General features: G+C 43.0%; 3 protein-coding genes across 4 annotated transcripts; all 3 read left to right on the forward strand.

Annotated features, from left to right (window-relative positions):
• The first annotated feature begins 9,553 nt into the window (after positions 1 to 9,553).
• Positions 9,554 to 18,149, forward strand: lancl1 (LanC antibiotic synthetase component C-like 1 (bacterial)). Of its 2 annotated transcripts, none has more exons than XM_085151128.1 (10): positions 9,554 to 9,682; positions 10,013 to 10,160; positions 10,252 to 10,369; positions 11,361 to 11,571; positions 12,390 to 12,537; positions 12,686 to 12,832; positions 13,255 to 13,437; positions 14,370 to 14,546; positions 15,327 to 15,399; positions 17,413 to 18,149. In XM_085151128.1, the coding sequence occupies exons 2-10, from the start codon at positions 10,074 to 10,076 to the stop codon at positions 17,487 to 17,489; spliced, it is 1,221 nt and encodes a 406-aa protein (XP_085007254.1). In that variant the 5' UTR covers positions 9,554 to 9,682; positions 10,013 to 10,073; the 3' UTR covers positions 17,490 to 18,149. The 2 variants fall into 2 exon arrangements, with proteins under 2 accessions (XP_085007254.1, XP_085007255.1); XM_085151129.1 differs by having other exon boundaries at positions 9,576 to 9,690.
• A 4,009-nt stretch (positions 18,150 to 22,158) lies between these two features.
• On the forward strand, positions 22,159 to 25,141 carry mylz3 (myosin, light polypeptide 3, skeletal muscle). Its single transcript, XM_085151130.1, has 6 exons — positions 22,159 to 22,308; positions 22,674 to 22,701; positions 23,957 to 24,100; positions 24,182 to 24,352; positions 24,457 to 24,534; positions 24,618 to 25,141. Exons 1-6 carry the CDS (start codon positions 22,306 to 22,308, stop codon positions 24,644 to 24,646), a joined length of 453 nt encoding a protein of 150 aa, XP_085007256.1. The 5' UTR covers positions 22,159 to 22,305; the 3' UTR covers positions 24,647 to 25,141.
• A 4,913-nt stretch (positions 25,142 to 30,054) lies between these two features.
• On the forward strand, positions 30,055 to 46,784 carry LOC146491529 (long-chain specific acyl-CoA dehydrogenase, mitochondrial-like). The gene is made up of 11 exons (XM_085151127.1): positions 30,055 to 30,867; positions 41,056 to 41,235; positions 41,316 to 41,453; positions 41,808 to 41,972; positions 42,062 to 42,128; positions 42,210 to 42,374; positions 42,721 to 42,822; positions 43,126 to 43,239; positions 43,391 to 43,518; positions 43,604 to 43,690; positions 43,774 to 46,784. The coding sequence occupies exons 1-11, from the start codon at positions 30,779 to 30,781 to the stop codon at positions 43,865 to 43,867; spliced, it is 1,329 nt and encodes a 442-aa protein (XP_085007253.1). The 5' UTR covers positions 30,055 to 30,778; the 3' UTR covers positions 43,868 to 46,784.
• The last annotated feature ends 10,901 nt before the right edge of the window (positions 46,785 to 57,685 follow it).

Here is a 57,685-nt window from a genome sequence, read left to right on the forward strand (position 1 = left end):
CTTCTTTACCCTCCCCCCACCCATTACCTGTCCTGTATGTAACCAAAGAAAAAGAAGTATAGAGAGCACGGGTGGGTGTGGGTGGTATGGCAATGGTGGGATGGATGTTGTTCAGGATGCCCTCGTCTTTTTGTGCATCAGTGTGGTGCCTTTTAATGAGGATCCTGTTTATTAAGTCCACTCAGGGAGGCTGTGCAAGTGCTTAGCATTTGCTCTCTAATTAGGAAAGCTAAACAGTCCCAGTTGCTGAGGATCAACCATCATGGGGGAGGGAGGGCACTCAGCATGGCTGTGCATGGGGTTTAGCCTGCACAGCCAATACTGAAGGAGGAGGAGGGCAAAAGAAACAATCAAATACAGAGTTAATGTCACTGCAGACAATAGGCTCAAATTTTCTTTGAAGGAAGGAAATTGATATCCATGGTTATAGCAATGATGAAGTAAGCAATCACACACTAAGCACCAGTATATGAGGGTAAATACATCAAAGAAGGCCAAATCACTGCGAGGACTCCACCTAGTGGTGTAAATTGTTGGTGAAACACTGTCTGTTTGTTTGTTTGTTTGTTTGTTTGTTTGTTTGTTTGTTTGGTGGTATCACTGTGGATGCTGACCACAAGCTCTCCGTGTTCCCAACTATCAACCAAAGACAGCCGCACCTTTTATGAGCGTGTAAAAGAGCAAGCTGAGGTGGGAAACATGCTTTCCACGTGCAACACCAGCAGAGCCATGATGAGGATGTTGACAGGGAAAGCAGCAGCATTCTGCCATAGCTCCTTTTCATCCACGCATTAAATGCCTCTCTGATTAGCCTGTTCCCTCGTCACGCAGACTGCCGTTAAAGTGCAAGCAGAGACAAGCGCTGTTTAGATTAAGACCCTGATCAAATTTTCATAACTCACTTTCAGAGGGGGCAGGGAGGGGTGGATGTAAAACTGTGTGCGTGGACTGTAATCAGCGTTCTTTGTCTGCATTCATTTCATTTTGATTAAAAGTGTGTCACTGATGATAATGTTTGTATTAGTTGAAAAGAGCTGAAGCTGATAGTTTCGCTTGGTTGTTGCATTAAAGTTGCTGCTTTTTAATTTGCAAAGCTTTTTCAGTTAGCAAGCAAACTTCATAAAGTTTCATTCTCCTATTAAGTTTAAGTGGAAGTAAACATTGAAGATGCTTCAGTTGGAGGCACTATACTCAACAAACTGTGTGATAGTACCATTTCTGAATTTCTGTTTCTACATCATAGGCTATTGGTGATGCAATGGTCAGACTTCAACTCTTCAACTCTTGCCTTCTGGGTTCATGCCAATCTGCTGGGGCTTTTCTCTGTGGATATGTGTCTCTGTGCGGGTTTTCCATGTCTGTGGTGCATGGTAGCTGGGCTAGATTTTAGCCCAGCAACCCTGGCTGGCTATGTAAATAATAAGTAAGTTAGGCCCCAGTCAAACAGGACTAGAGACCATTTGGTAACTCGCTGGTCTTTAGGGATTGCCTGACCAGTAGGCAAGTGGTCGCTTGCTGTTACAAGAAGAAATTGGTCACAAAGATGTCGACAGTGCTACACTGAAATTCTTGCAATTCTTTTTTTTTTTTTTTTTTGTGTCCCGTTTGGATCTTTAGCCATCAGAATTGTTGTCTTAAGGCCAAGAAAGATGTCAAGCGGATTTATTTTACCAAGTGGATCATCATGGCCTTGCCATATTGGTCCATTTGATTGACCTTTATTATAATTATGTATTTATTTTATTTTCGGTTGCTACAAACGGGACAGACATGACTGGGGGATAGGACAGGGAGAAAGAATGAAAGAAAGAGAGGGAGAGAAAGAAAACCAGAGGGGAGAATAGACGGTGAGAAAGGGGGGAAGAAAGAAAGAAAAACAAACAAAACACCTGGATCACCTGTATGGAGAAAAAAAAACAGAAGAGAAAGCAAACAAAAAAAGAGCAACATAATAAATACAGCACCATCACAATAAACTAGCTAGCAGTAGATAACAGCAGATACTAAATATTAAACGATATTGTGCAGCATGTGTGTACACCTGTGTGCACACCTGTGTGGATCAGCATGCTTGTATTCCAAAGGTTTCTCCATGTAAAGATCTGCTAGGGAGTGTGGGAAGCCATAGCCCCGTCCCCCAGGGCATGAAGCAGGTATGGAGGAGATCCAGGCCCCAGATATCCAGAGGCCCCAGAGTACAAGGACCCGAGGAGGACCACCAAAAGGGGGGGAACCATGCCACCCTCCTGGGAAGAGCTGAGTAGAGCCCCAAACGAGAGGTCACCCAGCAGCTACGGAGCAGAGGCCAAAGGGCGTTGCAGTGGCGTGCCCGCGGCCTCTGCCGGCAGCCAACTGTGCCAGAGAGGACCGAGCTTCAGGCCCAGAGGCCAGAGGCCTGAGGGCATCCCATCCCCCGGAAGGGGCCCGGCCGGGCCACAGGCGCCAGGCGCCACCCAGCAACAGCTTACAGCAACCTCCAGGAACCACTCATCAAACGGTTGAGGACCACACACTACCTAGCAACCAGAGTTTGCCAGGTAGGTCTTTAGGTTTGTGTAACTGTTAACGGGTACATCCAATAAGTAAGATCTGCAGTCACTCCTTTTCCTTTACATCAATTCCACTTTGCAGTGCTTTCAAATTCAGTTCTGCAATCATCACCCTGTCCACCGGGAAAAATCCCTAACCAACTGGCGAGTGGCTGCTGGAGGCTGTTGTTGAGTGAAATCAGTCGCAAAGAGTCTGCAAATCTGAAAATCCTGTGTACATTACATTGGCTGCCTTTTGCTTGAATGTAGCAATGGTAATATGTGTCGTCCTTGTATAAATAAAATACAGATACTTTTTTTTAAAGAACATGCTGCACAAAAACTCTCCTCGTGTTTCCTTTAGCATAGTTTTTAACAAATTCTCCTAGCGACTGCAATCAACCAGTCATCAACTGGTCGATTTGACCTTTGGTTGCCAATCAGTCTCCAATTGCTCTCTAGACTTGTGTGGGGCCTAACCGAGAATGCCAGTTGCCCAGATGTAGTGACTTGTGACACCAAAAGACAAAAAGAAACCGAAGCTTCAAATTGAGCAATCCAGAAACCAGTGAGTGACATCACAGTGGCTACATCTGTCATTTAGATCAAGTTTATGATGATAAATTTTGGTCATAGACATATCTTGACCATATATTTCTGCACACACATTCACAATTTATCTAATTATGTCTTGTGCCTCGGTGCTCTGCGACCTGCACAATCGTTCTATGTTACATATTTCTTCAAATGGGATCAAATCCACAGAGTTTCATATCTGCCTGTTCGCCGCTCTGTGTTTGCTTGTCATGTACTGGATGAGCCCAGGAGGTTTAGCACTGTGGTATAACTCGTGTACACTGCTCATGTCTCTTTCCTGAGATAGCAATATTACAGTGAGCACACAGCACCCTCCTCGCTCTCCTTTGTGCTCCCTTATCTATTTCTTCTCTATTGCTTTCATTCATCCTCTCTATCTTTCTCTCGCTCGTTTCAGTCGTTCCTCTTTTCCCTCTGCTCCATCTCAAATGATTCGACTTGTATCTGTCTGCACCTCTCTTTCTCTCAGTTCTTTCCTCCCCCCTTTACCTCCCTCCCTCTCCTAGACAGTTGACTGGTATGGCGACACCAGACTGCGTGTATTTTTAGCGCCGCCACAGATGGGGCCATGGCAGCATGTCAGAGACCAGAATGTTCTTTATCTCAGCTGTCAGGCCGTTCTCCGGGATTGAAATGGATCCCAACCACTTAGAGAGGGAAAAGGGGAGAAAGGAGGACTACTAGCTTTCCCTCCTCTGTTTGTACCACTCCTCAAATTGAGGGTTTTAGTCATGTCTTTTGCTATGGTTAAATAACTTCTGCTGCATGGGGAAGGTGCGAATGGAAGGCGGTGAAAGGAAATACTCTCAGCTGCTGTGTCAGCCCCTTTGTGGGAGCTGTATCCAAACCTATGATCGAGAGGAGGTGAAATTGCGGGTCAAAAAAAGATTTATCACAAAGGCGGGCTCACTGAAAGGACCGAGTGCAGCATATATCACCGCCAGGCTTTGTGATAAAAATATGTTTTCCAACAGACTGAGTGGAAAGAAGATCCAGTTTTGCTAGTGTCGTATAATCACACAGCTGTGTTTGTTACTGTGACCAAACCTGCTCTTAAAAGGTAAAATAAATGTCTAAAGCAAGCTTTGTGCATCTCTGCATTAACACAATACACCCCCTGGCATAGCAGTGATTCCGTATAGTAGAATTTAATTCACCCACAGCCTCTAGCCGCAGTGCTGGACAACAGAGAACAGGAAGCGCCCCTTTGTGTCTCTGAAGATCTTTGTTTTTTTCCTCTCTTTTGGAGAGCGAGTAGAGGAATACGCTGCAGGCTACAGCCGGGGGTCAAGTGGTTGACTTTGTGCATCACAGTTTGGAGTCTGCAGAGACTCTCCTCTGGCAGCGTTCACTCACTGTAGCAGCAGGCCGGCCGTCCACGTGAATATAAAGGAGTGGCGGGAAACCGAGAGAGGCAGTGAGAGAGGGAGGTGATGGGTGACCAGGTAAATCAATCAGAAATTATCCAAAGTTGAGTTTGTCGGGCTGTCACGTTGTGTCGAGGTCACTTGGATTGTATTCAGCAGCTGTGAACAAAGAGCTAAGGTATTACTTCTAGCATGTCTCAGTAAAATAGACATACTAGACAAAAAACACACTATTTAAAAGTGTTTTGCCTCCAAGTCCTAGACAAATAGCAATAAGTGTATACTGCTTGTCTTGTCAACTATATGTAAAGCATAAACATTAAATGCACTACACTACCAAAAGTATTCAGTCACTCATCCAAGTCATTTATTTTAGGTGTTCCAATCACTTCCATGGCCACAGGTGTATAAAAGCGCCTCGGCATGCAGACTGCTTCTACAAACATTTATGAAAGAATGGGTCGCTCTCAAGATCTCAGTGAATTCCAGCGTGGTCCATGAAAGGATGCCACCTGTGCAACAAGTCCAGTTCCAACATGAATGCAAACCTGTGCACAAAACACAGTCCATAAAGACATGGATGAGCGAGGTTTGGGTGGGAGAACTTGACAGGCCTGCACAGAATCCCGAGCTCAACCCAAGAGAAAACCGAATTAGAGTGCAGACTGCCAGGCTTTCTCATTAACATTCATGTTTGGGATGAGCCCTCATGAGCGATGTGTCTCCTTGCAATAGGGAACTTGACTCAAGTTGTTGTATTCTGGTTATATTCCTGTACTAAAGCAAGGTTCCTGAGTGTCAGTGTCATTTTGCAATAAAACTGTTGCCCTGCAGCAGCGAGACTCCACTTAACAGGACTTTGCTCAGAAGAGTTAACTGACTAAACTGAAAGCTATTTTCGGAGGCTCTCTTATTCACATGGGGTCACCACACCAGGTAGCTCCATATGTTTGATTAGGCAGATTCTTACGCCCCACAAAGGATTTGTCTCTCCTATGATCAAACCAGGGACATTTCACTTGTTAGGTCTTGTTGATCATGTAAACTACTACATTGACCTAAAAAAAAGCCTAAATTTTACCTTTTAATTTGCTGCTAAAGTTTTTACCAACATTTACAGTATTCTCTATTTATGAAAATTGTTATTTGTTGTAAAGAGGTTTCTTCTATTTTTATATAAAACAGCAGTTTGTTATTTGCTCCTCATTTAGCTCCTCTCTACTTTATGCTAATTTAGCTAATGTTAGCATGCTAATTCACTAAACTTATTTGGTAAATAAGTACTTAATGCACCAACTAGCCAATATAGGAATCTAAGAAGAATGCCCAAACTTCCTGTATAAAAAGTATAGTCTGTTTACCTGCATGAAGCTAAATCCTGCTGAAACAAGCCTCAGCCTACAAGCAGAAAAAAACCCAGCTTCTGCTACTAAAATCCTGTCCCTTAGCTAAAGATGCTGCATTACTCATATACAGCTATCTGTTTACAGGGATCAAAATCACAGTGAGCATCCTACAAAGCTGATGTTGGCAGTTGCTTGCTGAACACTGAAGTCTTTGGAAAAGGAGATAACAGCTTTGACTACACATACAAATACACAATAATCAACGTATTGCTGGTTTTGTTCTTTTTTTAAATGACATTTTCCGCCAATGAGAACTAATATAAAGTTCCATCATCTTTATCCTTGAAAAATCTTGCTCACAGCAATAATGTTAGCATTATGATAGAGTAAAATTAGGTTTAAGTGCCTGATTTGGTCTCAGCTCGAATGTTATTCTGGCCTAGAAACACAAACAAATGATCAATCTCACATCTATTTAATGTTTTCCTCCATGAAACCATTTCTCCTGGCAGCACAGTGGGAGGGAGACTCGGTTCAATAATGTGTCTTTCATCGCGAAGCTCTAATCAAGCCCCAAGGTCTCCTTCTGAATCTTGTCGCATTTCGGAACCTCATTTCCATTCCTTGTCCCCGAAGGCAAGGTAAAACAGTCCCGAGGTATATGGGCAAAGGCTCTGTACTTTGTACTGCATGAGTAGCCTTCACCTGCAGCCCGGTCAATTGATATGGAAATGACTGGGAGAGCCAAGTTTCTCTAACCGAAACGAAATAATGGAGCATACACAGACATAAAAAGCAGAGCGGTAAACAGAAAAACAAAAGAATGACAGTGATGACTGAAGCAAATCGGGAGCTAATCTAATCGTCAGCTTCATTTGCACTTTTCAAAGACAAGGTCACACGAGTCATCAAGATGGGGGGTGGGGAAGGACAACAAACAATCCTGCTCATAAGCGACTCGGGGAAAAAAATGTTACATCAAGTTAAGATGAGTGCTAAAAACTCTGCAATTCAAGGCTTGCAAAACTTTGATGTTATCTTGAAAGCATTTGCATCATAATCAAAAAACATCAAATAGGCTGACAATTTAGTCACAAAGGACTGTTGGTACGAACATTCGCCTGTACTCTTGCGGGAACCTATTGAAGTAAGACTAGCATAGCTGGTTTATAGTTTAATTAGGATTCAGTTTTGATGTATTTTAAAGTCTTAAACCCGAGAACGATCAAAGCCCTTCAGAGGATGCATCCCATTGCAATCTCTAATATTTTCGTGCCATAACAATGTCCTCTTCTCACAAAAAGAAGACTGCAGATCTGGGGGCAACTTCTATCTCTGCAATAAGTCAGAATATGCTAGGAAGCTCAGCAGAATGCCAATCAATATCACTTCCCTGTGACTACAGTAATTATCATCACCATCCACAGGAATAATACCCTGTGGTTTGAGCTCTGCAGAAGGTCAAGAGCAGATTGGTGGCACATGATGTTTCCATGGTAGCAGTTTGTGTGACCTGCGCTCCACCTCGTGCCCATGCATTTAGGGATTTCTATTTATATTGGAAGTCATTAGACTCACCGGTGTGGCACTTTTATCAGAAAATTACAAAAAAGGTGACAAGATTAGCTGAGGCGGGTTCACTGACGTAGCAATTACCATAAAGATTTGATGATGGGCTGAAATGCCTGGGATTAGACACCTGTGTGACAGTCACTCTAAACTCCTAAATAAGGTTGTTGGTGCAGTTTTCTGACTGCGGAAACACTGATGTTTATCAGGCCATAAATCACCACTTAATTCATGGTGAAGTTAAACTGTATCTAATGGCACTGGGACACAGCTTAACAGAGGTAATTAAAACTAAAAGTGAGGAGTGGAAGTAGGCTGCACAACTCACTGTATCATTTTCCTTTAATAAACGCACCATGGCATGTTAGATCCTCCTAGGATTATGGTACATTTAAACTGCACAAGAACTCCAGGGATCTCAGTGTGTCCAGTTAGGAAGCGCACAGTGTTGTGAACCAATTTCAGCAGCTTTGGTGCAAATGAATCTGACAGCTGGCGCACTGGACAGGCAACAACACAACCCCCAGAAGGGTAATGGTGTTACAGGAAGAGACCATTTCTCCCTCCTTATTCCTCCTGATTCATCTTTTTCTAGTTCTGCTTATTGACTGTGTGCACGTTAGCATATGCTACTTCCGGTGCGGAAACTCCTGTGGGGAGCTTTGTTTCCGGTGTCCTATTCACGCCCTGTTTACGGTCCAAAACAAGTTAAGCAAATGAATGAATCAAGCGGCGATTTACATTTCTATAGATGTCTTGGGCATTTACCCAATATATCTGTAAATGATGTTCATCGACTTGTCGATATTTTTTCCCCGCGCCTCAGAGCAAAAGAGAAAAGGGATTCAAATGTTATATTTCTCAGCTGTCCCTCGTTTATCGCAGGTGTTATGTTCTAAAAATAACCAGCGATAGGTGAAATCAACTGGCCAATTTTATTTTTTGACGGTGCAAAACGTTTCGTGGACATCGTGGACATACAGTACTGCACTTCAGAGTTACACTGCTAGCCATCGATGCAGCGATTCTGTACTGTACAGGAGAGACATCACGGAGGAGATCGTCAGCAGCGATCAGGACGCAGGACACAATGTGACGTAAAAAAAAAATAAGCATGCAAACTTGCACTAAAAAAGCTGCGAAACAGCGAGGTGAAAGCTGAACCGCGTTATTAGCGAGGGACCGCTGTAATAGGTAAGTCACAACATACCCTTCGTAAATACTAATGTATAGAAACCCTTACCAGCAATCATTCATTTTTTGTGTGGCTTTTTTTCACGGTTTGTTAACATGCTGTGTAGGTGTGTACTTGACTAGCTGATCTCGACATAACTGGGGAAACATCTGGTTTGACTATTCTTCATCTGTAGTTTGAATGCTGAACATTTGTCTGTTTAAATCATAAGACCAGTCACTATACAGAGATGTGCTTCTGAATGTGGACGATGTGTCTTCTGCTGCAGTGATGCAGTTCTGCTTATGTTGAGTGATGTAAACAACTGATCGATTTAAACTCTTTAAACGTCAAAATTGATCATTAGATTTTTTTTATGACACAACAGTGGTGAGTGTTCCCACCTTCTGCTCTTTGTAACTTAACGCGATCTTTCCATTTTCGAGTTTTAGACATGATTTTGGAGTATATCTTCGCAGTAGCAATTGGCCGCAAAGTAAAGCTACCGGAAATGTACAACCCTACATCTGGTCTCAAACCAGGAAGTTAGCATTTTCTCGTGCACAGGGTCAATTGCTAGTGTCCTTGTTAGTGTTGGTAGTCCTGTTTTAGACTGTTTAAATAGTAGGACATTTTCAATGAATCAACAAAAATCTTTTTTATATTTACAGGACAGTCTAGGCAATGAGCAACCAGAGGCTTTCTCCTTCTTTTTTGTGTAATTTTACACATTTATTTCTTACAGTTTAAGCCCAAAGAGTCATGCTGACAGAGTAGATCAGCTTTATCAGTCGAAAAACTGAGAAACTGAGTTGAAACTGCACTTCTTTTTCGTATATTAAGATATCTCCAGGATTAGATGTGTACTTAACCTCATGTACACTAACAGAAAGGGGAGTTTCTGGCACACTTCAGATCAAACTGTGCTGTGTAGGTGGCTCACGCCACGATACAAAATGAGTTTGACGTCCCTGAGTTTCTGCGCTGCAGTACCACTCCTGCTGCAGGAGGTGTCAGTAGTGAGCAAAGCAGTGCGGATGCACCGTCAGCTAAAAGTGAAGACAAAGAAGAGTAAACACCAACAGTGCAGCGTTTGCAAAGGTACCAAGGTGCAAATTTCTATTTTATATTTTCACCCTGTCATAATTTTAAGTTATAAAGTCGTTCATTACTTTATAACAACATAACCATGCAGCTAGCGGCTAATGTTAGCAGCTAGCTTCAGCTGCGTAATCAGAAGCAGCGTAGTTGAGCTTAGCTGTCATGAGTTGGTGTGTGGGGGTGTGGAGCTCTGCCCAGCAGGCTCGATGCTCCGTGTTGTTTTATATTCTATGTTACGGGATCGATAATTTGCTATTTTTAGTCTTGCTTCTATTACACGGTCTTCGTCTGTGCTTCTTGCGGCTTTTATATTGCCTCTTTTCCCTGCAGATTATTTTCTGACCCAGATAAAATAAAAAAACAGCGCAGCAGCAGTAACAAGGCTCTGAAAATGGACACAAGAGCCTTGAAGAATCCCTACCCCGACTATGATGGGAGCCTCGCATCCACACAGGCGTTTTTTGACTTTCAGGGAAAGGTAATGCATTAAAAAAGAAGTGTGTTAGCATGTCTTTCATGTCCACCATGATATTTACAGTTTTTGTTTTGTATTTTTTTTTAACCCTTAGCTCACACCAGAGTTTGCCCAGCGGCTGAGCAGCAAGATCAGCGAGCTGTTAGGTGTCATGGAGAATGGGCTTAGGTCTGCTGATCCCAGAGACTGCACTGCTTACACTGGCTGGGCAGGTGATGATAGCATTACACAGCTGGGATAAATAAGTCAAGTAGCAGGGAAATGCAGTAACTGTGCACATGCTGTGAGACTGTTCTGTCGTTTACCTGGTATGCAGCTTTACTTCAGTTAGACCTTCTTTTTTTTATGTGGACTACTAATGAACATGAATTAGTGTGTAATTATGTTTTCCAACAGACTGATACCTTCTTCTAAACTTAATTAATTAATTAATAATACATAAGGGCGAGTGCCGTGGTGCCATTTAGCATAACCTTTAACCTCCACTAACTTAACTCCACTAACTGCATGTATTTGGACTGTGGGCAGTCTTGTCTTTTGACCACGCATACACAGGGAGAACATCCAAACTCCACACAGAAAGTCCCCGGCCAGATGGTGGATTCAAACCCTGGACCTTCTTGCTAAGCCAACATTAAGCCAGCTAATGTTAGGCTTGAGTGTCCTAAAAATCATACTTTGTCTCCAATAAACAGTAGTTTTATAAGAGTTGTTTAAGTGTCCAGGTACAACAATGTTAGAGCTGCTTCAAAGAACATTTTGGTAAGGCTTGCTAACTGAGGCTAACAGAGGCTAACAGCAGCAAAAACAGCAGTGCTTGGAAAAGTTCATGATATCCTCAACAACTCACCTCAGTATCACTGTCATCAGACAGAAGGGGGCTTAAAGGACTCATCGACTCATATTAGATTTTTACAGCCTCTTTCAGAGTAAATAAAGGTGGACACTTCTTCTTCGTCTTGAATAGCATTGACAGCTGAGGTAAACAGTACAAATACATTCAGTACAAATAAATGGCAGCCAGAGTTGTTTGTCCTAAAGCAGCGATGGTAGCTAGGATTATGCAATTGAAATGGGAGGGCTAAGAAAACAGAACTCAGTTGACTGAAATCTACTGGCATCTAATTGCAAGATACAGTATACCTTTAAATTAAGAAAAATATCTGGGGCGCTTTCCAAACTTTCAACATTGTGTCTTAAAAGGCATCGCCCTGCTCTATCTGCACCTCCACGATGTGTTCAGGGAGCCCTCGTTCCTTCACAAAGCTCTTGAGCATGTCACCCAGAGCCTCAAGTGCTTGACCCGGCGCCATGACGTCACCTTCCTGTGTGGGGATGCGGGGCCGCTGGCCGTGGCTGCTGTCGTCTTCTATCGCCTTCAGAGAGTGCAAGAGAGCGACGAGTGCATCAACAGGTCAGCCTCATATAAGTCGATATAAGTAATGAATTTAGGTGTACATTAAAGTGTACTACGTAACCACCACTGTGTCTGCAGCAGTTTTCTCCTTTCTTGGAAGGTTTCTCTTTAGGAAAATGTGTTTTGATGCCAGATTTCTTCTCCTGTTTGACAGGCGATAGTTTTCCTGGCCCAAAAAAATGTCAAATGCGCTAAAGAAAATACTGAAAAAGGCTTTTTATTTTATGGATTTGCTGTGTAACGTCACTCCACTGTTACTGAAACGCTCTCTAGCACTCACATTTGCAGCATTGTTTTCCTCACCTCCTGTGAAAGACTTCTCCTTGAGAGTCTTCTGTTACAGGTTAGAGGCACGTCTGCCTCTGTGGGGATCTCCTCCATGATGTTGTGAAACACATAGAACACCAGTCTGAGCCTGTGAGCAGCAAAAAGAAACATTTTATCCCTGTTAATAATTTAGACCCCCACCCCGCCCCCCGTAGCCATTAAAATATGCAGTTTGTATAGCCTACATCATTTTGTTGCGTGCCAGCATGTTTTCTTCAATACAACTGCACTTAGTATTATTGAGGCTATTACAGCTTTATTAAGTATCTGCAGTATGAATCAAATGCACTCGAATGGAGCCGATTGGACCAGTTTAATTTCCAGCTTAATGGTCCGGATCTAGTTCATTTAACTGCCGGAGCTGGAATCGCATTTATGATATAATTAATTGTACACGCTTATAGGTCGTCATAAATAGAAGGTCTATTTTAAGATGTGGTTCAGTGGTGCAAAAAATCTGTCACAAACTTCCTGTGCCTCTCCACCAGGCTGATGCAGTACCATCAGACGGTGGTGAAGGGTTCGGGCGGGCTGCCAGACGAGCTGCTGTATGGGCGGGTGGGCTACCTCTACTCACTGGTCTTCATCAACCAGCAGCTTGGAAAAGACAGGATTCCAGATGGATACATCCAACAGGTGATTCAGAAACAGTGCGCTCAGTCCAAAGTTTTTTTATTTTATTGTATTTTCTTTGTGAGAGCAACAGTTGCCATAGAAACTGCTAGGTTTAAACCATTTTCTCTCATTTATCTCCACTAATTTAGATTTTTGCTTCCTTCCTCAGATCACCCAGGCTGTGCTGGAATCGGGTGAGCACCTCAGTAGGAAGTTCCGGGTCCAGAACCAGAGCCCCCTGATGTACGAGTGGTACCAGGAGCAGTATGTGGGGGCCGCCCACGGCCTGGCTGGCATCTACTACTTCCTCATGCAGGTAGAACAGGATCCTGGTTTTAGATGCAAGTGGAGTAGTCTTGTGCTTGTGCAGGCCATATGGGAAATAATTTTCTGTGGTTTTGCAGTAATTCGGTGTACTTTGTGGTTGTGTATAATGCACTTTCATTCGAAGGGATCTATGGCTGCACCAAGAACTCTGAAAGCTGAAGTTATTAAATTTTCAGTTCTAGGAATCAAAGAAAACATACAAATCCCTCTCCTCGTTTAAGAAGCCAGCCTGCAAATATTTGTTATGCCATCTAAAAAGTTAATTAGGCTAGCTCCAAAGTTAACTTTCTAATAAGTGCTCTTGTGCAGCAGCTAATCTGTCTGTTTCTAGGGTACCTCGCGCTCTACCAAAGTTGCCACCTGTCACCTTTTTTTTCCTCCGCTGAACTTGATCTAACCCCTCCTTCACAGCCTGGCTTTGTCTTCTCGGAGGAGCTCGTGCACAGGCTGGTGAAACCCAGCGTCGACCACGTCTGCCGTCTTAAGTTCCCCTCGGGAAACTACCCTCCCTGCATGGGGGACGATCGAGACCTGCTGGTGCACTGGTGCCACGGATCTCCGGGGGTCGTGTACATGCTCCTGCAGGCCTACAAGGTAAAGACTGAGAGCTTGAAAATTTGATTACTCATTTGCAGAAACAAACACCGAGTCTGTTCAGTCTGTTTGTGTACCAGGTCCTACATGAAACTGCATTTAGTTAGTCTGTTCACTGGAACAGTGTTAAGCAGAAAAGTCAGCAGTTGGCTAAAAGTAAAGCATAAAAGTGCAGTTGTATGGATGTGTTAGCTGTAAGTATGAATTTGAAGATTAAACTGCGTTAATATTTCTGTTAACTGTCCATAAAATTAAATAGTTAAACAGTTAAAATGCATAACTGTGCAAAAGTCTTGAGCCACCTTTCAGTTCATTATATTTTGGTCCTTGTCAGCACCTATTTCCAGATTTCCTAGCAACATATAAAGAAATGAGGGGTGGCTCAAGACTTTTGCACAGTACTTTAGCTAGGTGAACTGGTGGATAAGCAGTTCAAACCAGTCACTAAACATTGTGGGCAGCTGTTAACTGGAATAGTCACTAAAAGCTGCGTGTAAAGGGTTGAAATAAGTTGTTACTTATGGATGGTCATAAACAGATAGCTAAGCCTAACTGACAAATTAAAGGGTTTCCGTGGGTACTTGGACAATAAAGGTTAAAAACCACTGAAACACAGGGGTCATCCAAAGACTCATAGTGCCATCTTGTGGTGAAGTAGAGTCATGTTTTAATCTCATAAAATTCTCCCTTTTCCATCTAAATTGAATAATATTGCCAATGAATGACATTTAAAGGACAAACAGTCCTCACAGAACAGTTTATTTGTAGTATTTCTTAACTTATCGTGCTACATGAGACAGAGGGTATTGTTTATACTGTGCCGCTGAGGTTCTCTTTTTAACTTGGAGGTTTTTTTTAATTCAGATCTCACAGAAATCAAGATCTCCTTAATGCTTATCACAGTTAAGATGATGACATGTCCCTCATTCCAGGCTTTCAGAGTTCCTCAGTACCTGGGCGACGCTCTGCAGTGCGGGGAGGTGGTGTGGTGGTACGGCCTGCTGAAAAAGGGCTACGGCCTGTGCCACGGCGTGGCTGGTAACGCCTACACCTTCTTGGCGTTGTACCGGCATACGCAGGATCCAAAGCACCTGTACAGAGCCTGCATGGTGAGAGGACATAAAAGCTCTTTAATAATGTAATCACTCCTGGGCTGCAGCGGCCATTCGACTGATCAAATAACTGCAAATATTAATTGCGTTGCACCAGCAGTGCATCCATCATAATTAGTGTCCAAAGGCTTGATTAATGCCTCCACTGTCTGACGCTGTAGAGTTATGACTAGGGGTTCCTCATAAGAGCAGGACGTTTTTTATCCCTGAAATTTTAATGTGTTTGTAGAAAGCCACAAGAAATCGTTTTATAATTCCATTTTTGAGTCTCTGTCACGTCCTCCCTCGACGCTCAACGACTTTGATGTGAGACGCAAAAGTCATATTGAACTTCAGTTCAAAGCTTAACCAATCAGAACGCAGTTGGTCACTCGCCAGCCCTAAAATTGAAAATTATTCCAGAAACGATGGGCATGTGAGAGGCAGGGCCTTTTATGTTTATTGACAGCAGGTCGGTCGCTGTCTGTGCGAGTTGGCGTCAAAGCGTGGCTCGCTAGCCGCTAGCGAGCTGGTCTTGGATGCACTCCAGATGGCGAGAGTTCCACGTGTGCTTTCATTAATATGAATCTATTCATAGATGGAAATAGACTCTTCAGATGTGTTGCCTGCCTCCAAGCACAACATTGTGGTCGTAATCCGATACATCGACAGATGCTCGGATTTCACGGAGAAGGGCCCGATTTTTAGGACTTGTTGACATTTGCTCGCTGTTCTCCGGAGACGGATCAGCGGTCCAGTGTCATTACTGTTGTAACATTACTTTCTCTTTCTCTGCAGTTTGCAGACTGGTGTATGAACTACGGCAAACATGGATGTCGGACACCAGACACTCCCTTCTCTCTCTTTGAAGGTAATGCATAATGGCAGATCCAACCTCCCAAAAATATCATGTCATGCACAAAGGGCATTTTTTAAGTTTTTGTTAGATGTGTCACAGATTACAAGGTAAACTAAGCACTACATTTTTAGTGATGCCATTTTTCTGGGTTTGGTACATCGTTAGATATTTAAGACTTGCTGTTGCCAGGTTGCAGGCATGGCTTACATTGTAGTAAGAATTACAAGTGCAAATAAATGAGTCATGCTGTGAGATTACAGGAGTAGTGCAGTGGAAATTGAATAAGATTATTTTGAAAGGAGCTAAATTGGCTTCTGTGGTAAGAAATATGAAGTTGGCAGAACTTGTAATCACAGCCAGCTGCTTCACACATCTTCATCTGTCCCTCACACATAAATGCACAATGTACTGCCAGAAGTATTCACTCGTCTGCCTTCACACACACATGAACTTGAGCGACATCCCATTCTTAACCCATCGGGTTTAATATGATGTCAGATCATGCTTTCGCAGCTATAACAGTTTCAACTCTTCCTGGAAGTCTTTCCACAGGTTTAGGGGTGTTTATGGGAATTACTGACCATTCTTCCAGAGGCACATTTGTGAGGTCAGACACTGATGTTGGACAAGAAGGCCTGGCTCACAGTCTCCGCTCTAATTCATCCCAAAGCTGTTCTGTCGGGTTAAGGTCAGCACTCTGTGAAGGCCAGTCAACTTCTTCCACACCAAACGTGCACATCCATGTCTTTATGGACCTTGCTTTGTTCACTGGTGTGCAGTCACGTTGGAACAGGAAGGGTCCATCCCCAAATTGTTCCCACAAAGTTAGGAGCATGACATGGTCAAAATGTCTTTGTAGTCTGAAGCATTAAGATTTCTTTTTATGGGAACCAAGGGGCCAAGCTCAACTTCTGAAAGACAAGCCCACACCTTGGTCCCCCCTCCACCAAACTTTACACTTGGCACAGTGAAGTTCATGGAGTACCATTCCCCTGGTACAACAAGTGTGATTCGTCACTCCAGAGAACATGTCTCAGCGTTGAAACCAATTCCATAAAGCTCTCTCCATACTGTTCTTGAACTAATCAGAAGCCACATGAAGTTTGGAGGTCTGTAGCGATTGACTGTGCAAAAAGTTGGTGACCTCTGCGCACCATCCACTTCAACGCACTCTACCATCTACCACTCTATGGCTGAGTTGCCAGCATTCCCAATTGCTTCCATTTTGCTATAATCCCACTAACAGCTGACTGTGGAATATTTAGTAGTGAGGAACTTTCACGACTGGACTTGTTGCACACATGCCATCTTATCACAGTACCACTCTGGAAGTCACTGAGCTGCTAGAAGCAGTCTGCAGGCCTAGGTGTTTGATTTTATACACCTGTTGCCATGGAAACTTTTGGAACACCTGATTTTGAATGGGTGAGTGAATACTTTCTGCAGTGCAGTGTTAAAGCAGCCAGGGTTGCAGGTTTAACAAAAAGGGTACAAATATCAGCTTTCTAATAATTACATCAACCAAACTGATTCTCTGTTACTAAGTGAATGTAGAAAACTGATAAGCTGCCTTACCAAAGTCAGTTTTTAGTGATAGTGGATGTATCCACTGCAATATTAAATTATGAGATAATGCTATAGCTATATTTGTGTACAACACAGAGACGAATGTGTTTTTACTAGAGAAACATGTAAATAAAATACCAGAATCTTCAGTCTTTGGATTTCTGTCCCAACAGCAGAAATGTGGTGAAGAGGTTCAGTTCAGTCTCTAGCAACAGCAGTCAGCTCCAGCTGTCTGGGTAGTCTGTTTTAGAGACGATTCAAAGTCCTGCTTTGGTAATCATTCAAATATAACTGTATTAAAAAAAACCCAGAATGACTCATAAGTAAAGTATATAATTCATCTGATAGGAATAAGTGATACATGCATGAAACCACAGCTAGCTGACTGGGGAGGCCAGATTATTGGTCGTGTATCTACGGAAACTAAACTAACTAAACAGTGTCCCTTCTTCTTATCAGGCATGGCAGGCACCATCTACTTCCTGGCTGACCTTCTGCATCCAATGAGCGCCCGTTTCCCGGCCTTTGAGGTGTAGAAAGTGTCCGCGGGTAATGATCCCAGACCCACACTGGAAATCATTGAATAAGAAGACCCACACCGCTCTGCTCTTTGTCACACATGGGCACCGCAGTCATGACGGCTGGCTTTTAATTCAACATTTGGACATTGTGCCATGTTTTTCCTGCTTTTCCCACCTGGAAACGTCATGTGTTATTAACAATACATTTCCTGTAATGTTTTGGAAACGTGTCAAGGTTGTGAGCTTCCCTAGCATGCCCCAGCAACTCCTGCTCTGTGAACTAAAAGGAAGGGAACTAATTTTAAAATGAAAACGTGGGAAAGCTGACTGTAATTTTTTTTAGCACTTAGCTGTATATATCTGTCTGCTGTCTGTAAGTTTAAATGCTTTTGTTTTCTATTGTCTTACTTGTTTTGGGTGTAGAAATGTCTGGTGCAATGCTCCGTTGCATTGCACCAGACAAAACACAGCTGCCTAGTTTGTCGATGTTGTGCAGCGGTGAAGAAAAAGCACAGAGGGGCAGCAGAGAGCCACAAAGTTCACTCAGTGGTGACTTCATTAGCAGTGTATTTATATCTCATCAGATGTTTTTTTTTTTTCCCATTATCATTTGGTGTATGCAAGCAAAGTTTGGGTTTAAACTGGCTTTAAGTGATAAATATTGTATTGCAATGAGTTGAATTTTCTCTTTTTCTTCCTCTGTGGGACCATTAGCTCATCTAATCCAGTCTTTTCCATATAAGGCTCATGTGCCAAGCTGAAAACCAAGCAGCAACACAATGCCATCTCTCTTTTTTAAGCTCCCTGCCAGAGCTTCTTTATGATCCAAGGCCAGCTTGGTAGGAGGAGGTGGTGAAGGGGGAGGTGGCTACTGTACCAGGGAGTCTTGAGACCCCAGTCTCCGCAGAGCAAACGCAGCGTAGGAGAAACTCAACACCACCAGTGGGAATGAGAGTAAAAATAGAGCTCATCTGTCCAGGAGGGGAGTGGTCTCCAAAGGCATGTGCTTCACTGTGGTTCACGCGCTCCTACAAGTGTCCTCCAACGTGTCCGTTCTGATGCTCAGCAGCTGATTGCTTTGTGTTACATAGACGATGACAACTTAGGCAGCCTAGCAGCACTATAAGTGTCTTAAGGACAAAAATGTTTTTGGAAATCTGTTGTATTCTTACAACTGGGTGTACTTAAGGAAGATCATAAGCATGTAGTAATATGACAAAAGTCTTGTTCCATCCCTCATTTCTTGGTGTTTAAGGCAAAAACAGAGTTTGCAAAATTCTATCGATCTTGAAAGTCAATATTTGGTATGACCACCTTTCTTCCTCAGCACAGTCTGAACTCTCTTAGTCAGCTTTCTTGTTATTTCTTTTAAGTCGTCTTCAGGAATAGTTCTCCAGGCTTCTTGAAGGACATTCAAAGCTCTTCTTTGGATGTTTAAGGACAGGACTTTTAAATATTGTCCATCTGTAGTTGATTTTTCAGGCCTGACACTTCTGCTTTGATCCTCGAGTCCAGTTTCCTCAAATCTTTTAAGGATATCCTGCACACCATATGCACTGGAGACCTATTGCTCAACACCAACTGACAGCAAGAAAGTCTCGCTCCTTGGAAGCAAAGTATTATAAATGACTTTTGCACAGTACTGTAGCTGATATTTATACATAATTGGCATGATATTTTTCATTAATAAGTTTATATTAATAAAACACGCAGGCATATATAGTCTCCCTCGCCTCAACCAATCTGCCCTGAGCCTTCTACAACACTCAGTGTTAACAAACAGGGATCACTGCTTCTAGGCTGTTACCCACATGGAGTCACATGTATGTGACAGCAGAGATGAGCATATATTTAACCTAAAGCATGAAGAAAAAAAAAAAAAACCCAAACAGATTTCTTCTATGAAATTCACAGCTTTCTAAATTTTCAGAACATTTTATATTTGAAATAATAGTTTGTATCAATGGTACTGTCAAGCTGACAAGTAGACTGTCATAAAAACAATACTATACCAGAAAGACTGTACTGACGATATGGGCCTTGAGGCAGAAACCAAGCCAGCAATAAACACACCAGTGATCACTGACATGATTTGAACCAATGAACATGACTATAAAATGACCTGTGAACACCAGAGCTCCCTTGTTGTTTGGACCTATGTGTTATTCAAAATAGAAAAAGAACTGCCAGAGGAACTGAACAATCTAAATTAAGGATGGAAAAAGGATACAAGAAGACTGGCGACCGACAGAAAGTCAGTCGAAGCACAGCTGCAGCAATAATCGTGCTAACCAGCAACTGACCTCCTAAAATGACACCATGGGCAGTGCATTACTTGCACAGTCTAGCTCTGAGAAAGCTAGCGCTTCAGATTTGGCACATGGTTTATAAATGGAAATGGCTCACAACACATAGCATAATGTCATCCTCTATGGACAGCACCCTAAGCGAAGAAACACTGCTGGCTCTTTAAAGGAAAACTCCAAGATTGAATTTTGCTAAAGAATTCCAAAAGAAGGCTTCTGAAAGTTGGGTGCACGCGGTCCACAGACGATTACCATGTGAAAGGTTTTGGGAAGACTGGTAGATTGTGTATATACCAAAATGCTGGTTGACGGGATGGCTCCCAGTCTGTAGAGGCCTAACAGAACAATGAGGAACTGCCAGAATCCCACTACAACCTGTCCTAGTATGTTGTCAGACTTGAATCCAATAATCGCCTTTTTAAAGAGAAAAGCAGAGCAGCTGAAATCAAAGAATATCAGGACTCTGTCAATACTGCCGTCCCTCCAAACAGACAGCAATGAACAAATTATTTTAAAAAATGAAAGATTCGTATGAATCTGACAGCCTCTAACCAATCAAAGACTCCTGTTATCTCTATTTTCCCTGTCTTGTCTCTATTTCTGCCTCCTTTTCTCAATAGGTTTTTTTTGTTGTTGCCTTCTTTGTGCCTGTTTCATGTAGCTGCTATGATGCTATATTACCTACTATCCAACTGTTTACTTTTAGGGTCTGGTCACTATCTCCTACCTTCATTTGTGGTTCTGCCCTGTGATACCAAACTAATTATCTAATTCAAACCAAGAGTCAAATTCTACCCAAAAAAACTTACATTTTTAAAAATTTCTGCAACACTGAACTGATTGGATTGGATGGATGGATGGATGGATGGATGGATGGAGGGACAGATGGAGGGATGGAGGGACGGATGGACGGACGGACGGATGTCAGCACAACTTAGAGTTGGGAGGATGGATGGATTGATTCAATTAGATTTATTATTTATCCTTTCAGAAATTTGTGCTTCGGGGCGACTGTCAGACAAATAACCACAACAACAATATCACAGTTACAGACATTAAAGACATCTATGTCATCCCACATCATAACAAATATCACCTGGATGTGTTCAGCAGAGTTGTACAAGGTATAAACGACCTTGGGGCGCGAGGTCCTCACAAAGCTGGTGTACTGCTGTCTTGACTATGATGACTGTGTGTTACGTCTCTGTGAATGTCTCGCCCCGTCCCATCACTCATGACTCCCAAAGTCATACTATGCTGTTGCTGACCTCTTACTGCCCATGTTTACAAGCCTACTGAGTTTGTTCTTATAAACTACAGAGAGTGGAAACACCAGACAATAAAAGAAAAAGTTAAAATGCTTTATACAGATAAACGATTAAAAAGAACCTCTATGCATTTATGAATCTAAACTGTTGGGTAATAATTGTATATGAGGATTAGTTACTATTACTTACATAAAGTAGGATAACCTTGTTGCTTTTGAAATTGTGATTTGTAATAGGTGGGCTATAAATAACTTGAAAAATGAAACTGCACTTGGAGAATCGCAGGTAATGATTTGTGATTTTTTTTCCAGTTTTTTAAATTAAGTTTGTTACATCAAAAAATGTATCGAGAAATTCATTTATTAAGATTAATCTTATTGGTTCTTTCTGCTTCGCTGTCAGCACCATGGAGAGCTCTGCTGAAGATGGAAATGAAATTGACTTTTAAAAGCGTCATTTATTGTGCTATGAATGTAGTTCTTAATAACATAACCTACATTATGTAAGCTTAACTTTGCTCCAGTGTATTTGCCTATTTATTAATGGACAAACTGATCAATTTTTAGTTAGTTGAAGCCAGCAGATCTGCACATTATGAATTTATTTGTTACTTGTCCTATTCTGAGGGTAGCGCTGTGAGAGCAGATCTTTTTAAGGTCTTTAGAATTGTTATAAAACCTGTTGTTTTCAGGTTATCTGCCACTCAGTGTCAATGTTTTTAACATATGCCTGAATGGAGTGAACTTTTCAAACGATTTTTTGCCCGTTTCTGTTATTTAACCATAAGAGGAGGAGCGGTGGGGCTGTTTAAAAATACCACCCTGTAAATGAGCTCCTCACACCTGGAGCCCTCCTCAAGTGAGCCTCAAGGAAGCTGAGTTTTCTGCATTTTCACTCACCAGCTGTACATCTCTTTCCAGAGGAGAGAAGTCTAAGTGTCAATGCTGCCGAAAGCATTTCGGTTGAAATTGTAATGCATTCACATACTCTTTGAAATCTTGCAACCGTTCTTTCAGCCTTCTAAAAATAGCTCTGTCCCCTTCTAAAGGCCTACTCCCACTGCTCCGAGGGCGTACAGCTCTCCTTTCCGTTTGCCCTAAGAAAGTTAAAGATGTTCCAATGTGTCATCTGATCTGCCCATTAGCATATGTGACATCACATGCCCGGAATAAATAAGAGGGGTGCTTTGACCATGGCTAAGGACCACACTGTCTTGGGACTTCAGCTTCTCATCTCCTCCAGCTCCTGCTCTCCAAAATGGTGTGTACGAACTTCTGTTTTGGACCTTTTGGGTGGGGCATTGCTGATGGAGTTACCTTTTTTCCTTTTAATTGGTTTGGATATGAGCTCGATAATGACCCCAAAACTGAGACTTTTGCTAGTGAGGCAAAATGAAGACTGGCACCCAGGACTAGAGTCTTGGAATGCATTCACATGTCTATGTTTAATGTCTAAAAAGGCTTGTATTCTAATGCAAAGAGGCCGTTTTAGAGTTTCAGCATCCGTCATGTGTTCAGAATCCTTTGGACAGTTACATAAGCCGGATATACTCATTTTGTTTTTCTTTATTTCTCTGTTTTCTGTGTGTTTGTGTATTTGTTAATGTGCCTTTTTAAATGTGACAGACTGAGTTCACACCGGACCAGATTGAGGGTAAGTGAAGAAAAAGAAAAAGAGAAATTTTGCCTCATATATGAAGGCACCAACTTCTCAATCAATGTGCTGGTAGGTATTTACGTCTAGCTTTTGCAATTGTCACACGAACCAAACTCTCAGACTAGCTCCAGGCTTACTTAGATGAACTTTTAATCTGATTAAAGTGCTAGAAAAGTGGAAGCAGAGGATGAAGAGCGCCATGCCATTCTACCAACTTCTCCAGCTGTCGGGAAAGATTTCAGACATGTCTATTCTCAGCCTTGTCTTGCAAGTCGCCATTGTCCTTATTCAGGAGGGGTGTTAATCCTTAGGTCAGGGTTTAAGATGCAGTGCTGGTGGCATCAGCTTACACAAGAATCTGAATCACCCCATACCTTTTTTGTTTAACTGCCGAAAGACATGTCCTCTATAAACATGCCCTATGGGATATATTGGGGTCCCCATTTGGACATGGATACTTTTGTGTAGTAAAAACTCTTCCAGGTGTGTATCCTAGACTTGCAGGCAAACCTTTAACGCGTTTTCAATCAAGCTTATTTGTTTAGTGCTGCTTCTGCACATTCTGGTACAGCTATACTATATGTCTAACATTAAGTTCCTTTCCAAGTTACGGTGTTAATTACGGCCCAGTCAGCATTCTTGGGACTGCACGGGGGGCCATGTCGCTATGTCTCTAAATGGCCTGCGTTTCTCTGTCAGGGTGTATCAGTTTGCACGCAATGTTGCTCTAAATGCAAGTGGAGGCAGGAATGTAGAAGGACGGGGTGGGTCGAGTGTGGTGGAAGGGTACAACTGCTGTTCAGAAGCCACACGAACACATTAATCTGTCAAAAAGGTCACTTTGAGTTCCTGGTGGGATTCACAGACATAGCCAACCATTGTCTGGGCCCCCGGTTGGTGCCTTCCTCTTCACAGCTGTCCTTCTCAATTAGCTGAGAACAATGACAGAATTATGTGGCTTTTACTGTCTTTAATCTTCCTCTACATTGTGGCACTGTGCAACTGACATAGACGACTAGTAGTAACACTGTAATAGATAGAGTAGGAAACCCAAAGGGGATGGATCTAACACAGCAAAGAAAACATGGATGTCATGCCATATTATAAAAATAATATAAATTATACCATTTGGATGGAACAAAAAAAACAAACTCTGGCAGACTTTTTTGTTTTAATTCTTCCTTATTGTTGAAGCCTTAACTATAAGTCCTGATGAACTTGTACTCAACTTTGTTTCTCTCCTCCTGGCCAGACTTCAAGGAGGCTTTTGGTCTCTTTGACAGAGTTGGTGACAGCCAGGTGGCCTACAACCAGGTGGCTGACATCATGCGTGCTCTGGGCCAGAATCCCACCAACGGGGCCGTTAATAAGATTCTGGGCAACCCAACTGCTGATGGTGAGACATAAACTGTTTTTTCTAACACAAAAGAGCAGTCTGTGTCATGGTATGTGTAATAATTTGGTGTGCTATCAACAGACTTGGCCAACAAGAGGCTCAACTTCGACGCTTTCTTGCCTATGCTGAAGGAGGTCGACGCTCAACCCAAGGGAACCTATGATGACTACGTTGAGGGTCTGCGCGTCTTCGACAAGGAGGGCAATGGCACAGTCATGGGTGCTGAGCTGCGTATTGTGCTGTCCACTCTGGGTGAGCCTCCTAAATTTAGAAGCACACACATATAGTTTGCTTAGCATGCAATAGTGAGTGAAATGGAAAACATATCCCTGACATGGATCGTTGTGCATCCACAGGAGAGAAGATGAGCGAGCCAGAGATTGATGCCCTTATGGCCGGCCAGGAGGACGAGAACGGCAGTGTGCACTATGAGGGTAAGACCGGACTTCAAACCATTCCACTTCCTTTTTTTTTTTTTAATTTCCAGGAAGCTAAATATTTGAACTTCTTCCTGCAGCTTTCGTCAAGCACATCATGTCTGTGTAAGAGGCCAGCAGCGAGAGTGCTGAAGAAACTGTAGCTCGCCTACAGACAGCCCCACAGTGTTCGTGACATCTACACTGTTTCAAAGACCAACCACGGAAAGACAAGGACTATGTACAAGGGATGTTGAAGCACGCCCATTTTTTCGTTTTGTTTATTTTGTTTTCTTTTCCATTTCGTCTCTCACCCTCCTCTCTTGGGACATCGCCATCACCTCTCCATTGTAGACCTCCATCACTCGGCCTCTACTTCCCCCTTCTGGGGCGCGTCTCCACTCACCACATGGGGTGAGGAACGGGGGAAAAGGGGTGACCACTCATCAAGTGAGGGTAGATCCCTCCATTCCCACCGCCACCTCATTCAGTCACGCCATCACTGGCCCAGCAATGCCAAAGGTGCTGGAGAATGGTTGTGGTCAGAGCGCCAGAGCTCCCTCCTTCCCTGAAAAGTTGTATTTATTTTCACTCTCTTCATTTGAGAATAAACTTTTCCAACGTACATCCCATCTGGGTTGATTCTTGATCTTTCATTGCCCACGTGCTTTGTAGACTGCAAGCCGCAGGTCTCAGATTGAAGAAATTTATGTAAAAAAGTTGATGCTTAACAAAAGGCTATGAATAAGATAGAGCCAAAAAGAGAAAGCATAAATTATTAAATACATTTAAAAAGGAAAAGGGTCAGAAAGTGAATTAAGAACTGAAGAATTAGCTTTAAGTATAGCCAAGTAACTATAAACAATAAAATTGTTAAATATACATAATGAAACAATAATGGACACCGATATGTAGCTAAAATAATCAGTTTGTAAATAATTCTGCAAAAATGTATATTAGCCAAAATTATGGAATAACAATACAACAGTCTAATTGTTCAACTGTTCAATTTTTTAACAATTAGGGTACAGTGAGCAAAGAATGATTAAACAGCTAAAAATCTATCCTAGATATACTGGGGTGATCGCTGTAATACGGTAGCTAGCTAAAATTATGAAAAAGCTATGGGATACTTCCATGTAGCTAGCAGTTCTATTGTTAGCTAACATTATAGTTGAAACACATAACAGTTTAGACACAGTTAAAAAATTTAGCTAAATAAATTGGATTTCAATAGTAGTTATACTATAGCAGCTAGCTACTAAATTGGAAACAAAAACTAGAATTTACATTACTGGCTAACAGTACAAGCAAAATTGTTAGCAATATATAATAAAACATAATTTTAGTCCTTTAAAATGATAAAGTCAAAAAGACAGAATGAAGAATAATAAAATACTGTCTACCAGCTACTTTAAAAAAAAAAACACAAATTCTAATTTTATTGGCACTTATTTAAGGTTAGTTTGCTTAATCTAAATGTAGATTACTTACCAAACACACATACAATATATGAGATTTTAAATTGAAATTTTACAAAAATAAATTTCTGTCATATTGGTTCTCTCTAAAAATGAGATATTTCTAGATATCTACATATTGAAAGATATTCATACAATTTATTTAATATTCAAATGAATGTTACACAGAAAGTAACGGTTATGGACTGTAACAGTTAAAACTGAGACATCAGCTGGATTTGATCCAAAGTGGTTCCTTCATTTGTTTTTACGTTCAAAGGACCCAGCCAGCACGAAAAATCATAGAGAGTCCATGTAGGTCCAACACTAAAAGTGGACATAAAACATTAAAAATCAGACAAAGGGAGAGAAAAAAACAAAGTGGGGGAAAAAAATGAACCATAACATTGTGTGTGTGTGTGTGTGTGTGTGTGTGTGTGTGTGTGTGTAAAACTGAATAAATTACTCACAAAAGAACAGAAACACAAAATGCTCCCCCAAAACAGAAAATTTTGATATTTTAAAGTTAAAGTGCTCTGTTTTTGCCGATGCATTTTAAAGATTGCTACATATAATTTGCAGTGTTTAAATAAGAAGCCATTCAGCCATTGTTGACTTTTGCCCCACTAAATTTCTTTTCTTTATTATAGTAAAAATTACTGTTGATTTATTTTGCAATATTCATGCTATAATAGAATGATCATTAATATTTGTTTGTATGTCCCTATGATATCAGCCTAATTTGAGTCAAAGAGTAAATGTTCTTTTCTATCTCTCTATATTGCACCATGTGACAGGAAAAATGGAACAATTTACATAGCAAACTTGTCCAATGTAGTTGTTGTACATTCACTGAAAAACCTTTCAAGTGACTGTAAAATGAAACTTCATGAGAGCTGAATGAGATTTTCTCCACTTTTTAAGAGGAAGAGTCGTTTTGAAACAGTAACAATTTTGTCTGTGAAGGCTCAGTCATCCAGCAACAATTTTCCTTTTTAATGTCAAAGAGCATACTGAGAACATACTGGTACTGCAGAAGATCAATAAAGCTCAATAAACCACCAGATTTCACTCGTTTGTTTTTGGTTTCTTAAAGCAGCCCACTTGTCTGGACCATTTTTTGTTGGGCAAAAAAGTGTGAATCATCTAGTTAAACTGAAATAACATAAAAAGTGTGTGATTATTGAATGAAACATCTCCATTCTGGACTGTGCATTAGATGTTTCCTAATGTTAACAATCCGTCAGGATGTACAGTGCCTCTGGTGCTTGTGTTTCAGTGCAGCAAGACAAGTTTTAACCTGTGTGAGTCCTGCCCCCGTGTGGTGTGATGTAGTAGTAAAGGTGCATACATGAAGCTGCTGATAGTGTTTTGGTTTTTTGCATTTGGGTTTAATTAGAAAAAAAGAAAAAAGAAAAAAAAACTTCCATACTGTGTTATGACTGGCGGGAGCCTTTTTTATCCTTTATGTTTTCTCAGACAAAAGACATACATCAACACTTTTTTGGCCTGTAATTTTTTACTTAACTTTATGCTTAAAATTGCCTTTAAAATTATAAATACTGCAGGGAGTGTTTTGTAACTCCAACCAATAGGTGGAAATGCTATGCAAACACACTTGCTTACACTTCAATAGAAGAAGAAACCTACCCATAAATGATGAGGTGGAGGTCTCACTCTGCTACTGTTTTAATGGACGAAACTGTTGATTTGTATTTGTTAATAATTCACTGATTAATTGATTCGAAGATGTTGACAAACAGAATAATCTGATCTTGTGTTTTCGGACTAAGACATATGTTTGCATGTCTCTGCGGTTACTGCGAGGTAAAAATGCGCTATTAAAGTTGTTTCTAGTCAGCTGGAGGCGCATCTGTCGATATCAGCGTGAAGAAATGCATTAGAGCTGTGAGCGGAACATTTACGCAGTTTTGGGAAATAGTTTTATTTTGTATGATTATATCTATATTTATCTATATATTTAAGGTGCCGCGGATAAATACAACAAAAATAAAATGATACGTCCAAGACAAAAACTGTGGTATTTTGTAAATATAATAATACACGCGAATAACGCGAATTCACTGTGTAATTGTGTAACTTTATTAGCAGCGTCCTCCTGTCCATCTCTGCCCAGGTTTTGCGCTGCACTCTGACATCGTCATGCCCTACATCGTCAACTACGGCAGCAAGGAACAGATCAAACACTTCATCCCAAAGATGACCGCTGGGAAATATCGCTGCCATCGCCATGACTGAGCCAGGAGCAGGCAGGTCAGGACTAAAGCACAAATATAACATCAAGAAATCAGCACACATAATGTCAGGTAGCTGCAGCGACTCAGCTCCTCTATTTCATGCCCTCCTCCAAAGGGCTTTCACAAAGGGCAGAAGCTGGAGAAGATTGGCCTGAAAGCCCAGGTCCTCATCTGCATCTCTGAATGGTTTTCTTGGCATCTTTTTTTTTATTTATCAGGGATAGAATGAGGCCATGGTAATGACTAGTTTACTGGATTTACTAGTTTACTAAGTTTTGACTAGTTTACTGCTTCATAGTGTTCGTTTTGTGCTCGTTTCATTACATCCTCTCACTTCTGGTTCTTTCAAAGGACACAGCTGAGTTATTCTTCGAGGATGTGCGCCTCCCAGCTGATGCCCTCTTAGGAGAACTCAACAAAGGTTTCTATTACCTGATGAATGAACTCCCTCAGGTGAACACAACATTTATGCCATGTTCATATCAGTAACACTTAATGCCTCCTCTGCAGAAGGACCAGCTCTCTGTACCTTTGACGTGTGTAGAGATCCAGCCTGATTTCACCCAGATGCAACAATTAGCAGAAAGAGCTCTTCCTTACTTTATTTTTCCTTGGTGTCTTATCACTCATATATGCAACTTCCCAGTCCCCCCAGGTCCTCAGCTTCTGGATTGCTGTCTGCTCTCCTGGCTGGCTCGCCAATTATATTCTGGCAAAAACAGGACTACTTTTAGTCCCTGATAATAAGAGTTAGTTATTGATGTAAACGGAGGAATAAACACATGTGGGGCATCAGCTTTCACAGGAATATACACACCAACGTGACTTTATTAAACTCTCACAGATGCGCTGCAACATGACACGACATGTCCTTTCAAAATAAAATCCCAACAGATGACAATGACGGCATACCTATTAACTAGTCCAACAATACGACCAAGACCAAGATAAATAAAAATGACGAGTGCTGGCTCTGCATAGTTTGTTTACCTGACAGCATTGTTTGGTATGTTTGTCACAAAGATCAACCAGCTGAACTGGGTAGAGAATCAATGAGAAAATAAGTAACCACACAAGAAATGTTGAAGTAATCTGTTTATGTTTTGTGTGTGTTTAAGCAGCTATAAAGATAAAATTAAGAAAAAAAATTATTATTCTGCTCAAATAATATTTGTTAAAATTATGGAATAATGTTTCAAAACAGATGATTAGGGTCCAGTGAAAAAAGACTGATTGAACAATTAAATGTAGCTAGCTATATAGCTAGCCAAATTATGTTAAAGCTCCTTATTGGGAAACTATGTGCATTTTATTATCAGTTACTGTGGGACTGTTTGAACTAGGTCAACCAAATTTTGATATATTAAACTTAAACAGATCTATTTTTGCCTGTGTGCTTTAAAGATCACTCCATATCTTTCACAGTGTTTAAATGAGAAGCTGGTGTTAGAGATGCTATTTTATCTCTTTATTATATTTCACCATGTGACAGGAAGAATGCAATAAACAAATAAAGCCAAATAAACCACCAGATTTCCATCATTTGGTTTGTCTTTGGTTTCTTATAGCAGCTGATGCGCTTGCCTGGAACATTTTTGTTGGACACAAAGTGTGAATCACCTTGTTACTCTGAAATAACACAAAAAATTGTGCAATTATTTAATTAAAACCCATCTGCTGTTGGCGTGCTTTTTTGGCCTATAAATGTCAGAAAATTGCCTTAAACTCTAAATTACTGCAATGAGTGTGTTCACAATAGGATAACCCCCACCAATAGGTGGAAATGCTGAGCAACAAATCAACAGAAGACAAAATTTAGTGGTATCATTCTGCTGGTGTTTTTATGGTAGGGTGACCATATTTTGATTTCCAAAAAAGAGGACACTTGGCCCAGTCATGAATAATTTTAATAATACCGTTTGCTTAAAGAAAACATGAACATATTTAAATGATGTCTTCTCGGTGCAGTTAATGAATGGTGAAATAAAAAATGTCATACAGGCTTTTACAAGTCAACAAGTGCAAAAAAAGAGGACAGTTGGTCACCCTATTTTATGGACTAAACAAATCATTTGTATTTGTGATATTAATGTAGTTTAAAGGCAAATTCCCGCTTTATTTGGACTCAATCATAAGCGAGACCCACCTCACATAACAACAGTACGTCTCAGGCGTTCACATTTAAAGTCACCCGTGAAACAAACCGAGTGATGCTGGATCTTATTGATTTATTGCAAAAGGAATCTGGAAGTAAAAGTTTTCAGGCCTTGTTTCAGTTTTTAAAAGAGGGGAAATTGTTTGGAAGGATTTGGGGGGGGGGGGGGGGGGGGGGGGTTGGAGCGACGTTCCAGCCCACACTCCATACCAGTTGGTGGCGGTAATGCACCTTTCAGTTGTTTGCCAACCGCCAATAAAAATGTAGAAGAAGAAGACGAAGAAGAAGAAGAAGAAGAAGAAGAAGAAGAGAGTGACGCCTCTTAGTGTCGCTCAAACGATCTTTTCTCTGTTCGTCTTTTTCCTGTGAAGTTGTACTTTGATTCGAATATGTTGGCGAACAGAATAATCGGAACTTGTGTTTTCGGACTGAGAAATGTGTCTGGAAGAGGACGGCCGCTCTCTGCAGTTTCTGCGAGGTAAAAATGCGCAGTTAAAGCTGTTTCTGGTGAGCAGGAGCCGCATCTGTCGATATCAGCGCAAAGAAATGCATTCAAAGCTGTGAGCGGAACATTTACGCTGTTTTAGGAAATAGTTTTACTTTGCATGTCATATAAAAAATATTTTAGTTATATTTTTTATAGTTGCGGAGCATTCTTATAGTACAGAAAAAGGTCGGACTGTATTATGTGTGTGTGCGGTTACCTTTGACACACTTTATGGTGACCTGTTGTTTACATGAAGACCTTTAATGTGAAAATCGAAACCAGAATCTCAAAATGTAGTGAACGTTTTAAAATTACAGCAGTCTAAAAATGAAGATACACGAGTTTGGCCATTTTTATCTAAATAAAACATGTTATGGTTGAGAGTTGTTGTTGTTTTAAGTCAAAATTAAATCGTATTGAAGTCTCCACACATTGAAGTGTGCCTAAAGGTAGTTTGAAAGCTTCCCATATTAAATAAACTGTTTGTGTGCTGAAGAGATGTCAACTGAAGCTGATCGGACAGGCTGTACTTCCATGTAATTCCATGTAAAGTTGGTGTAACCTTTATTTAAGGCGTCATTAAGAAATCATTCTTATTTACAGCGGCAACGAGGGAAGAAAAGCAAAGCAGAGGTAGTTAAAGTGTAAAATCTCACCAGTAGATGTCAGTGGGTTGTAGATTGTAGTCAACGCAGTTTGTTTTTTTACCTCTTTCAATTCAAGGCAATAACCTTGGGTGTGGTGGCCACTATAAGACAACCATATTGTAGTAAGCTAAGCGCTCATTTTTGTACACTCTATATTTTAAAATATTTCAATAATGTTAACACTTAGCGATTTATTTACATCAATTAATTATTTTGGAGGATTTCACATTTTTACCTACAAGTCACCTCAAAAACTGACCGTTATTCATCTGTACTGTGAAGTGTGTACATGTCAGATTTGACTGGAGGAGTCTGTAAAACTTTGTGAAACGAGCAGTGTTGGGTAAGTTACTTTAAAATAGTAACTTAGTTACATTACTAGTTACTTCTATCAAAAGTAACTCAGTTACTTCAAGTTAGTCGTTACTTTCAAAGTAACTAGTTACTAGGGAAAGTAACTTTGGTTTTACTCAGAATTCTCTTGTTAATGTGTTGCTTCCATAACTTTTACAGTCTTCTAGCTTGCTTACTTGCCACAAGTGCACTGTGCCACCTACCAATAGAAAGGAAAAGATAATGTGCATATTTCCACGAGAGAAATCCCACGCCTGGACCATCATTGACCGCTGCCATGATTCTAGCCTACATCACAGCGTCATGTGCGCCTTTTACATCCAACACAAAAACTGCAGTTGTGATGCTTTGATTGTACTCAGAACTCGGAAATTCTGCCTTCTGAATAGGAAGATGTAGGTAACACCAGACTGCAGATGAGCTGCATACAGGGCTGGACTGGGACAAAAAATCGGCGTTTTGGCGTTTTCACTAGAGACTGGCCCACCATTATAGGAAAAATCATAAAGCCTTTGAATGAAAACAAACGCTGTTGTGACAGTGATGTACACTGTCTTGATGGTATATATGCATCAATCTATCAATCGTTTGTTGTAAGATTCAGATAATTATTTTTTAAAAGCTAGACATTTTAAATGAGAATAAGAAAGAAAAGTATTTCTTTGTGCCCACCTTTCCCTGTTAATGCCCTACCTGGCCCCCCTGGCAAAACTTTGCTAGATCCACACCTGCACAGTTACCAGCTGTCAGCTACCTAAAAAAGGATCCTGGGGTTATCTGTCTCTCAGAAACAGTTCATAACTTCCCTTCAACTCATTCATGTCACCTAAAAGGTAAACCTGTTTCTCCATCACCTGTTCAGCTCTGATGATTCAGTAAGGACGTCTCCTGGTTTCATCTTCATGTTTCCCTCTCACCAGATAACCAAACCGACATCATGACCAGCAGCTTTTTTGCAGCTGTGGCTCCAGCAAACATCAGCTGATACTAGAAATTAATATTAAATAAATTCTAACAACTGCTGATCAAGCTTAAACGTGCTGCTGTTGTTTAACGTGACATTGGCTGGTTTCCTCTTTCTGGCGCAAAGTGGGTGATAAACAAACAAGAGAGCCGATCAGCTGATCATTGATCAGTTTTCATGATTGAAGTAGAAACAGGAGAGAGAGGGGAGAGAATGAAAGAAGAAGAGGCAGCTGTGCAGCAAAGACACAGAATAACTCCAGCTTTGTGCCTTTTTCATTGTAGCTGAATTACGGGACAAACTGTTCCTTTTCACCTCAATAAGAAACGCGTAATATTTTATCTGAATACCAGACGGGACAGTTGGCAACTCTAATAACTTATGAACAAAATAAAGTTCAACATCATTAACTTCATAGCACCCACCCAGCTGTATAGAAACTCCGTCATGCTAGCTAGTACGCAGTACGGAAAAAGTCAGAATAACGAAAATAAACTCCACCTAAACTTGGTTTATATCTGACTCGGATAGCCTGCAGGTCATAACTTCTTACCTGAAGTCCAGTTCACACTTGGACCGGCGGCCGCCTCGGGTCTCTTTTCCTTCTGCGTCCCCTTTCCCTCATCCACCTGCTGCCTCCACCACTTGCTAATGTTACAGAATCTGTGGAAGCTCCGCGATAGCCACCACACGAAGTAACGACTAACGACCCTATCTAAATCCCAGTAACGACTAACGCGTTCCTGATTTTGGCATAATAACTAGTTACCGTGCTCGTTACCACAATAATAACGTAGTTACTGTAACGGGTTACTTAATAACGCGTTAGTCCCAACACTGGAAACGAGTCAGATAAAAGTTGATGCGGCAGTAAAGGTCACTTCTGACCACTGACAGTGATAGTGAGATGATTTTATTAAGGATATGTTTAACATTTCTGTCAATAAACACAGCTGTTTTTCCCCAACGTATGCTGGCGTTAGCTGACGTGAGTGAAACGTTCTTTTAAGTGGATCTAAAGTTGTTGGGTGCTTAGCGAATAAACTCTCATGTATGGAAATGTAATCGAACTGTTTATCAGAGGGAAAGCGTGATTGTTAGGATGCTTGAGTCTATCATTAGCATGTTAGCTTATAACAGACCTTCCCAAAGTGTGGGGCCCGCCCCCTAGGGGGAGCGCAGAGCCATTGCAGGGGGGGCGCGGAATGAAAAGGGGGAGAAAAAAACAAAACGCTTGGACACTGCTAGCACGGGGCGGCCACAGAAACGCAAAACAGGAGATGAAGCATTGCTGAATATGTTTCCAAACCAACTTCATTCTAAGCCAAAGACTAGAAAATATGGTGAAGCATATCTTCCCTTTGGATTCACCTGCACAAGTGCCGAGGTAGGTCTCCCCTGCAGAATTGGTTTTCCCTGGGTCAGGAGCAGCGCTGGGCTCTTCAAATCACGGACAAACAGTATCCCACATTCTTGATTTTTAGTTCAAACACTTGTTGTAATGACTAACTACTCCTGACATTTTGGAGATGTTAGCTCTTTATACAGTAAAGACAGCGGGATACAAATAATATCAGGCTGATCCTGCCATGATTTGTTCCCCCTGTCTAAATCATGGACAAACAGTATCCCACAGTTGTTTATGTCATGGTCGGACGGTCCTTCCCGGGGCGACCTGCCTGTGTGTATCGCTGTGTCCCATTTCAGGGTCTGCACGCTTGAAGTACGCATTTCAAGTGCGGTTACGTCACCGCCACGCGACGACGGCTGTCCCAATTCGAAGTGTACTTGAAATGCATACTCCAAATGCGCCGTCGATTTCCCCAAATATCAAGCGTGGTCCGGTGCACGCTTCGTGGTCCCATATATCCCACAATTCATAGCGTGGCGGTGGGTGTGGATAATTTTGCCGCAAAATACGGCAGAAGGGAGCGGCCGAAAAGTGAACTGTCAAAAGTAAGTACTGAATATGACGTCACTTATTCATGTACGAATGTTTAATAATGAAGAACATTAAAACATTGCTGTTGGCCACATGTCGGCAAAGTTATGTGACACTAGTGATGTTTGTACTTTCAGCATTAACTTGGTTTTAAAGCCTCTACTTCTAAATATACATATAGTCGACCTTAATCTTACAGAGAATCTGATGATTTTATGGATAATTAAAGTCAGTCATATATCCACAAACACAACAAGCTGAAAGTCAGTGATATATATATATATATATATATATATATATATATATATATATATATATATATATATCAATCATAATAATCTGACAATACTATAATATTGGCCATATTATATTTACATTACCATAGTGAGATGACTTTAGTCTCATGAACAACATTAACTAATTATTATTTACTAGCTAATCTTAAATGACTGTTCAGTACAGAAATGAAGCCCTTGAATCATGTTTTACAGTCCTGTGGTCTCAGCCTCAGATACTCAACTAATCAAAGTGATGTCATGACAAAAATGATTGACCAACAAAACAATTTTCTCCTTCATTTCTGTCAAACAAAGCTGTATGTAACGTGTCTCGCGGTTAGTATCATGGTTGCTAGGTTGCCTAGCAACCATGATAACAGCGCGACGAAGCATATACCGTCCCATTTCACAAGCCTTTCACTTCCGCACTTCTCGTACTTATAGTACGCACCGTACGTAGCACGCGTAGTGCGCGTACTTCAAGCGTGCAGACCCTGAAATGGGACACTGCCTATGTGTGTGTTTCTGTCTCTCTCCTCCTCCCCTACCCAGTGGCTGACACACCTGCACCTAATTTGCCACCCAGCTGTCACTGATCATCCTTCGTTGTGGGCTGAGGTATTTAACTGTGTGTCCAGATGGCAGTCGACACTGGATTGTACTAGAGATGGCACGATACCACTTTTTTATGTCCGATACCGATATCATAAATTTGGATATCTGCCGATACCGATATGAATCCGATATAGTGTGTTTTTTAATCAATAAAACTGTGTTGTTTTTTTTTTATATCTTGCTGCTTTTTGTATAAATTCATACTCAAGTTAAAAAACAACAACAACACTAAAGCTATTCTGTTATACCTCTATGTAAAAAAAACACACACACTGCACCCAAAATATTTCATAGATCAGCAACACTGATCAATCTAATAAAGTTAAACCTACTCCATCCTCCCTATTCTGGTATTTTAAAGAGTACTTAGCAGAAATATTAAGCAACCTAACTAATAGGGTTGCAAACTCCCAGCAAAAGAAAATAGGGAACCACCCTCCACCTCATGATGCTTAATCAATGTAATCAACTTTAATTTGATGCAGGGTGAAAAAAAATCACAGAAATAAATTATTTTTCAAGAATAATTAAATAGATTCAACATCTTTCTTCAACAGAATTGCAGAATTCACAGATGGTACTTTCCCAAAGGAAAAAGTAGTATAGCTTACTAGGGTATATTAGACTTAACAGTTACTATATACAGTAATGGACTTCTATACATTTTACATCAGATTAAAACTTTGGGTGTAAGATTCAGATAATTATTAAATAATTAAAGGCTAGACAATTTAAATGAGAATAAGAAAGAAAAGTATGTCTCTGTGCCCCCTTTTCCCTGTTAATGCCCTATCGGCCCCCCTGGCTAAACTTTGCTAGATCCGCCCCTGCACAGTTACAGCCGTCAGCTGCGTAGAAAAAGATCCTGGTCTAGAAAGTAATATTAAATAAATTCTAACAACAGCTTATCAAGCTTAATAGTGCTGCTGTTGTTCAGCCGCTGGTTTCCTCTTTCTGGTGCAAAGTGGGTCAAAAACAAAGAAGAGAGACAGACTCACGACAGAAAAGCCGATCAGCTGATCATTAAGCAGTTTCACGATTGAAGTAGCAGCAGGAGAGAGAGAGAGAGAGAGAGAGAGAGGCAGTTGCTCTATATATCGGTTGTTAAGCTTAACGCGGGAATGCTTTACAAACATTCAGAGATGAACTTACACACTTGCTTTACTTGTCTCTGAGATAACTTCCTTGGAGATGAAATGTTTGCTAGCAGGCTACAAATACGCACAGCAGCTCTATCACGTGACCACACTGCTCCGACGTGCTACGGTTATGAGCCGAGTTACACCGTGTCGCAAGTTTTGTGAGGTGCTTTTTTGATATTTAATGGATCGGATTACATTTTTTATTTCTCTCCGATATCCGATCCAGTAATTTAGGTCAGTATCGGACCGATACCGATACGTAATATCGGATCGGTCCATCTCTAGATTGTACTGGAAGCTCGGTAGTAAATAGTGTCTGTTGACTTGTAGCTTAGCTTTAGCCGGCTAGCCTCCTCACCTGGTGTTTTTGGTCATTTGTAGGAGGAAAAGATACAGAGCTGGAGGTTGGAGAGAAGGAGCCCGCGGGGTTAAGCTATTGGAGGAGAACACACACTTGGATGTCACTTTGGGAACTCACCTGCGCACCACTGGGAGTTTGGAGAAGATCACCGTTGGACTTTGCACTTCACTTTGTGTTTTGAAACTGTTTTTGGGCACTGTAAATAAACACACTGTGTACTTTGCATCCAGAGCTCCGCGACTGAGTCTGTATTTTTCCATTACCCGTGACAGTTTATGTTTTTAAACCCATTTTGCACAGAGAGGCATTTTTTGAAAATGCATTGATAGGAATGTTGAATATTATTACACAGGAAAAAAACAACTACACGTAAAATAATTACACCGTGACGCCTCTGCCTTTGTAAATGGAGGGACAGTAACTGCTTGTGTATATGTAAGCGTGTAAAAACCGAAGATAGTCAGAGTAACAGTATTTTGTCTCTATCTGCCATTCTGCAATTCATCTCATGGAAACAATAACGTGGCGCACAGCATGACGTGAAAAAGGCACATACCTTTGACGTTGTGTGACGAACTCTGTATTCCTCGTCCACATGTAAATGCAAAAAAGGAGTTTTAAAAAAATCTGTTTTCGGTGATTCGAAACGGCGTTTCCGTGTGGACGAAACAGCTGCGTTTTCAAAAATACTCGTGTAGGTGTGGATGTAGCATAAAAGAGTTAGTAGTTTATTTTATTACTACCTGTAATTTATTGCAGATTACTTGTATTTGTTTAATTGTTTACTAAATGTTTGAGGTGTGAAAGAAACCGCAATGGAGTAAAATAAGGGTGTGTGTGGTTGGAGGATGTGTTTGTGCGTGTGCGTGTGCGCGTGCACGCGCTGAAGGGGGGCGCGAACATTTTTCTTGTAAAACAAAGGGGGGCCCAGCAAAAAAAGTTTGGGAACCACTGGCTTATAACCAATGTTTGTTGTTGTCTCATTGTTAGCTGTCCAGAGTGTCACATACCTCAGATGATAAAATATATGTATGATCTTTTATATCTTGAGTGTGATGGTGCAGGTAGGAATTTAAATTTGCCTCCATGCCTATCTGTTCTCTTTTCTTCTTTCTTTTGCGCACTACAAATGTTGCTGGTCCTTAGCTACATACATAAAACATAATTAGTTTCTGAGTTTATGTTCTATTATCAGAATACAACAGTTTGTTTCAAGACTTATCCCAAAAGTTTGATTCTGTTCATCTGGACGTAGCGTTTTCAGTGGGAGAAACATTTCGTCACTCATCTAAGTGACTTCTTCAGACTCAGCTGACTGCAGGTTTCCCCAATCTTATAAACAGTAGATTTGCACAATAACTGAAACCAGACCATTGATGCACCTTTCAGTTGGACATTGTAGTGCTGTCCTGGTTGACACGCCTCTGCAATGTTGCGTGGAGATCAGGGGCAGTACCCGTGGACTGGCAGACCGGGGTGGTGGTCCCCATCTTTAAGAAGGGGGACCGGAGGGTGTGTTCCAACTATAGGGGGATCACACTCCTCAGCATCCCTGGGAAAGTCTATGCCAGGGTGCTGGAAAGGAGAGTTCGTCCGCTAGTCGAACCTCAGATACAGGAGGAACAATGCGGTTTTCGTCCTGGTCGCGGAACACTGGACCAGCTCTTTATCCTCTCGAGGATACTTGAGGGTGCATGGGAGTTTGCCCAACCAGTCTACATGTGTTTTGTGGACTTGGAGAAGGCATTCGACCGTGTCCCTCGGGGTGTCCTGTGGGAGGTGTTGCGGGAGTATGGGGTGTCTGGCCCATTGCTACGGGCCATTCGATCCCTATACAACCATTGCAAGAGCTTGGTTCGCATTGCCGGCAATAAGTCGGACTCGTTCCCGGTGGGTGATGGGCTCCGCCAGGGCTGCCCTTTGTCACCGGTTCTGTTCATAATTTATATGGACAGGATTTCTAGGCACAGCCAAGTGGCGGAGGGCTTTCGCTTTGGTGGCCTCAGAATCTCATCTCTGATTTTTGCGGATGATGTGGTTCTGTTGGCTTCATCAGGTGAGGGCCTCCAGCTCGCACTGGAACGGTTTGCAGCCGAGTGTGAAGCAGCGGGAATGAGGATCAGCACCTCCAAATCTGAGGCCATGGTTCTCAACCGGAAAAGGGTGGAGTACCCACTCCGGGTCAGGGATGAGTTCCTGCCCCAAGTGGAGGAGTTCAAGTATCTCGGGGTCTTGTTCGCGAGTGATGGGAGAAGGGAGCCGGAGATCGACAGACGGATTGGGGCTGCAGCTGCAGTAATGCAGACGCTGCACCGGTCCGTCGTGGTGAAGAGGGAGCTGAGTGTAAAAGCGAAGCTCTCAATTTACCGGTCGATCTACGTCCCTACCCTCACCTATGGCCACGAGCTGTGGGTAGTGACCGAAAGAACGAGATCGCGGATACAAGCGGCGGAAATGAGCTTCCTCCGAAGGGTGGCTGGCCTCTCCCTTAGAGATAGGGTGAGAAGTTCGGCCATCCGGGAGGGGCTCAGAAGGAGGTGGCTGGGGTGAGGGAGGTCTGGGCCTTTTTGCTTAGGCTGCTGCCCCCGCGACCCGGCCTCGGATAAAGCGGAGGAACATGGATGGATGGACAGACCACTGAATGAACAATGGGCTGTGAGGTCAGTTTCTTGGTCATTAATATGCAAAATGTCATGACCATTGATCAACAACCACCAATCAAATCCCACTGATCAAAACCCACTGATCAAAGCCCACTGATCAATGGCCATGAGTACCATTCACAGAGAGTTGGGGAATGGCTGCAATCACAGCATTGTAAGATGGTGAAAGATGTACCCTTAGGCCCCCTCCTCGATTCAGAGATGGTCTTTCCCTTTTTACATAAATGGCCTCCTTGACTCGGCGCTCAAACCAGCGTTCCTCCCTGTCCAGGATGTGTACATCCTCATCACTGAAAGAGTGTCCAATGGCCTGTAGATGTAAATAGTCCCGGCCTGACGAGGCAACTCTACTGTGTTGTGCCATCCGCTTAGCCAGAGGTTGTTTGGTTTCCCCGATGTATAAGTCATGGCAATCCTCCTGGCACTTAACAGCGTACACTATATTACTCTGTGCCAGGGGACCCGATCCTTGGGGTGGAACAATTTTTGATCACATACCTGAATCACTTGGTGTATTCCAGGGTAGGATAACAAACTCCTCTCTTCCAATTATTCCATGTACAAATTGGCCACGATGGGTAAAACTGGGGAACCCGTGGCACACCCATGTTTCAGCCTGTAGTGCTGACCACTGTATGTAAAATATATGGAATGAAGACACAGTTCCAAGAGTAAATAATATATGTACCAAAGATAAATAAACAGGGAGTGCCATTAAGACCAATTGTCTGCTTGATCAACTTGGTCACCTATAACATCTCAAAGTTTCTAGCTTAGATCCTCAGGCAGCCCTGAACATCACATCCAGAACACCTTTTTATTTTTTTTGAGAAGTTGAGGAAGATGAAACAATGGTCTCGTACGATGTTACATCTCTCTTCACCTGTGTTCTTGTCACTGAAGCAGTGGAGGTAGCTCGTAAGAGATTACAGGATGCAATTTTTTTAAAGTTGAAATATTGATACATCAGTTGTTTTTGTTTCTGGTCCTCAGCTGTATGTAATGGTCTGTTTTGGAGGGTTTTGTTTGTTTTTTCTGTCCTTTCTGTGTATGGTTATTTCTTTAATTTAATAGCAGCTTTCATGAAATTCAGGATAGAGGCACAAAATCTGCTGCCACTGCTTTAGCTGAGTGAGTTAATTTGTCATGGAGCTTCCAGGTCAGGCACTTGCTGGCTGTGTAGTGACGCGTGGTTGAATTTCTGCCCCCACAGATTTCAGCACAGTAAGTCTGAGGAGTTCAGGCAGCCCGCATCCTCAGGCCGACCTGAGACCTCCAGCGCCAAATCCCTGATGGACATCGGGACCCGCCGGATCTTCAATGAGGACCATGACCTCTTCAGACAAAATGTGCGGCGCTTCTTCCAAGAGGAAGTGGTGCCTTACCACAAAGAGTAGGTGGAAGTTTGATGACCTACCAAGAATTATTAAAATAAGCCTTTAATAGCTTTACTTCAACTGTTTTTTGTTGAAGGTGGGAGAAGGCAGGTCAGGTGAGCAGGGAGGTGTGGGAAAAGGCTGGTGAGCAAGGTCTGCTGGGAGTAATGACACCAGAAGAGCATGGTGGCATAGGAGGAGACCTGTTTTCTGCAGCTGTCACATGGGAGGAGCAGTGAGTTGTCATTCAAACCACCGTTCAATATCTGAAGCTATTCGCCGACATTCAGAGAGACTGAAATATTTTAGCAATGAGTTCCAGCTGAGATGTTATTTTAAAAACACAAGAAAGAGAATTAAGCTTTTTCCAAGTGAGGACATGTGATCGATCCATTGCTGCAGTGCTGCAGTTTTTTGTTTATCCAGGTATGATTTTACCACTTCAGAAAGCTGGGAGAACTGTTGCTCAATACCATTTTAAAAAAACAATCACAAGAAAGTAGCTTTAGTGATGATGACCAGTGTATTTGCCAGATAGTCAGCTATCTCTTCATCCTTCATCTCATCTCTGCTGTCTGCACCACTACAGAATGTATTGCAACTGCACAGGCCCAGGTTTTGCGCTGCACTCTGACATCGTCATGCCCTACATCGTCAATTACGGCAGCAAGGAACAGATCAAACACTTCATCCCAAAGATGACCGCTGGGAAATGTATCGCTGCCATCGCCATGACTGAACCAGGAGCAGGCAGGTCAGGACTCAATCACAGATGTAACATCAAGAAATCACACACATCATATCAGGTAGCTTCAGTGACTCAGCTCCTCTATTTTTTTCCAGTGACCTTCAGGGTGTGAGGACGTATGCCAAGAAGGACGGCAGTGACTGGATCCTCAACGGCAACAAGGTACTGAGTCAAGACTTCAAAATTATCCACTCAATTACATTTAAAGTCCAGTACTGATATTACTCCATCTGACCTCTTCAGGTATTTATTACAAATGGTTGGATGGCAGATCTGGTGGTGGTAGTGACCGTGACCAACCGAGAGGCGAAGACGGCAGCACACGGGATCAGTCTGTTCCTGGTGGAGGAGGGCATGAAGGGCTTTCACAAAGGGCGGAAGCTGGAGAAGATTGGCCTGAAAGCCCAGGTACCAGAGTCATGGAAATATATGAAGTGCCCCTACATCATTTTTATGGTCTACAAGTGTAGGTTTAACTGGTTCCATGCTTCAAAATCAAAAAGAAGTATCTGTCTGAAACAGCTTTTGTGTCTGTGGGACGATCAGACTGCTCTGATTGTTCAGCTGAAGAAACAAAGGCAATTTTGATTGCACATATAACTCTCTTAGCTCTTTAAATTTCAAAGCTTTACTGTAAATTACAGTTTATACAAATGCATGAGGCTAAAAAGTAACAACAGAACTTGGTCATTTGTGCTACTAAGGATTCATACTTCATTACATCCTCTCACTTGTGTTTCTGGTTCTTTCAAAGGACACAGCTGAGTTATTCTTCGAGGATGTGCGCCTCCCAGCTGATGCCCTCTTAGGAGAACTCAACAAAGGTTTCTATTACCTGATGAATGAACTCCCTCAGGTGAACACAACATTCATGGCATGTTCATATCAGAAACATTTAATGCCTCCACTGAAGGAGTAACTCTCCATACCTTGAACCTGGGTGGAGATCCAGTCTGGCTGCACCCATATTTTTACAAAATGAAATACCTAAAACATCTTTATATTCATAACTTAGTCAAATCTGAACCTACAGACATGTATCTTTGGATTTTTAGCCTCATCATCCTAAATATGTTTTATCATGTGCTTGTACACATCATCTGCAGATAACGTCTCACTTGGGTTAATTTGACGTCAAACAACCTTTTCCCTTCTTTAGGAGCGTCTGCTGATTGGTGACATGGCCATAGCAAGCTGTGAGTTCATGTTTGAGGAAACCAGAAATTATGTAATGCAGCGGAAGGCTTTCAGCAAAACAGTCGCTCACCTTCAGGTCTTTATAGTAATTCTTTTGGTGAATATTTTTAGGATATTTCATGTAAGGATATAGTCTGTCCTGATGAGTTCCTATTAAAAAAGGACCAGTTTATCAAATCATCCTCCCAGTCATCATACTATCTGTTTTTTGTCTTCGCGCTCCACAGACTGTGCAGCACAAGCTAGCAGAGCTAAAGACAGAGATCTGTGTGGGTCGAGCCTTCCTGGATAGCTGCCTTCAGCTCCATGCTGAGAAAAGCCTGGATCCTGCCACGGCCTCCATGGCCAAGTATTGGTGAGTTTTTGGAGTTTACCACCTCATGATCTAAAGGCTGAGCTGTGTTGTTGTCACGCGCTGATGTACTTCATCTTATCTGAAGGGCGTCTGACCTCCAGAACAGAGTGGCCACTCAGTGCCTGCAGCTCCACGGAGGCTGGGGGTACATGTGGGAATACCCCATCGCCAAGTTAGTATCACGTAAACATTGCAACAGAGAGCTTTGATTGTTTTGGGTTTTTTTCCAGCTCATCAACACGTTTGCATTTTCAGGGCATTTGTGGACTCGCGAGTTCAGCCTATCTACGGAGGAACCAACGAGGTCATGAAGGAGCTCATCGCTCGTACCATCGTCAGCCAGAAGTGAAACTGGGTTGTTGTTTTTTGTAATCTTTTTTTTTTTTTTTTTAAATTTAGGAATTCAGAATCTTCAGGTACAATGTAAAAAGACTGGATCTAGTGTAGCTAAAAACAACACTGGGAACGTGTCCTGATGACAGCCATGCTTTTTCAGTTAAAATTTAACAACATACTCAGAAAAAACAAAAACACAAAAACCCACAAAACTGTCAATAAATATCTCCAGTTTAGTTTTTTTTTTTCTGTAGATATTACACTCATATTGTTATGTGAATTATTTTGGCTGTGATAGCAGTGCAGTGGAAGTGTGAATGTGAACACCAGTACGTCCACTGGTTTAATTATACTTGAAATTTTCAGATAGATAAAGGGAATAAAAGAACACTGTTTGCTCTTTGCTCTAATTCTGTAAATGTTCAACCACTGTATTCCCCTTTATGCCCCTTTTAAAGAGAAGTTTTGAGCAGCAGGTGGGCGGAGCTTCTGCACTCACACGACTATATATGTAATATTAAGGATGGACATACACTGACCTTATGAGTTGAATCTTTGGACATAATAATAATAATTTTAGCATTCAGCATTGCTACAGTACACATATGACAGAAATACAGAGAATTTTCTTTAACAAAGTTTGTCAGCAATGCCTTGTTTTAGCATTGCTAATGTGGCCAGTCTGCATCAGATTAAAGATATCTGATGTAATTTCCATTATAGGAGGTTTTCTTCAAAATCAGTGTTTGTTAATATGCACTTAAATCCCTGCTTTCATAATCTGCCACTCTCAGTTAGCGGTCTCATTCTGCTGGTGTTTTTATGGTAGGGTGACCATATTTTGATTTCCAAAAAAGAGGACACTTGGCCCAGTCATGAATAATTTTAATAATACCGTTTGCTTAAAGAAAACATGAACATATTTAAATGATGTCTTCTCGGTGCAGTTAATGAATGGTGAAATAAAAAATGTCATACAGGCTTTTACAAGTGCGCCCCAGGGTGGCTGTGGCTACAATGTAGCTTGCCATCACCAGTGTGTGAATGTGTGTGTGAATGGGTGGATGACTGGATATGTAAAGCGCTTTGGGGTCCTTAGGGACTAGTAAAGCGCTATATAAATACAGGCCATTTACCATTTACCATTTTTACAAGTCAACAAGTGCAAAAAAAAGAGGACAGTTGGTCACCCTATTTTATGGACTAAACAAATTGTTTGTATTTGTGACATTAACGTAGTTTAAAGTAGGGCTGCTCAATTAATCGAATTTTAATCTCGATTACGATCTGGGCTTTCAACGATGATTAAAAATGACTGAGCCGATTATTAGCCTCCATTACACTCCATACCAGTTGGTGGAGGTAATGCACCTTTCAGTTGTTTGCCAACTGCCAATAAAAATGTAGAAGAAGAAGAAGAGCGTGACGCCTCTTAGGCTGTATCCTAATTCAGGGTCTGCAGCCTTAAAGGCTGCTGTCACTACCCGATCTGTACCGGAAACCCGATCGGTACCCCGCATGCGCAAATCTTACGTCACTTCCTCTCTTTGCCAACATTGCGACATTCAATATATTTGAATGATACGGTTACGCCCAGTTAGCTCTTAGCATTTCTCAACAGCTCTGCCTCCTTTTCGACTACCGGGACATTTAAACAATGGATAATCCGTATCCGCAACAAATTCATGCTTTTCTCCTCAACAGAGAGCGTCCCCCGATTGAACAACAGCGCCGTAAAATAAGAAGAATGGTGCCTAATGACAGAGTTAATAATACTGACTTTTTAATATGTCAGGTGAAGATTCAGCAGCCAGATGAAGTGTTTACTGACAATTGACAGTGATAGCGGACGTCATCATCACTATTCCAACAATCCTCTCCACACAGACAAGCATAAACACACTCGATTATCACTAAATCAAATTTAACACACGTTTGTAATGACGCTAATTCAGTTTACAATAGGGTTCATTCGCTCAGTTAGCAGGTGGCAGTATCCTCGTACACTGGGGAGTAAACTGCCATTAAACGAACAGAAGAAGAAGAAAACATCTGCACATGCGCGATACGGATCGGGTAGACCCGATTTGTACGGTCCGACTTTGCACATGCGCAGTAAGGATCGGGAGTTCTTATCTATTACTATTGTCGGGTGAAAAGGGGTGTTTTACTTTTATTTTAGCATCAGCATCATTATTATATCAGAATCATTTAACAAGCATTGCAGTAAACATTGATTGAAGCTATTGACATTACATTAACATTTGTATTACAGTGATTGCTATAACCTGGTGTTAATCTTCTACTTACAGGTGTCAGAATAATCATATGATCTCTCATTGCAGGTGTAAACATGATCATCTTATATACATTGCAGTTTGTTGCTCATTATAGAGTTGTGCCCGAGTTAATAAAGGTCAAAAACTTCAGTCAGCGTTATGACTGGCTGATCCATGGTGTGGGATGACTTTGGGCCCAGGAGGTTGCACGCGCTTACATAACACTGATATTATGTGATTCTTTGTGATTTTTATTTAGTTATATCTTTTCATTAAATTTTAAGTAGTGGTAGTTAATTAAACCAACATTCATTTAATATTGCATGCCTGACTCAGAGTATTATATACAGGTCAACTTGATAATTTGCAAAACCTTGCAGCTGTAGTGTTGTGTCTCCATAAGGGACAGTTGGCTCTAAGGAGATAAGTGGGAGCCAGTGTCTGTCCTCGAGAAGAAGAGAATGTTCCTTTGCTGTGTTAAAAGTTGTCAATATTGACTGTATTGTACCACCTGTACGCATGAGGGGGCGTTCTAATACCCTGATTTTCATAAAACAATTGTTGTGTGGTGTCTGAGGTGAGATTTGATGCTGTCTGCTGTATGGTGTCCATCTCCCACGCATGTATTCATTAAATCATCGTTTGACTTGACCCGGCCGGACCAGTGTGGTTATTTTTGATTTTCCTCTTGTATCCGTTCCCAATATTTGAATCCGTAACACTATCTTTTTATTTTTTTTCTTTTTGTCTACATTATATTAAATGTTTCATTATCGGAAACATTTTAAGAGATACTTGTTATTCTTAACATCTTAACAGATACTCTGACCTGTAACTATCGTAAAATGCTTCGCATGCGGGGTACCGATCGGGTTTCCGGTACGGATCGGGTAGTGACAGCTGCATTTTAAGGCCGATTACAGCGGCGCACCAAAGGTTGTGACAGACCACGTGACTTTCGCGCATTGCATGCCGGGAACTCGTGGCAAAACAATCCAAGTACCGCATTAAATGCAAGCATTTGCAGCACCGCAAAACGTTCATTCTCCGGTTCCAATACCTTCTTGGTTTTTCTTTGCCCCCCAAAAAAGTTATGTACAAAACGAAGGAGAACAATGCCGGTCCGTACAAAGACAGACTTGATGAAAAGTCAAAGAAAAGACTCGAGGACAAAATCAAATGAGTGAAAGGGTTAGACCCTTACGAACACACAGAGTGGACAAAAGGCGTCAGCATGCTGCCCAACTTTCACCACGCTCATATTTATAATTATACGGTTCTTTGAGTGAGTGCATACACTCATGAAGTTTAGTAACTTCTGCAACAAGCCCAGGTACAGTTTACTGACGGATGGGTACAGGAAAAGGGCGTAGATTTGGCATGGATGGAAGGGACATGTCCCCACCAATATCCAGCGATTATTGAATTGTCCCCACCAATAATTTGATTGCTTCGAGTAAAGAAAAACAAAGGCAATAGAAAGAAAAAAAACGATCTGTCAATGTCTCATTCACCTAGCGGTGCAGAAAGAGTTAAATTACGTTCTCTCCTGGAGTCCTACCTCATGTGACAAATATGGCCAACGTGATTGGCTGTGCCTTTCAGGGAGCTCTGTTTAGTTTTAGCAGCGGCAAGCCTGCGCTTCGAAGACCTGCAAGGAGGAGAGGAGGATGGCAGCAAAAAGGAAGAACCTGGATATAAGAAAGTATTTTTCAAAGAAACCTGTAAGTCACTTAAAGTCAAGTTCACTCAAAATGTGTCCGTTATAATAACGTTACAGGCTATGCTAAGCTTTGACCCACATCAGTCTAAAATTGTATTTAACCATGAATAACGTGTTTTGGAAACTAACTGCACAACAGGCAGCACTATTAGTTATCTCAGTCTCCCAGAGTAGCATTTCTAATTTTGATTGAAACTGTCAGAGAAAACTGTAGCCTCGAGCAAGCAAGGATATTAGTTTACAGAGGCTGTTAAAATTATATGTCTAATCCATCCATCCATCCATCTTCATCCGCTTTATCCGGGGCCGGGTCGCGGGGGCAGCAGCCTAAGCTTTGCTTAGGCTGCTGCCCCCGCAGCAGCCTAAGTGGCTCCCTCTCCCCAGCCACCTCCTCCAGCTCGTCCGGGGGAACACCAAGGCGTTCCCAGGCCAGCCGAGAGATATAATCTCTCCAGCGTGTCCTGGGTCTGCCCCGGGGCCTCCTCCCAGTGGGACATGCCTGGAACACCTCACCCAGGAGGCGCCCAGGGGGCATCCTTGTCAGATGCCCAAACCACCTCAGCTGGCTCCTTTCGATGTGGAGCAGCAGCGGCTCTACTCTGAGCCCCTCCCGGATGGCCAAACTTCTCACCCTATCTCTAAGGGAGAGGCCAGCCACCCTTCGGAGGAAGCTCATTTCCGCCGCTTGTATCCGCAATCTCGTCCTTTCGGTCACTACCCACAGCTCGTGGCCATAGGTGAGGGTAGGGACGTAGATCGACCGGTAAATTGAGAGCTTCGCTTTTACACTCAGCTCCCTCTTCACCACGACGGACCGGTGCAGCGTCTGCATTACTGCAGCTGCAGCCCCAATCCGTCTGTCGATCTCCGGCTCCCTTCTCCCATCACTCGCGAACAAGACCCCGAGATACTTGAACTCCTCCACTTGGGGCAGGAACTCATCCCCGACCCGGAGTGGGCACTCCACCCTTTTCCGGCTGAGAACCATGGCCTCAGATTTGGAGGTGCTGATCCTCATTCCCGCTGCTTCACACTCGGCTGCGAACCGCTCCAGTGCGATCTGGAGGCCCTCACCTGATGAAGCCAACAGAACCACATCATCCGCAAAGATCAGAGATGAGATTCTGAGGCCACCAAAGCGAAAGCCCTCCGCCACTTGGCTGCGCCTAGAAATCCTGTCCATAAAAATTATGAACAGAACCGGTGACAAAGGGCAGCCCTGGCGGAGCCCGTCACCCACCGGGAACGAGTCCGACTTATTGCAATGCGAACCAAGCTCTTGCAACGGTTGTATAGGGATCGAATGGCCCGTAGCAATGGGCCAGACACCCCATACTCCCGCAACACCTCCCACAGGACACCCCGAGGGACACGGTCGAATGCCTTCTCCAAGTCCACAAAACACATGTAGACTGGTTGGGCAAACTCCCATGCACCCTCAAGTATCCTCGAGAGGATAAAGAGCTGGTCCAGTGTACGAAAACCGCATTGTTCCTCCTGCATCCGAGGTTCGACTAGCGGACGAACTCTCCTTTCCAGCACCCTGGCATAGACTTTCCCGGGGAGGCGTGTGATCCTCCTGTAGTTGGAACACACCCTCCGGTCCCCCTTCTTAAAGATGGGGACCACCACCCCGGTCTGCCAATCCACGGGTACTGCCCCTGATCTCCACGCAACATTGCAGAGGCGTGTCAACCAGGACAGCCCTACAACGTCCAGAGCCTTCAGGAACTCGGGGCGGACCTCATCAACACCAGGGGCTCTGCCACCAAGGAGTTGTTTAACTGCCTCAGTGACCTCGCCCCCGGAAATTGGCGGGTCATTCCCCTCATCCCCAGACTCTGCTTCCTCCTCAGAAGACGCGTCAGTGGGATTAAGGAGGTCCTCGAAGTATTCCTTCCACCGGCTGACAATTTTCTCAGTCGACGTCAGCAGCGCTCCGCCAGCACTATACACAGTGCAGGTAGAGCACCGCTTTCCCCTCCTGAGATGCCTGACGGTTTGCCAGAACCTCTTCGAGGCAGTCCGAAAGTCTTTTTCCATGGCCTCTCCGAACTCCTCCCACACCCGAGTTTTTGCTTCAGCCACTGCCCGAGCCGCATTCCGCTTGGCCTGTCGATACCTGTCGGCTGCCTCCGGAGTCCCACAGGCTAACCAAGCCCGATAGGACTCCTTCTTCAGCCTGGTGGCCCCCTTCACCTCTGGTGTCCACCATTTGGTTCGGGGATTACCACCACGGCAGGCACCAACCACCTTGCGGCCGCAGCTCAATGCAGCAGCTTCGGCAATGGAGGCGCTGAACATGGTCCATTCGGACTCAATGTCCCCCGCCTCCCTCGGAATGCTGTTGAAGCTCTGCCGGAGGTGTGCGTTGAAGATCTTGCGGACTGGGTCCTCTGCTAGTCGTTCCCAGCACACCCTCACTGCGCGTTTAGGTGCACCAGGTCTGTCCAGCGTCCTCCCCCGCCACCTGATCCAACTCACCACCAGGTGGTGATCAGTTGACAGCTCAGCCCCTCTCTTTACCCGAGTGTCCAGAACATATGGTCGCAGGTCTGGTGATACGATTACAAAATCGATCATCGACCTACGGCCTAGAGCGTCCTGGTGCCACGTGCACTTATGGACACTCTTATGTTCGAACAAGGTGTTCGTTATGGCCAAACTGTGATTAGCACAGAAGTCCAATAACAAAGCACCGCTCGGGTTCAGATCAGGGAGGCCGTTCCTTCCCAATCACGCCCCTCCAGGTCTCGCTGTCGTTACCCACGTGAGCATTGAAGTCTCCAGGTGGGGCACCTTCCAGCACCCCCCCCCCCCCCCCCCAGGGACTCTAAGAAGGCTGGGTACTCCGAACTGCCACTCGGCGCATAAGCGCAGATGACAGTCAGGACCCGTTCCCCGACCCTAAGGCGCAGGGAACAAACCCTCTCCTCCACCGGGAAAAACCCCAACATACTGGCAGCAAGCCGAGGGGATATTAGAATACCCACCCCAGCCCGCCACCTCTCACCAGGGGCAACTCCAGACTGAGACAGAGTCCAGCCCCTCTCCAGGAGACTGGTTCCAGAGCCCAAGCCATGCGTAGAGGTGAGCCCGACTATATCTAGCCGGTACCTCTCAACCTCACGCACTAACTCAGGCTCCTTCCCCACCAGAGAGGTGACATTCCATGTCCCTATTGCCAGTCTTGGCAGCCAGGGGTCAGTCCGCCAGGGCCTCCGCTCCTGGCCGCCACCCGGCACACAATGCACCCGACCCCTATGGCGCCTCCTGCGGGTGGTGGGCCTGCGGGAGGATGGGCCCATGTCTCCTCTTCGGGCTGTGCCCGGCCGGGCCCCATGGACTAAGGCCCGGCCACCAGACGCTCGCCCTCGGGCACCCTCCCCGGGCCTGGCTCCAGGGCGGGGCCCAGGTAACCCTATCCCGGGCAGGGTAAACTGTTCCCTCGATGTTTTTTTCATAAGGGTCTTCTGATCTGTCTAATGTTATATTCAATTCAATTCAATTCAATTCAATTTTATTTATATAGCGCCAAATCACAGCAAAAGTCGCCTCAAGGCGCTTCATAGATACAGAGAAAAACCCAACAATCATATGACCCCCTATGAGCAAGCACTTTGGCGACAGTGGGAAGGAAAAACTCCCTTTTAACAGGAAGAAACCTCCGGCAGAACCAGGCTCAGGGAGGGGCGGCCATCTGCTGCGACCGGTTGGGGTGAGAGAAGGAAGACAGGATAAAAGACATGCTGTGGAAGAGAGACAGAGGTTAATAACAGATATGATTCAATGCAGAGAAGTCTATTAATACATAGTGAGTGAGAAAGGTGACTGGAAAGGAAAAACTCAATGCATCATGGGAATTCCCCGGCAGCCTATGTCTATTGCAGCATAACTAAGGGAGGATTCAGGGTCACCTGGTCCAGCCCTAACTATATGCTTTAGCAAAAAGGAAAGTTTTAAGCCTAATCTTAAAAGTAGAGATAGTGTCTGTCTCCCGAATCCAAACTGGAAGCTGGTTCCACAGAAGAGGGGGTATAATGTTGGTGACACAGTAATTTCATCCTAATGGTACTGGCATATTCATAGGATTCATGTTTGAGACAAAATATCATGAGGTAGTCTTGATTTTTTAAATACCCTACAAACATTACTGATGAGTGAAGCTCTGCACAAATTGACAGAAACACTGAAGCAGCTACACATTTTATTCTTATTGTCATGTATGTCCTATTTGTCAGGTGACAGAAGAACCAACACAAAGCTCAGAGAGTAATGGTGGTACAAGATCACAGGTGAAATTGAATGATGACTTGGTGGGTCATTACTGTATTTGAAGCAAATTTTATTTTTCTATGATACCTGATTTATATGGAATATGGCTGAAGTAAAGTAAAGTCTAAAATACTTGGTCGTTTGTTTAATAGTAATTTTACATTATATAATTCATATTCATATTTTTGTTTAATTTAAGACTAAAATTAAATTAAATGAATGAGAGGTAAAACTTGAGGGGGTAGGGACAAATAAGTGTATACTTCTGCCTACTCCTTTTCAAGCAAAAAAAATGGAATGATATTTTGTAATGATTGTGAATGTACATGTTTAAAATAAAAATGAACTGAACTAATTCACATATAAAACTATGAATTTAAATTTTAAATGGTTTAAAAGCATGTAGAATAGCATATGTAGGCAAGTATATTTCTCCTTTATTTTTATCAAGAAGCAAAGACGAAAAGGAAAAAAAGAAAAGAAACAGGGCAGGGTTCGGTGGTTGAATCATCCGTCCCCACCAATGCCAAAACCAAATCTACACCCTTGATGTCAAGCTACGTGAACTAGGAGATTTACTGCAAGAGATTCAAGGCGCTAAGGAAGACGGCCATCTGCCTGGTCTACTCTATCTGGACACTTCTCGTGGAATTAGCCCAATCATAGACAAACTCCCATATGGACTTCAGGAGAGGTGGATGTCACAGGGCTATCAATATAAAGAGAACAACCAAGGCTGTTTCCCATCCTTTGAGTACTTCTGTGAATTCATATGTAAAGAGGCAAAGAAACGCAATGATCCAAGTTTCCACCAGCAAAACTTAAAACCAGAAAAACCTTTTGCAAAAAACTTAAATTCCAGCAAGCCAATTACTGTACACAAAACCAATATTTCTCCCCCTAACAAGGATTTTAACCGGAACCGCCCATTGCATAACAAGCCACACCCGCTCAAAAGATGCAGAACATTTAGGAATAAACCACTGGACGAAAGGAAGGCCTTCCTCAAAGAGAAAGGATTATGGTTCAGATGCTGTTCTTCAGACACTCATCTTGCGAAGGAATGCAAATCTTCAGTAAAGTGTTCTGAATGTGACAGCACAAGTCACGACGCAGTCATGCATCCCGGTCCTCCACCACAGACCAACAAGGCTCCACCTCTGGCACAAGAGAATGGCAGGGAGAGAGAAAACAGTCATGACACGGTTGATGTCAGAACAAGCTGCACAGACGTGTGCGGTCCAGGTCAGTGGGGACGTTCATGTTCCAAGATATGTCTCACATGGGTGTACCCTAAAGGTTACAAGGACAGAGCTGTTAAGGCATATGTAATACTAGACGATCAGAGCAATCGTTCTTTAGCCAAGCCTGAGTTCTTCGAACTTTTTGACATTAAAAGTGAACCTTTCTCCTACAATCTTAGAACATGCTCTGGTGTTGTAGAAACATGGGGTAAAATAGCTGAAGGCTTCCATATTGAGTCACTGGATAGGTCAGTAGTTATCCCTCTACCATCACTCATAGAGTGTCAGGACATTCCTAACAATAGGAATAAAATCCCATCTCCCAGCGCAGTGCTACACCAGCCACACCTCCATACCATAGCAAAGTACATCCCAGAGCTAGACCCTAAAGCCGAAATACTCCTGCTACTAGGGAGAGACATTTTACAGGCACACAAGGTCAGGCCGAGAATTACTGGCCCTCATAATGCCCCTTCGCCCAGCGCCTAGACCTAGGGTGGGTTGTAGTTGGGGAGGTCTGTCTGGGTAATGTTCATAGGCCTACAGTCAGCACCCTGAAGACAGTCGTTCTGGAAAATGACCGCCCTACAGTTTTCAAACCATGCAATAGCCTTCTGCAACTCAAAGAAATGCCACACACAAACAGCGCCCAGTACTTGGGTGTCTCACTTAACACTGTCTTCCTTACTGGCCCTGATTTAAACAACACACTTGTCGGAGTTCTTCTCCGCTTCCGGACAGAAAGTGTTGCAATCATGGCAGATATACAGCAAATGTTTCACTGTTTTATGGTACGCGAAGACCACTGCAACTTCCTCCATTTTCTGTGGCATAGGGACAACGACCTAAACAAAGAAGTTGTCGAGTACCGGATGAAAGTCCACGTGTTTGGCAACTCAACATCCCCCGCTGTTGCCATTTATGGACTACGCAAGGCCATCAGAGCAGGTTCGAAAGACTATGGTGCAGATACAGTAAAGTTCGTGGAGAGGCACTTTTATGTAGATGACGGCTTGATCTCTGTCCCCTCTCCTGCTGAGGCTATAGACTTGCTTCAAAGAACACAAGCCTCACTCGCTAAATCCGACCTGCGCCTGCATAAGTTTGTTTCCAACTCTCAGGCAGTTATGCAGGCCTTCTGCCCAGAAGATTGTGCTCCTGTCATTAAAAACTTAGATTTAAGTGGTGAAGAGACACAATCCCAGCGAAGCCTTGGACTCATTTGGGAAATAACAAGAGACACATTCACTTACTCAGTGGCCACCTCAAGCAAGCCATTCACTCGCCGTGGCGTATTGTCCTCTGTCAATAGCGTCTTCAATCCCCTGGGCCTATTGGCACCCGTTACAATCCAAGTAACGGCCCTACTCAGAGAGCTTACTTCGGAATGTTCAGATTGGGACGTACCCCTTCCAGAGGACAAACAAAGCAGATGGGAAATGTGGAGAAATTCCCTTCAGGATCTAAGAGAACTACATGTTCCCAGAACCTACACATCCACCTCACTAAGTCGAGCAAAGCGAAAGGAACTGTGTTTATTCTCAGATGCACCTACTAAGGTCATAGGAGCTGTAGCCTACTTAAAAGCAGTTCAAACAGATGGGAAGGTCAAGGTTGGGTTCATAATGGGCGAAGTAAAACTAGCCCCCCTGTCAGAACCTACAATACCAAGACTTGAACTATGTGCAGCCGTCTTGGCAGCAGAAATGGCTGACCTCATTCAAGATGAGTTGGACTTAGACTTTGATGCAGTGCACTTCTATACGGCAGTAAGGTAGTGCTTGGCTACATCTGTAGAGTCAAAAAGGTTTTATACATACGTTCACAACAGAGTACAGTGCATTCACCAGTCATCAAAGCCAGAACAGTGGCATTATGTGCGCACAGAGGAAAATCCATGCGTCTAGGTCATTGTCGGCATTCCAACTAAAAAAGTCCACCTGATTCACCGGACCACCCTTCCTCCACCATCCTGCCGCAGAGACAACACAACTGAGTGGAATGTTTGACCTGATTGAACCAGATAAGGACTCAGAAATTAGACCAGAAGTAAAAATGTATGTCATTCACCTCCAAGTACTCATCTGTAAGAGTTTTGAGCACTTTTCTACCTTTAAGTGTTTAGTCAGAGCCATAGCAAATCTTATCCACATTGCAAAGTCCTTCAATGGGACTAATCCAAACAAAAAATGCAAAGGCTGTCACAAATGTCATCTGCCTCAAACTCCAGAGGAGATTGCTCAAGCAAAAACTTTCATCTTCAAAGAGACACAGAAGGCATACTTTGAGAAGGAACTTTCTGCCCTTAATGCTGGCAAGCCAATCTCAAAAGAGAGCCCCCTCAAGAAGCTCAGCCCAATGTTACAGGACAGTCTCATTTCTGTTGGAGGCCGACTCAAACACGCAGAAATTGAGAGTGTTGAAAAGAGCCTAGTAATTGTTCCAAAAAACAGTCACATCTCCCTTCTGCTCACTCGCCATTACCATGAGCTAACAAGGCACCAAGGTCGTCATCTGACGGAAGGAGCAACCAGAGCTGCTGGGCTGTGGCTTTTAGGCGGCAAAAAACTAGTCAATTCAGTAATCCACAAATGTTTAACCTGCCGCAAACTACGTGGAAAACAAGAACAACAACTCATGGCGGACCTACCACCTGAACGCCTAAAAACTTGTCCTCCTTTCTCCTACGTCGGCCTGGATGTCTTCCGACCGTGGTCCATAACAACCAGGCGTACCAGGGGCGGAGTAACTGAAAGTAAGCGGTGGGCCATCATGTTTACCTGCATGAGTTCGAGAGCTGTGCATATTGAGGTAATCGAATCTCTGGACACATCCAGCTGCATAAACGCCCGCCGCCGCTTCTTCACTCTGAGAGGCCCCGCCAAACAGCTGCTATCTGACCGTGGCACCAATTTTATTAGCACTTCAAAGGAACTTGGAATGGATAAATCACTCCAACAGTACCTAACTATCCAAGGCTGCAGTTGGGAGTTTAGTCCACCACATGCATCCCACATGGGAGGCTCTTGGGAGCGCATGATTGGAGTCGCCCGCAGAATCCTGGACTCCATGCTGCTACAAAATAAGGTTCAACTGACTCACGACGTGTTATGCACACTCATGGCTGAGGTTACAGCCATAATAAATGCAAGGCCGCTCGTCCCAGTGTCCTCTGATCCAGAGAACCCTTTTGTCCTATCCCTTCAATGCTCCTTAAGCAGAAATCTTGCCTCCTATCCCCACCTGGAGACTTTTTGGATAAAGACCTCTACAACAAACAATGGAGACGGGTCCAAGCCCTTTCCAACCAGTTCTGGACACACTGGAGGCGAGAGTATCTACCCACATTGCAGCAAAGGCAGAAATGGACCGGGTCGCACAGAAACCTCCAAGTTGGTGACCTGGTTCTGCTCAAGGACAAGCAGGTTGCATGAAACAGCTGGCCCATGGCCAGGTTCACTGCCACATTCCCAAGCAAGGACGATCGAGTAAGGAAAATTGAGGTAAAGACATGCAATCAAGGGTGCATAAAGACATTTATGTGACCAGTTACAGAAGTTATCCTCCTCATGCCAAAGGACTGAATGCATAATGTTTGTTTAGCATAGTGGCCTCCCGAGGCCAGGCGGGGAATGTGTTGCCCTTAAGGCATTTCTCTGAATAAATAGGTTCATAAGTTTGAAATAAATGTTACGTAAGGCCCAAAATGGCCTCCGTACAAGAAAGGAGTAGCTCTAATATTGACCAGTAACGAACCACCACACACACACTGCAGTGGGTTACACAAGATTTATTTGTTCTTTCTCCGGGTAAAACTACTGGCTGAAGACACAACTCCAGCCAGGAATCCAAGGCCCAAAGCCACCGCGGTCAGGGTTGTTAGCCTGGTTACAAACAGGGGAAAGGTGGTCACTTGGAAGGACAAGCAGCCAAAACGTATCAATACTGCATCTTCCTCAAAAAGGCTTGCCACCCACCTTTTCAGGCCTGACTTCGTTCGAGGCTGGGTCTCCACATCACACCCTGGGAGCTGGAACTTCCCCAAAACTGGTCCAGTTTCCTTGTCAGGGGCACAGAGAGTCTCCAGTCCAGTGTTTGTTTTCCTGCCTCCCAGCACATCCACTCACATCCCAATAAAAATGAGTCCTCCCTCCAACATCCTCAGATTATTTTAAAAGCAAAACCAGGCCAGGTTAAAAATCTTTTCCTTTAAAATGTGCACACTTCATCCTGGATCTTCGAGGCTTCCCTGCTACACCAGTGTCCTACTAAAAAAAACAACGACAACCCCTACTTCCTGTTTCCTCTCC

Source organism: Neolamprologus multifasciatus, chromosome 23, assembly GCF_963576455.1.
Source record: "Neolamprologus multifasciatus chromosome 23, fNeoMul1.2, whole genome shotgun sequence".
In the NCBI taxonomy this organism is placed as follows: Eukaryota; Metazoa; Chordata; class Actinopteri; order Cichliformes; family Cichlidae; genus Neolamprologus; species Neolamprologus multifasciatus.

Coding starts and splice junctions, on each gene's coding strand:
- lancl1 (XM_085151128.1), top strand. CDS start 10,074: ATGGACACAAGAGCCTTGAAGAATCCCTACCCCGACTATGATGGGAGC. Junction 10,161..10,251: donor TTTTTGACTTTCAGGGAAAG/GTAATGCATTAA, acceptor TTTAACCCTTAG/CTCACACCAGAGTTTGCCCA. Junction 13,438..14,369: donor TGCTCCTGCAGGCCTACAAG/GTAAAGACTGAG, acceptor CCCTCATTCCAG/GCTTTCAGAGTTCCTCAGTA.
- mylz3 (XM_085151130.1), top strand. Junction 22,702..23,956: donor CACACCGGACCAGATTGAGG/GTAAGTGAAGAA, acceptor CCTCCTGGCCAG/ACTTCAAGGAGGCTTTTGGT. Junction 24,535..24,617: donor CGGCAGTGTGCACTATGAGG/GTAAGACCGGAC, acceptor TTCTTCCTGCAG/CTTTCGTCAAGCACATCATG.
- LOC146491529 (XM_085151127.1), top strand. CDS start 30,779: ATGTTGGCGAACAGAATAATCGGAACTTGTGTTTTCGGACTGAGAAAT. Junction 41,236..41,315: donor GTGGTGCCTTACCACAAAGA/GTAGGTGGAAGT, acceptor TTTTTGTTGAAG/GTGGGAGAAGGCAGGTCAGG. Junction 43,691..43,773: donor TGGGAATACCCCATCGCCAA/GTTAGTATCACG, acceptor TTGCATTTTCAG/GGCATTTGTGGACTCGCGAG.